Source organism: Rutidosis leptorrhynchoides, chromosome 1 (genome assembly GCF_046630445.1).
Source record: "Rutidosis leptorrhynchoides isolate AG116_Rl617_1_P2 chromosome 1, CSIRO_AGI_Rlap_v1, whole genome shotgun sequence".
In the NCBI taxonomy this organism is placed as follows: Eukaryota; Viridiplantae; Streptophyta; class Magnoliopsida; order Asterales; family Asteraceae; genus Rutidosis; species Rutidosis leptorrhynchoides.
The window spans coordinates 684,950,968-685,023,056 of record NC_092333.1 but is presented as its reverse complement, the minus strand read 5'-3'; the positions used below and the strand labels follow the sequence as shown (position 1 = coordinate 685,023,056).

At 36.8% G+C, this 72,089-nt stretch overlaps 2 protein-coding genes across 2 annotated transcripts; both read left to right on the top strand.

The window, feature by feature from the left end:
• Nucleotides 1-37,411: 37,411 nt before the first annotated feature.
• Nucleotides 37,412-39,068, top strand: LOC139886043 (NAC domain-containing protein JA2L-like). Its single transcript, XM_071869781.1, has 3 exons — nt 37,412-37,700; nt 37,784-38,052; nt 38,165-39,068. The coding sequence occupies exons 1-3, from the start codon at nt 37,520-37,522 to the stop codon at nt 38,723-38,725; spliced, it is 1,011 nt and encodes a 336-aa protein (XP_071725882.1). The 5' UTR covers nt 37,412-37,519; the 3' UTR covers nt 38,726-39,068.
• Nucleotides 39,069-60,586: 21,518 nt separating this feature from the next.
• On the top strand, nt 60,587-62,822 carry LOC139852240 (uncharacterized). The gene is made up of 5 exons (XM_071841480.1): nt 60,587-60,640; nt 61,503-61,661; nt 61,734-61,931; nt 62,157-62,385; nt 62,485-62,822. Exons 1-5 carry the CDS (start codon nt 60,587-60,589, stop codon nt 62,820-62,822), a joined length of 978 nt encoding a protein of 325 aa, XP_071697581.1.
• Nucleotides 62,823-72,089: the final 9,267 nt, after the last annotated feature.

Genomic DNA, 72,089 nt, shown 5'->3' with positions numbered 1-72,089 from the left:
TCCTGAAACAAGAAAGAAGTGTACTTATAAACAGTTTATTGATTGCAAACCTCCAGAATATCATGGTCACACAAACCCTACCGTGACACTTAATTGGCTAAGAGAAGTAGAAAGAGCATTAGAAGCGTGTTTCTGTGAACCTGAATCTATGGTACTGTTTGCAAGTAGACTTCTCAAGGGTGAAGCGATGGAGTGGTGGGATTCTATTACAGCATACTTGCCTAGGGAACAGATCAGTCAGATTACCTGGGAACAATTTGCTGCTAAAGTTCGTGAGCAGTATTGTTCTGAGTATGAAATGGAAAGGTTGAAAACTGAGTTTTTGAATATGAGGATGACAGAAAGTATGACGATTGATGAAGTTTTCAGAGACTTCACATCTAAGTTAAGGTTTGTTCAGCAATGGGTACCAACTGAGAAGGATAAGATTCAGCATTTCATGCGGGTAATTAAACCAAAATATAGAACAGTTGCGAGATTTGCAACAACCTTGGCACAGGCTCATGAAATGGCTAAGGTTACGGAAGGTGATGTAATGGCAGCAAGAAGAGAAAGTTCACAAAGTGGATCTATTGGGGGAAAATCAGAAAGTCAATCAGGTGGTCAGTCTGTTCAACAATCAAGTAAACAATCTGGTTTTCGTGGTAAAAAGTCAGGTGGGTTTAAACAGAAAAGTAAATCTGGTATGAGTGGATCGGGTTCTACTCAGTCTGGTTGGTGCAATGTTTGTAAGTCAACCCATACAGGCCCGTGTTCTCCAATGACTAGAAGGTGTTTAAAATGCGGAGTGTTAGGTCATGAATCAACAGCTTGTTCCTTTAAGTCAAATGTTTGTTGGAGTTGCCATCAAGAGGGGCATAGATCAGCAAATTGTCCAACTGCGTCAAGATCCGGTTCTGGGGCAGGGTCAGGGGCGAGGTCGGCTACTTCTGGGGGATCTTCTGCTTCTACTGCCGGGCAGAAGAGAAAGAATCCTCCAACAGCAGAGGCGAGGGTGTTTCAGATGACGGTAGACGCTGCAACCGCTACCGATGACGTCATTACCGGTATGTTCTTGGTTAACTCCTTGACAGCTCGTGTGTTGTTTGATTCAGGAGCGAATCGTTCTTTTATGTCCTTAGGCTTCTGTGATAAGTTGAAGTTGCCTGTTAGGAAGTTAGATGAACCTTTGGGAATAGAAGTAGCTGATGGTAAGAGGGTTCCATGCACATCATCTGTGTCTGGACTTACCATCGAGATTGACGGCCATTCTTTTCCTTTAACCTGTTTGTTGATACCTATACCTAGCTTTGATGTAGTCATAGGCATGAATTGGTTAAGAGCTAATAGGGCTAATATTAAGTGTGATAAGAAGATGCTTTCTTTCCGTTTGGCCGACGGATCCCGAGTGATAGCTAGGGGAGAGCGCAGTGGATTTAACTTCCCTATGGTTTCCCTAATGAAAGCTCAGAAGGCGATATCGAAAGGGTGTGATACGTTTTTAGCTTATGTGATTGATGTTAAGAAAGAAAAGAAACAGGTGACCGATATTCCCGTTGTGTCAGAATTTCCCGAAGTGTTTCCAGATGATCTACCCGGGTTACCTCCAGTACGTGAAGTAGAGTATAAAATCGATTTGGTTCCAGGTGCTACGCCAGTTGCAAAACCTCCTTACAGATTAGCTCCGTCAGAAATCTGAGAAATGATGTCTCAGATTCAGGAACTGTTAGATAAGGGGTTTATCCGACCAAGTTCTTCACCATGGGGTGCTCTTGTTCTGTTTGTGAAAAAGAAAGATGGGTCGCTTCGTATGTGTATAGATTACCGCGAATTGAATAAGACAACGATAAAGAATAAGTATCCGATACCGAGAATAGATGATTTATTTGATCAGTTACAGGGTGCTTCCTACTTTTCAAAGATTGATCTACGTTCAGGGTATCATCAGGTACGTGTTGCAGAGAACGATATACCGAAAACAGCGTTCAGAACTAGATATGGTCATTATGAGTTTTTAGTTATGCCATTCGGGTTAACAAACACGCCAGCAGTGTTTATGGATTTAATGAACAGGGTGTGTCGTCAGTATCTTGACAAATTTGTGATTGTCTTCATAGATGATATCTTGATATATTCGAAAACCGAGAAAGATCATGCTACGCATCTGAGGTTAGTATTAGAGCTTTTGAAACAGGAACAATTGTACGCTAAGTTCTTCAAGTGTGAATTTTGGTTACGAGAAGTACAGTTTCTGGGTCATGTGATTTGTGAGCAGGGTATCAAAGTAGATCAGTCAAAAATAGAAGCTGTAATGAATTGGAACTCGCCGAAAACGCCAACAGAAATTAAGAGTTTTCTGGGTTTAGCAGGTTATTACCGCAGATTTATCAAAGACTTTTCTAAAATAGCAGGTCCGTTGACTAAGTTAACCAGAAAAGATGTAGCCTTTCGATGGACTGATGAACAAGAAAAGGCTTTTCAGACTCTCAAACAGTTGTTATGTCAAGCGCCAGTTTTAGCTTTACCAGAAGGAACAGAAGATTTTGTAGTCTATTGCGATGCGTCACGTGCAGGTCTGGGATGTGTTTTGATGCAAAGAAATAAAGTTATAGCGTATGCTTCACGACAGTTAAAGAATCATGAACGAAACTACCCTACTCATGATTTAGAGTTAACTGCAGTTGTGTTTGCTTTGAAGCTTTGGAGACACTATTTGTATGGTACACATTGTGAAATTTATACAGATCATCACAGCCTTCAATATCTCTTTTCGTAGAAGGAAGTCAATATGCGTCAACTACGAGGTTTAGAATTGATTAAAGACTATGATTGTGAGATTAAATACCATCCGGGTAAAGCAAATGTGGTTGCAGATGCTCTGAGTCGCAAGAAAACAGTCGAAAATGTCAGATTTATGAGAATTGAGCTAGTTTCAGACTTGATCGATCGTTTGAAAACCGTTCAGTTAGTAGCATTAAATGATGAAAACCTAAAGACTAAGCTAATGAAGAAAAGAAAATTTGACCTATGCAATGATTCTAGAGGATTAAAGACCTATAAAGACCGAATTTGGGTGCCTATGCTTGGAGATTTGAAGGATTTAATCCTTACTGAAGCGCATAAATCTCGATTGACTGTTCATCCAGGTAGTACAAAGATGTATAGAGACTTGAAAACGTTGTATTGGTGGCCGACAATGAAGACAGATGTTGCAAGTTTCGTCGAAAAATGTCATATTTGTGCACAAGTTAAAGCAGAACATCAGAAACCGTATGGGTCTTTACGACAGTTAGAAATTCCTCAGTGGAAATGGGATCACATAACGATGGATTTTGTAACCAAGTTACCCTGAACCCAGAAAGGACATGACATGATCTGGGTGATAGTGGATCGTCTGACAAAGAGTGCTCACTTTTTAGCTACTCGTGAAACAGCTTCGTTGAGTGATTTAGCAGAATTGTACTTGAAAGAGATTGTTAGCCGACATGGTGTGCCGTTGTCTATAGTTTCCGACAGAGATACTAGGTTTGTATCGAACTTCTGGAACAGTTTGCAGCAGAATCTGGGTACGCGTGTGAATCTTAGTACAGCTTATCATCCTCAGACAGATGGTCAGAGTGAGCGAACAATTCAGACATTAGAAGACATGTTGAGAGCGTGTGTCTTAGAATATGGTGGTTCTTGGGATTCGCATCTTCCTTTGATAGAGTTTGCTTACAACAATTCATATCACTCGAGTATCGGTATGCCGCCGTATGAAATGTTGTATGGTCGAAAGTGCAGAACTCCTACATGTTGGTTAGAAGCAGGTGAGAAACAATTTGCAGGTCCCGAAATTGTTCAGATAACCGCAGAAAAAGTTGAAATTGCACGTGAGAAGTTAAAAGCAGCTAGAGATAGACAAAAGATGTATGCTGATCCGCGCAGGCGTCCGGTAACATTTGATGTAGGTGATCGCGTTTACTTGAAGGTTTCGCCATGGAAAGGGGTTATCAGATTTGGTAAACGTGGTAAGTTAGCGCCGAGATTTATTGGACCATTTCCAATCAAAGAGATTTTAAATGATCAGACCGTTGTTTTGGATCCTCCTTCAGAGTTAGCAGGGATTCATAACACCTTCAATGTGTGCTATTTGAGAAAATGCAAGGTAGAGGATGAAAGTTTGATTCTTCCGCTGAAGGATTTGAAAGTGGATTTAAGTAAAAAGTTAGTAGAAGAATCGATTAAGATAGTGGACAAGAAAGTCACCAAGTTAAGAAGGAAGCTGATTCCAATGGTGTTAGTAGAGTGGCGACACAGTTTAGGTTCCAACCTAACGTGGAAAACCGAGGAGTTAATGAGGACGCGCTATCCCCAGTTGTTTGACCTTGATCAGATTCCGAGGACGGAATCTTCTTAAGGGGGTAGATTTGTAACATCCTCAAGTGGGCCTAGATGTAAGATTACTAGATTGCCCTTAAGTTGGTGTTGCGTTATTATATGCTTTTATTTTTATTTAATGTTTATTATTAATTAATGATGAGGTTAGGACCAGTTTGTGACAAGGGTCACAGAACAGGTTTGTTTATTTAATTTGGACTTCGTTTGGTTTGCCAAATGATGTACGAAAGATATCAGATAACTGATAAATACCCGTGTGTCACTCAGTGTGGGAATTAAACCCAATTAAGTGACTAAGTGCTGGCTTCCCTTCTCATTTTCTAGAAAACTCCCAAACCCTCCCGTACCTTCATCTCTTTCACATACCATACCCTAATTTCTAATATTTGTTCTTGAGCTCAAATCATTTACATTTTCGTGTTCCTTATGATCTACTGATTCTATCAAGGTAAGAATCACAAGTTTTCATGATTTAATCTTCAAGAAAATTGGGTTTTTGTGATAGTTTTTACAAAGTGGGTAAATTGGGTCAAAAGAGTTGAATTTGATGTTGTTTGAGTCCAAATCTTGTGGGTTTATGTTTCTTGATGTATAGTGTCTTAGATTTGGTCAGTTTTGAGGTAAAAATCGAGCTCTAGAGCAAGAATTGGATGAATTTGGGTGAAACCCGTCACTTTGGCTTCAGCTTCTGCAGATGAACATGGTCGGCCGAGTGTCTCGAGACACTCGACCGACTGACTCGACCATCGACCGAGTGAGTGAGACCCACGGCCGAGTGTGTCTGTGAAAGACCATCGACCGAGTGACTTGTCAATCGGCCGAGTGTGTGTAGACAATCGGCCGACTGTCTCTGACAGTCGACCGAGTGTCTTGGGCAGTGGAAATTTTACCAGGTGTTGATTTCTAGCCGTTATGCTGCCCGTTTGTATTTTGAGATTTTGATGAAAATTTCAAAAGTGCATAAGTGTTAAACAGAAAAAAAATTTTAGCGGACAGATTTTCTGACAAAATTTCTATATTTGTGTTATTTGGTGTTTATGGACATAAACTAACTCGTGTATATGTATTTCTCAGGAGAAAAGGAGAAAGAGAAGGTTCAGTGATTAGATAGCTGAACACCTTCTCGTTTGCTGGTAATCGGTGAGTGGGACTAACTGTGGAATTTAGTATAGAGTAGCATGTTATATTATGACTGCCATGCTAGTTAGTTGTACTTATTGATACAGTTAGTTAGTTTATTGTGATGACTGCATGTTAGTTGATGCTTGTCTGCTGGAGCCCAGTGCGTCCCTATTGTGTGGTAGCCTCGGTAGGAGAGATCAACCTGCGGGTTGGGTTCCTCTGTGGTAGCCTAGACAGCCGTGGTGTATATATATGTGAATGACGCGTCCGTCGCGTGTGGATTATGTATATACATACGGTGGTGGAGGAACTTCTGGTAAGCCCCAGCCCGATCAACTGGTGGTTAATGGTTTGGCCGAGCCGCCAGAGTCTCTGTGGACGGCACTTGGGTGATGTTTGTGTGTTAGCTCTTTGTGACATGATTAGTATAACTGTTCTGTATACTATTGCCTGTGGTTAGTCGTACTCACTTAGCTTCGTGCTAATTCCCCTCCATCTCCTCCCTGCAGGTTATTAGCTTTTGTAGAGATGATGCTTTTGGGGAGAAGACGGGGCATGCTGATGTTATGTTTGACAGGAGCCAACTCTGATGTGTCTTTTCCTATAAAACTAAACTTTTGTTGAAACGTCACGTGACACCATATGTATTAGTTAAATGCTAGCTGTCAACTGTTTTGGTTATGTAATTATGATATGTTTATATTATTATAATGGTTTAATTAACGTTAATGCTTCCGCCACGTATTTATAAAAAAAAAAAATCAGCGGTGTCACAAGTTGGTATCAGAGCTGAGTTTGGCAGCATGTGCATTGTGATCTGAATGTCATGTTCCCAAACTTAGTAAAGTCATGTCAAACATAACATGCCGGGGATGGGTTAAGTGAGTACTAGGACAGGTTGTGTGTTAGTTGGTAGTACTAACCGAGTTTACACTAAGCTTTGGTGTGAGTGTTGTGGTAGTGCAGTAATGGCATATAATGAAGCTAACGCTACTGGCCCTACCGCCCCCGGAACTGGTACATTCAGAGCCCCTGACGAAGATGGGCACGTTTCATCAGAGGAAGAAACCTCCCAAGAAGTTATAAACCTACAGAGTCGACTATTAGAAGCTCAGGAGAAAATAAAGGAACTAGAACAAGAACGGGCGCAATGGAACCCTAATACCACTGCATTAAACATAACTTTTCCTCCAAACTATTATAACCAAGCTGGTGGTAGTTCCCAATCCCAGTTTCCACAAAACACTTACCAAAATCTCCAAATGCCATTCCCGTTTAACCAGGCATTTCCAAACCAAATGATGTACCCATTCCAAGTTCCTGAAACAAGAAAGAAGTGTACTTATAAACAGTTTATTGATTGCAAACCTCCAGAATATCATGGTCACACAAACCCTACCGTGACACTTAATTGGCTAAGAGAAGTAGAAAGAGCATTAGAAGCGTGTTTCTGTGAACCTGAATCTATGGTACTGTTTGCAAGTAGACTTCTCAAGGGTGAAGCGATGGAGTGGTGGGATTCTATTACAACATACTTGCCTAGGGAACAGATCAGTCAGATTACCTGGGAACAATTTGCTGCTAAAGTTCGTGAGCAGTATTGTTCTGAGTATGAAATGGAAAGGTTGAAAACTGAGTTTTTGAATATGAGGATGACAGAAAGTATGACGATTGATGAAGTTTTCAGAGACTTCACATCTAAGTTAAGGTTTGTTCAGCAATGGGTACCAACTGAGAAGGATAAGATTCAGCATTTCATGCGGGTAATTAAACCAAAATATAGAACAGTTGCGAGATTTGCAACAACCTTGGCACGGGCTCATGAAATGGCTAAGGTTACGGAAGGTGATGTAATGGCAGCAAGAAGAGAAAGTTCACAAAGTGGATCTATTGGGGGAAAATCAGAAAGTCAATCAGGTGGTCAGTCTGTTCAACAATCAAGTAAACAATCTGGTTTTCGTGGTAAAAAGTCAGGTGGGTTTAAACAGAAAAGTAAATCTGGTATGAGTGGATCGGGTTCTACTCAGTCTGGTTGGTGAAATGTTTGTAAGTCAACCCATACAGGCCCGTGTTCTCCAATGACTAGAAGGTGTTTAAAATGCGGAGTGTTAGGTCATGAATCAACAGCTTGTTCCTTTAAGTCAAATGTTTGTTGGAGTTGCCATCAAGAGGGGCATAGATCAGCAAATTGTCCAACTGCGTCAAGATCCGGTTCTGGGGCAGGGTCAGGGGCGAGGTCGGCTACTTCTGGGGGATCTTCTGCTTCTACTGCCGGGCAGAAGAGAAAGAATCCTCCAACAGCAGAGGCGAGGGTGTTTCAGATGACGGTAGACGCTGCAACCGCTACCGATGACGTCATTACCGGTATGTTCTTGGTTAACTCCTTGACAGCTCGTGTGTTGTTTGATTCAGGAGCGAATCGTTCTTTTATGTCCTTAGGCTTCTGTGATAAGTTGAAGTTGCCTGTTAGGAAGTTAGATGAACCTTTGGGAATAGAAGTAGCTGATGGTAAGAGGGTTCCATGCACATCATCTGTGTCTGGACTTACCATCGAGATTGACGGCCATTCTTTTCCTTTAACCTGTTTGTTGATACCTATACCTAGCTTTGATGTAGTCATAGGCATGAATTGGTTAAGAGCTAATAGGGCTAATATTAAGTGTCATAGGCACTTGGGTGATGTTTGTGTGTTAGCTCTTTGTGACATGATTAGTATAACTGTTCTGTATACTATTGCATGTGGTTAGTCGTACTCACTTAGCTTCGTGCTAATTCCCCTCCATCTCCTCCCTGCAGGTTATTAGCTTTTGTAGAGATGATGCTTTTGGGGAGAAGACGGGGCATGCTGATGTTATGTTTGACAGGAGCCAACTCTGATGTGTCTTTTCCTATAAAACTAAACTTTTGTTGAAACGTCACGTGACACCATATGTATTAGTTAAATGCTAGCTGTCAACTATTTTGGTTATGTAATTATGATATGTTTATATTATTATAATGGTTTAATTAACGTTAATGCTTCCGCCACGTATTTATAAAAAAAAAAAATCAGCGGTGTCACATATATACACTCCAATGATCAGCTCTTAGCAGCCCATGTGAGTCACCTAACACATGTGGGAACCATCATTTGGAAACTAGCATGAAATATCTCATAAAATTACAAAAATATGAGTAATCATTCATGACTTATTTACATGAAAACAAAATTACATATCCTTTATATCTAATCCATACACCAACGACCAAAAACACCTACAAACACTTTCATTCTTCAATTTTCTACATCTAATTGATCTCTCTCAAGTTCTATCTTCAAGTTCTAAGTGTTCTTCATATATTCTACAAGTTCTAGTTACATAAAATCAAGAATACTTTCAAGTTTGCTAGCTCACTTCCAATCTTGTAAGGTGATCATCCAACCTCAAGAAATCTTTGTTTCTTACAGTAGGTTATCATTCTAATACAAGGTAATAATCATATTCAAACTTTGGTTCAATTTCTATAACTATAACAAGCTTATTTCAAGTGATGATCTTACTTGAATTTGTTTTCGTGTCATGATTCTGCTTCAAGAACTTCGAGCCATCCAAGGATCCGTTGAAGCTAGATCCATTTTTCTCTTTTCCAGTAGGTTTATCCAAGGAACTTAAGGTAGTAATGATGTTCATAACATCATTCGATTCATACATATAAAGCTATCTTATTCGAAGGTTTAAACTTGTAATCACTAGAACATAGTTTAGTTAATTCTAAACTTGTTCACAAACAAAAGTTAATCCTTCTAACTTGACTTTTAAAATCAACTAAACACATGTTCTATATCTATATGATATGCTAACTTAATGATTTAAAACCTGGAAACACGAAAAACACCGTAAAACCGGATTTACACCGTCGTAGTAACACCGCGGGCTGTTTTGGGTTAGTTAATTAAAAACTATGATGAACTTTGATTTAAAAGTTGTTATTCTGAGAAAATGATTTTTATTATGAACATGAAACTATATCCAAAAATTATGGTTAAACTCAAAGTGGAAGTATGTTTTCTAAAATGGTCATCTTGACGTCGTTCTTTCGACTGAAATGACTACCTTTACAAAAACGACTTGTAACTTATTTTTCCGACTATAAACCTATACTTTTTCTGTTTAGATTCATAAAATAGAGTTCAATATGAAACCATAATAATTTGATCCACTCAAAACGGATTTAAAATGAAGAAGTTATGGGTAAAACAAGATTGGATAATTTTTCTCATTTTAGCTACGTGAAAATTGGTAACAAATCTATTCCAACCATAACTTAATCAACTTGTATTGTATATTATGTAATCTTGAGATACCATAGACACGTATACAATGTTTCGACCTATCATGTCGACACATCTATATATATTTCGGAACAACCATAGACACTCTATATGTGAATATTGGAGTTAGCTATACAGGGTTGAGGTTGATTCCAAAATATATATAGTTTGAGTTGTGATCAATACTGAGATACGTATACACTGGGTCGTGGATTGATTCACGATAATATTTATCGATTTATTTCTGTACATCTAACTGTGGACAACTAGTTGTAGGTTACTAACGAGGACAGCTGACTTAATAAACTTAAAACATCAAAATATATTAAAAGTGTTGTAAATATATTTTGAACATACTTTGATATATATATGTATATATTGTTATAGGTTCGTGAATCAACCAGTGTCCAAGTCTTACTTCCCGATGAAGTAAAAATCTGTGAAAGTGAGTTATAGTCCCACTTTTAAAATCTAATATTTTTGGGATGAGAATACATGCAGGTTTTATAAATGATTTACAAAATAGACACAAGTACGTGAAACTACATTCTATGGTTGAATTATTGAAATCGAATATGCCCCTTTTTATTAAGTCTGGTAATCTAAGAATTAGGGAACAGACACCTTAATTGACGCGAATCCTAAAGATAGATCTATTGGGCCTAACAAACCCCATCCAAAGTACCGGATGCTTTAGTACTTCGAAATTTATATCATATCCGAAGGGTGTCCCGGAATGATGGGGGATATTCTTATATATGCATCTTGTTAATGTCGGTTACCAGGTGTTCACCATATGAATGATTTTTATCTCTATGTATGGGATGTGTATTGAAATATGAAATCTTGTGGTCTATTATTATGATTTGATATATATAGGTTAAACCTAAAACTCACCAACATTTTTGTTGACGTTTTAAGCATGTTTATTCTCAGGTGATTATTAAGAGCTTCCGCTGTCGCATACTTAAATAAGGATGAGATTTGGAGTCCATGCTTGTATGATATTGTGTAAAAACTGCATTCAAGAAACTTATTTTGTTGTAACATATTTGTATTGTAAACCATTATGTAATGGTCGTGTGTAAACAGGATATTTTAGATTATCATTATTTGATAATCTACGTAAAGCTTTTTAAACCTTTATTGATGAAATAAAGGCTATGGTTTGTTTTAAAATGAATGCAGTCTTTGAAAAACGTCTCATATAGAGGTCAAAACCTCGCAACGAAATCAATTAATATGGAACGTTTTTAATCAATAAGAACGGGACATTTCAATTATGGTCCTTTGGCGGAATTTATTCCACTTCGTGAGATTACACGAGTTGGGTTTTCTATCGACACCAAAGTTTGCGACTTAGTGGGGCAAGGGGGTTGGTTATGGCCTCCCTCCTGGTTGACTCGATTCCCTGCTTTATCTAATATTCCTGTTCCAGTTTTGGTGGATAGGGATGATGATATTATGTGGAGGGATAAGGATGGTATTCTACGTAAGTGCTCGGTAAGTATAATTTGGGACACTATCCGTACAAAGGCTGATTGGGTGCAGTGGTTTAACATAGTATGGTTTTCGAATTGCATACCTCGTCAACCCTTTGTCGTTTGGCTCCTAATGGGGGAACATGAAGCGACCCGTCCTAATCCATAAGGACGAATACAATAACATATGATTACATTGCGAGGTATTTGACCTCTATATGATACATTTTATAAACATTGCATTCATTTAAAAAGACAAACTTTCATTACATCAAAAGTTGACAGGCATGCATACCATTTCATAATATCCAACTATAAATGATCTAATCTTTATTGAACTCAACGACTTGAATGCAATGTCTTTTGAAATATGCCATGAGCAAATGCACAGTGGAAGATTTCTTTCAATCCTGAGAATAAACATGCTTTAAAGTGTCAACCAAAAGGTTGGTGAGTTCATTAGTTTATCATCAATATTCATTTTCATAATTTTAATAGACCACAAGATTTCATATTTCCATTTCTTATAAACATCAATCTCATATCAGGCATTTCGCACGGCATAGAGATAAAAATCATTCATATGGTGAACACCTGGTAACCGACCTTAACAAGATGCATATAGAATATCCTCATCATTCCGAGACTCCCTTCGGACATGATAAATTCGAAGTACTAAAGCATCCGGTACTTTAGATGGGGTTTGTTGGGCCCAATAGATCTATCTTTAGGATTCGCGTCAATTAGGGTGTCTGTTCCCTAATTCTTAGATTACGTGACTAAAAATGGGCATATTCGATTTCGATAATTCAACCATAGAATGTAGTTTTAAGTACTTGTGTCTATTTCGTCAAACATTTATAAAAGCAGTGCATGTATTCTCAGTCCCAAAAATATATATTGCAAAAGCATTTAAAAAGGGAGCAAATGAAACTCACAATACTGTATTTCGTAGCAATAATGCATATGACGGCACTGAACAATGTAACAACTCAAACCAACCCGCGAACAAACCACGTGAAAATACAAAATAAAAAAAAAATTTGCTGAACAGTGAACTGGCGCGGCGCGCCAGGATGGCCGCGCGGCGCGCCATTCGGGTCTGTCCGGAAAGTCTCAAAATGCGAAAAAGATTGACTAGTTCCCGACACTTTTAGACGAAACGCTTTTTTACCATACATCCAAATATGTAAAACTAACCTGTTTCAAATATAAAATCAATGTTTAACAAGCGGGGCCCACATCGGCCATTTTACGAGTTTAATACAATTTACGAGTTTCGATCACCAAAAAGTTTAAGTTCCAAACTACACAATGAGCATGGCGTTTGGGATTAAACTACCCAACTATCGGTCAAACTCCAAGAGCTACTAAAGCCAAAAGCGTCCCCTAGCATCAAGCGGGATCTCTAGTCCAAAACGATGCCCTTACCCTTGTCCAAAACCGAACCTATAAAAATAGTAAACAACGAGAGGGTAAGCAAAGCTTAGTGAATGCAATAATTATACGAATACATATATAATTATACCTACTTGCATACACTTACACACCAAATCGCAAACACGCTAGCATAAACATTTAGCTTATCGTCACAATAACAAGATATAAATCTCCAATACCACAAGCTAGCATAACAACCGCATATGAATATAACTCGAATAATATAATATGCTTACAACACAAATAACCATGGTTAACCAATAGTACAAGGGAACGGCGCTCGCGAAAACGCCATCGGTGTTCGTAACATCCGTTAGGGCACTTAACACCTCGCACCACTAACCCCTAGGGTGGCACCTTAACACCTCGGCACATCACCCCGAGTGGCATCTTAACACCTCGATGCATCACTCATTATTTTTAAGGAGTGGTGTCTTAACACCTCGACACTACACTCCTAGGTGGCATCTTAACACCTCGATGCTACACCCGAGTGGCATCTTAACACCTCGATGCTACACTCTTCACGTGAAACGTGGTGTCTTAACACCTCGACACTACACATTTCACGCTACAACAAATAGATACATTATATACCTACACATATAATTATTCCACTCACCTTGTCGCCTTGAAGAATGCTACCGAATAATCTGCAACTCGTCAATGGAAAGTACCTATTCCATTATCACAAATTCAACAACACACTTAGATTGGATTTACAAACCAACCCAATTTGACACTTAGTGCAAATTTGACCCAAATGCACTTCCAAGTACAAACCGCGCCCAAAATTAACCAATAATCACTAACACAAGTGAGAATGGTCTTAATACGCCAATTAAACCCCATCATAGGTGTTAAATACCTATCTTGCCCAAAATGACACATAAACCCTAATTTGACCCATAAGAAGTCAATATCACGCCATTAGCAAGTTTTGACACTAAAACATATTTAACTCGGTTCTATATTTCAACCTAATCCATTTTAAGTTTATAAACCTTATTAATTCGACAATTGGGTCATAATCATCACCAAACCCTAATTTTGACCCAAAGTCAAAATTAGTCAACCAACACACCTAAAAGTGTTCCAACACTTCCATAATCACTAAACCTAGTGATTAAACCCAATTACAAGTCCTAATCAAGGCCAATTTGTTCACCAACCCAAAATCCACCAACACTAACAATAAACCCGATTACTAGCATCACTAAACCCACTTCATGAGTCTAAATGGGTTTATCAACAAATCAAGTTCAAACCCTAACTTTGAATAGCAAAATCAACAATGAAATTCGGAGTTAGAACTTACCAATACCGCCAAAATGATGCCGTTGACGAGTAGAACAACTTTAATGCTTGAGGTTTGACCCGAAACAACCTCCTTCTTCTCCAAATGGAGTTCTCTCTCACTAGAACTCAATCTCTCTCTAGGGTTTGAGGATGGGAGTGTTTGTGTGGGTGAGAAATGAGCTCCAATGGAGTTCTAGGTCAGTCTTGATGACCCCAAACCGACCCTAATTGAAAAGACCAAAGTACCCCTCATTTAAACCTTTTAAAAAGGCTGAAAATTGCCTCTGCAGCAATCGGCGCGCCGTGCCAGAAGGTGGAGCGCCGCTCCAAATAACTGGAAATTGTGGTCGAGCCCAAAACAGGTTTCAGCAACTTGTTTTGGCCATAACTTTTCGACCGTAACTCCGTTTTCGATGAATCAAATATCGTTGGAAACGTAATAAGATATTCTATCCAATGGTAAGGCTTTGAAATATCAACTCAAACTTTATTTGGGGTTGAAAAGATACGTACACACCTTGTCACTTTGGACAACGTCCAGTTTCCTTCGACGTTCGAGCAAGCAACACGTACACTTCATACACGCATCATACACCATAAATACATTATGTACAATAAATATTTGGGTCTTACAAACAAGTGCAGGGTTGGCCTCAGATTCACGAACCTATATTAAATATATATATTTATATGTTGGTCAATAACTGTCTAACAATTTAGGTTAGGTCATAGTGTACCACAATCCTAATGCTCGAGGCTAGTATGCAAAAGTCAACGAAAGTCTTCTTGACCAAAATGACTACCAAAATTTATACTTGATTATTATATAGTTTAAATATAGTCATTTTATATATTTAAATATTTTTAACAGCTTTTATTTGAGTAATAATATAATTCATTTATTAATAAATAAAATTTTATATTTAAAATTTATATAATAAAAATATACTTTTATATATCTTAAGTAATAATATTTATAAAGTTCATTTAATATCATAAAAATAATATGATAGGTATTATTAATGTAATTATATTATACGTAGTAAAATATCTTTGTATCACATATTTATTTGATGAAATAATATCGATATTAACAATAGTAAATAAAAGTTGTATTATTTTGTAATAATAATTATTATTATTCTACTAATAATAATAACAATATTTATATTTACTAAAAATGATATTATGATAAAATGATAATTTTTATTAATAATAATACTAAAATGATAATAATAATAATAATGATATTTTATATTAACAACGATATTCCTATAATTTTTGTAAAAATGATAGTTTTAATATTAATAATACTTTTAATAATAATAATGATAAAAGAAATGAAAACTATTTTTTATTCAAATCAATAACTTACAATATTTTTATTTCATCATGATAATTATACTCATTATTTCCTAATCAATTTGTTAATAGCATTTAGTCGTCCTTTATATCGCGTTCATAATAATGATAATAGTAGTAATCAAAATAATTAGATGTTACTAATATTAGTTTTAATTACAATAATACTAATATAAATATTATGATAATATTAACGATAATACTAATAACTATTTTAATTATAATAATAATAATAATAATAATAATAATAATAATAATAATAATAATAATAATAATAATAATAATAATAATAATAATAATAATAATAATAATAATAATAATAATAATAATAATAATAATAACAACAACAACAATAACAATTTTTAAATAAAGATACATATATTAATAATGATAATATTAATAATTATTATTATTATTATTATTATTATTATTATTATTATTATTATTATTATTATTATTATTATTATTATTAGGTAATAATAGTAATAACGACGATAGTAATAATAATCATTTTAACAATAATACCAAAATTCAGTTGATTATAACTTCTAATCCGTTCATCAAAATCACACGAGTTCTAAATGAAAAGTTATTAATTTTTCACCAGCTTTCCAACGACATGCATATCCTATACCTTATCCTAGTGGCGTATGTACCTAATTCGGGATTCAACATAACTTATCCAATGACAATATCAAACGTACAAGCATGCATAATCCTATATACTCGAGCACTAGTCAGGGATACACTATTAGTATATAAAAGTTAAGTTACGAGTGCTCACGTATCAATATTGAGATTCAATATTACAGGAAAGTACGTAGACGCAACGGAGATGATAAACACTAGATTGACCTCACGAGCATACTCATGAACCATACACATCACCTCCATAGCTATAACTCATAATTTCCATAGCCCGATCCTACTCGAAAACCAGTTTTGAAAACTCGTTCTAGATCACTCGAACAGCACTCCGTCGTAGTATTTTAGGTATAATACTAATAATATTACTCCTAATACTATTAATACTAATAATAATATTAATCTTAATAATAATAATAATAATAATTATTATTATTATAATAATAATAATAATAATAATAATAATAATAATAATAATAATAATAATAATAATAATATAAATAATATAAATAATAAAAATATTGATAGCAGAGAGAGTAATATATATCGAATGTATATGTGTGTGTGTAGTGAACCAGATCGTCGAGCTTTATAACATGTTTCCTGAATTTGCACCCCATGCGATCGCATGGGGTTGAAGAGAGAATGTCATGCGATCGCATGACATTGGGTACCAGCTCACATCCCACTAATTACTTCTGCCGACACTCTTTTTAATTATTTATATAATTAACTATTTAATTTACATAATTATATATATATTATATTATATTTACGATCATGGTAAAAATGTAATTTTTGTTCTAATGACATGGACGTTGTCACTCGACTCATGTCCCGTTTTTGGTTTCTCGAACTCATTTTCGTACGCTTAGAAATCTGACACTTTATGTTTAGTGACTCGTACCCTTATCACAATATAGCCTTAAATCATTAGTAAACTATATTACATGAAGTGTAACTTATGCATTTGAGTGTTTTGATCATTTACTTCTATAAATCATCGTCTTGTTGTATATACATATTATCGAAACGTTTTATGACTAAGTTAAAATATATACATATTTATATTTTCATTTCGAAATATAAATTTGGAATATTTATTTAACAATATATAGTTTTTCAAAACTAATGATATTCAAAACTTATATATTTTGAAATCGTTTAAATAATATAAAATATTATTTCGTAACATTTGTATTTTAAAGTTTAAAATTGATATAATTCCTTTATATACAAACGTTCACAAAGACTTTTTGATAACCAAATTATTTTATATTCAAAGTCATTTTATTACAAAGGTTTTAATAGTAGAAGTTGTTACGTCATAATACGTTCTTAATAATAAAAGTTTATTATATTGAAAACGTTTTCGTTTAAGGAACACTATACATATACCATTATAATATACAGCTTAAATTCTACTAATTCTATATAATCAATTTTTCCTTTATAAATTACAATAACTCAGTTTTTGAAATCGTTTTTTTACGTTTGAAAATATGTCAGTCGAATATTATGAAATCCAGTTCCCCACTAACTTTTGTCTAACCTTCGTCAATTGACACATTTGTTCTTACGTATAAATTACTTTACCAAATATTGTGAATACCGTTAAAAAGAAAAGGTTTCCTAATTCAAAGTGGACCACTCAACAGAGACTCGCAATCATACAATGTACCTGATTAATCAATCATTTGATATCATCTTCTAATTCCATCGATAAACATATTGAAACAAATACGTTCATGTAAAGTATTATATGTTTAATACTTTGTTAATATTCTCCGGTTATAATATATATATATATATATATATATATATATATATATATATATATATATATATATATATATATATATATATAATCATATTCATTTATATAATGGTTCGTGAATCGTCGAAATTTGGTCGAGGTTAAATGAATGTATGAACATAGTTTAAAATTCTTGAGATTTAACTTAACAAACATTGCTTATCTTGTCGGAAACATATAAAGATCAAGATTCAAATTTGGTCAGAAATTTCTGAGTTGTCACAGAACATCTCAAAACGCAAGACAAGTTGCAAGCATGAGATTTACGAGATGGCTCTACTTTGTTATGCCCATTATGCCGTATGGAATCTGATTCTCAGACACTTGTTCTTCAATTGCTTTTATGCTGCAAAGGTGTGGAAGTTGGTTAAGCGCAATATGATGATCCAGATTCATGGAGATTCGTGGAAGGATTTTGTAGATCTTGCTTCGTTATGGCCATCTACTCGCACTACTACAAATATATCTGCAAAACTTCTTTTTGCAGCAACGGTATACTTCATTTGGCAAGAAAGGAATTTTCGTTTGTTCAAGAAGGAGTTTCGTACTCATGATAAGCTGGTCACGGTTATATATGCCACGGTTCGTCTAAAGCTATTATCTATTAATTGGAAAAACACAAGCCGTATCAGATTGTTTAAAGATGTTTGGAAGATCCCATAAGTTGCTTTCTTTTTTGTTTTGAGCTTGCATGCTCTGTCTGGTTGTGCCTGATTGCCGGGTTTTTTATTTTTGTGGTATTTCCACTTAACTGTTCTTGTACTCAACTCTTATCTTGAGATTTTTTTTATATTCACCGGGTATAACCCTTTACCCAAAAAAAAAAAAAACAAAAAAAAAAAAAAAAAAAAAAAAAAAATCAATATGGGTTTTCACAATTGTACGTGATTTAAGTAATTGGATCCAACCCTTTTCCCCTTAATTTTACACTCAAGCTTATTATACTCGATATTAGGTTTGATCAGTTTTAATGTTATTATAAGTACACATGTATTTCTTTATGTTTCTAAAACACAATTAGGGTTAAGGAATTTAGTCGCTGAAGACTCGTTGAACGATAGTTCGGACTATAAACAATAGTAATGTAGGAAAAAATTGTCGAATAAGTTCAAAAACCTTATAGAAACTATAAATACGTCAAGAAGAATGTGAGCTTACGTCATATACAATGGCGAGTTTGATGAAACAACTTAGTCTAATGCCCGAAATCTTGCGGGTTCAAACCGAAAATACTATTTGAAATCGTTATTATGAAAACATGTATATAGATAAGTAATTTTTAACTCTTAACATGATCTAAATTAAATGTGTCAATTGTGCACAATCAAATATGATGAACCATTGGCAAATTGATATGCATGGCCTGTACCACGGGATAAGGTATAATTATAAAATTTGAAATTTCTTAAATACTAACCTTTTGCATTTTATTTGCATTAAATAACTAGATATAATACGGAGTACTTATCATTTTTATGCATTTATGACATACTTCATTTTCCGTTTATACTCAAAAATATAAAAAATCATGAAATGATGTAAAAGAAAAAACTAATCATTAGCTGGCCAATCAAGATGATTTAAATTCTTAACATTAATAAAGTTACAAGTGTTATAATTCAGTAGGCTTATAACTACCTTTAGTGGTTTGATTCTTGATGTTATAATTCAGTAGGCTTATAACTACCTTTAGTGGTTTGATTCTTGATGTTATAATTCAGTAGGCTTATAACTACCTTTAGTGATTTGATTCTTGATTTAGAATACTAATAATGAAGTGTAAGAACAAAGATGATAATGGAGAGAAAGAAAGAAACACTTTGTAAGTGTGAGAAATGGTGCAAGTTTAATGCTTGCATTCATGAGTATTTATAGCCTAAAATCTCAATATAAAAATACATACTTTGTGTACCAAAATTGACTATATGTATACACCAAAATTGACTATCCATATCTATATTATTATTATTATTATAACACTCCCCCTTGGATAGCAATTTTATTTTGTTGAAGATCAACTATAAATTACTGCCTCGTTAAAAACCTTGCTAAAGAAAACCCAGTGGGAAAAAACTTTAGCTAAGGGAAAAAGAGTGCAGCATGGAGTTGACTCCCCCTCAAATAGACATCGCTTCAGCTGTTACATCTTTTGAACATGTCTCATGCCAATGTTATGAACGTGTGTTCTGAAAATAGCAGTTGGAAGTGCTTTCGTGAAAAGATCAGCAGAGTTTTTGCTAGATTGCACATATCTCATTTCAATCTGGTTGTCCTTAATGAGATTTTGAGTGTATGAGAAGAATCTAGGTGGTATGTGTTTTGTTCGGTCACTTTTGATATACCCTTCTTTCATCTGTGCTATGCAAGCTGCATTATCTTCATAGATAGTTGTTGGACTTTTATCGCGTTCTAGTCCACAAGAATCAGTAATGAGTTGTGTCATTGATCTCAACCAAAAACATTCTCGAGTAGCTTCATGTAATGCAATCACTTCGGCATGATTTGACGATGTAGCAACAAGTGTTTGTTTTTGAGAACGCCATGATATTGCAGTACCTCCATTTAGGAATACATATCCAGTTTGAGATTTAGCTTTATGTGGATCAGATAAATAACCTGCATCTGCATAACCAACCAAATCTTGTTTTGATTCGTTAGAATAAAATAATCCTAAATCAGTAGTTCCTCGAAGGTATCGAAATATGTGTTTGATCCCATTCCAGTGTCTTTTGGTAGGAGCAGAGCTGAACCTTGCCAACAAATTAACTGCAAAAGAAATGTCAGGTCTTGTACAATTTGTAAGATACATAAGAGCTCCAATTGCACTAAGATATGGTACTTCTGGTCCAAGAATGTCTTCTTGATCTTCACATGGACGAAATGGATCAGCTTCAACATTGAGTGATCTAACAACCATAGGAGTACTTAATGGTTTTGCCTTGTCCATATTGAAACGTTTCAAAATCTTTTCAGTATATGTTGTTTGATGTACAAGTAAACCATTAGGCATATGCTCAATTTGTAAACCAAGGCAATACTTGGTTTTTCCGAGATCTTTCATTTCAAATTCTTTCTTTAGAAGTTGAATGGCTTCATAGATCTCTTTATTTGTACCTATGATGTTAAGATCATCAACATAAACAGCTATGATCACATATCCGGATGTTGTTTTCTTAATGAAAACACAAGGGCAAGTAAGGTTATTTGTATACCCTTTGCTTATCAAGTAATCACTTAATCGGTTATACCACATACGTCCCGATTGTTTTAACCCATATAAAGATCTTTGTAATTTAATCGAATACATTTCTTTGGGTTTTGCATTTGATGCTTCTGGTACCTTAAATCCTTCAGGTAACTTCATATATATATCACTATCAAGTGATCCATATAGATAAGCAGTCACAACATCCATGAGATGCATTTCTAAATTTTTAGAAACTGCCAGACTGATTAAGTACCTAAAAGTAATTGCATCCATAACAGGAGAATAAGTTTCTTCATAATCAATTCCCGGTCTTTGAGAAAAACCTTGAGCTACAAGTCTAGCTTTATACCTTGTAACTTCATTTTTCTCATTTCTTTTTCGGACAAAAATCCATCTGTATCCTACAGGTTTCACATCTTTAGGAGTGAGAATGATGGATCCGAAAACTTTTCTTTTATTGAGTGATTCTAATTCAGCTCGTATTGCTTCTTTCCATTGAGCCCAATCATGTCTATTTTGACATTCAACCATAGATGTTGGTTCTGGATCATCATCATTATTCATGATGTCATATGCAACATTAAATGAAAATTTCTCATCAAGATTTTTCATTTCATTTCGGTTCCATAATATTTTTGAATATGCATAATTGATTGCAATTTCTGTATTGACATCATCAATCTCCTCTGCAGTAGGAGTACTGATTTGTGGTTCTTCTTGAACACTTTCTTTTACTTCATTATCAGCTGATTTTCTTTTTCGAGGATTTTTATCCTTTGAACCGATTGGTCTTCCACGTTTCTGACGTGGCAAAGATTCATGAGTGACGTTATTGCCAGCTTTTGGAATTTCAATTCGAGCTGGAGTATTTACTGCTGGTATATATGATTTTGTCACCGTTTTTGTATCTGTAAATGCATCAGGCAATTGATTTGCAAGTTCTTGTATATGCATTATCTTTTGAACTTCTGTCTCGCATTCTTTTGTGCGAGGATCAAGATACTTTAATTGAGGTTCACACCATGAAACATCATTTTCTTTATTTTTCATTTCTCCCCCTAATCTAGGGAACAATGTTTCATTAAAATGACAATCAGCAAAACGTGCTGTAAAAACGTCACCTGTCATAGGTTCAATATACCTTAATATTGAAGATGTTTCATATCCAACATATATTCCCAACCTCCTTTGAGGACCCATTTTTGTACGTTGTGGTGTCGCAATTGGAACATACACTGCACAACCAAATGTTCTAAGATGGGAAATATTTGGCTCTTGACCAAAAGCAAGTTGTAGGGGGGAATATTTATGACTTGCACTTGGTCTGATGCGAATCAATGCAGCAGCATGTAAAATTGCATGACCCCATATAGATACAGGGAGTTTTGTTCTCATTATCAATGGTCTAGCGATTAACTGTAAACGTTTAATCAATGACTCGGCTAAACCATTTTGTGTATGCACATGAGCAACAGAATGTTCAACAACAATTCCTATAGACATGCAATAGTCATTAAATGCTTGAGATGTAAATTCACCAGCATTATCAAGTCTCACCCTTTTAATGGTGTAATCAGGAAAATGAGCTCTCAATTTAATAATTTGGGCAAGAAATTTTGCAAATGCCACATTACAGCTTGATAACAGACAAACATGAGACCATCTGCTAGATGCGTCTATTAGAACCATGAAATATCTAAATGGTCCACATGGTGGATGAATTGGTCCACATATATCACCTTGAATTCTTTCAAGAAACATTGGTGATTCTTTCTCAACCTTAAGTGGTGAGGGTCTAGTTATCAATTTTCCAAGAGAGCAAGATGTACATGGAACCATTGTATCATGATGGATTTTTCTATCCTTTAGTGGATGTCCATGAGTACATTCAATAATCCTTTTCATCATTGTTGATCCTGGATGGCCTAATCTGTTATGCCATAAACTGAATACACCAGGATCAATATATTTTTCGTTAACTACCATATGTATTTCTGGTACATTTATATGTGTATAATGTAATCCAGAACTAAGTCTTGGCAGTTTTTCAACCACATGACTCTTGTCAGTGATACTTAAATATTTCTCATTTTCTGTTGTCACTGACTGATAATCATACCTGTTAAGGTATATGTCGGAGAAACTCAATAAATTTCTGCTTGACTTGGGAGAAAATAAGGCATCATTTATTAAAAATTTTGTACCATTTGGTAGTATGAAATTTGCCTTTCCTATCCCTTTTATCAAGTTAGCAGGTCCTGATATTGTATGTATAGTTCCTTCCGTTGGTTTTAGATCAATAAAATATTTCTCGGATTTAAGTATAGTGTGTGTAGTTCCACTGTCTGCTATACAGAGATCTCCACCACTTGATTGATGTTGTATTCCAGCAAAATTCATATTGAACTTCATATATAAGAAATAAATAGTGAGTACATTAATATTACACAATATTTTAAACGCAAATAGATAGTACTGAAACATTTAGCAAACATAATGACAAAGACAGACGATATTAAATCGTTTATTTTTCAAAAGACACACAACTTAAACATTCAAGAAATCTTCATATAAATCAGATGGTTTCTCAGTGACTGTTGGATCAATATTATCCACAAAATTTACTTCCTTTTCTTTACCTTTCAGCGAATCCTGATACATCTTAACAAGATGTTTAGATGTTCGGCAAGTATTAGCCCAGTGGCCCATTCTACCACATCTGTAGCAAGATTCTTCAGAATTTTTAGAAGAATTTTCTTCAACATCTTGTTTAATGGGCTTGTTTTGTGGTTGATATTTATATTTTCGTGGATTACTATTTCTTTGACCACCACGGCCACGACCACGACCACGTCCACGCCCATTACCATTACCATAAGGATGGTTTCTACCATAGTTATGGCTTTTGGCATGATGATGGTGATGGTTATTATAACCACGACCTTGCCCGCGTCCTTGTCCCTGTTTATAATTATTTGCAGTATTTGCTTCAGGGATTGCAAGTGTACCAGTAGGACGGGATTGCTGATTTTTCATTAATAGCTCATCATTTTGCTCTGCAACTAAGAGATATGAATTAAGTTCAGGATATGTTTTGAACTTTAGCATTCTCAAATTTCTTTGCACTGTGATGTTTGCAGCATTCATTGTGGAGAAAGTTTTCTCCATCATGTCTGCATCACTAATTTCATGTCCACAGAATTTAAGTTGTGAACATGTATTATACAGAGCTGAGCTGTATTCATTTACTTTCTTAAAGTCTTGGAACCTTAATGTTCTCCATTGTTCCATTGCAGCTGGAAGTAAAATTTCTCTTTGATTATTGAATCTGCTTTTGAGACCTTCCCATAAAACATGGGGATCTTCTACAGTCACATAATTATTTTGTAAGCATTCATCAATATGTTGATGAATAAAGCAACATGCCGTAGCTTGTTCTTTTTCAGAACAAGTGTTGTTTTCATTTATGGTTTCAAGAATGCCCATTGATTTAAGATGCATTTTTACTTTTATAACCCATGGCATGTAGTTGTTTCCAGTTGATTCTAAAGGAGTAAATTTAAGCTTTTCCAGATTCGACATTTTCTATTATCAAAAATTAAAACAAACATCATGATAAATTAGAGTCAATTTATATTCATAAGTATATAAACATTAAACATAAATTTAATATAACATAAATGATAAGTAGGTGACAGTGTCGACCATGTGTAAGCAATCATAAATAAATGTTATATAACAAAAATATAAATATTAGTAAACATAAATGAAAATTTGGCGACAGTGTCGACCATATATTTTTTCAGGTGGTATAACCGACCTATATCATTCTGGTGGTATAACCGACCATATATCATTCTGGTGGTATAACCGACCATATATCATTTTGGTGGTATAACCGACCATATATCATTTTGGTGGCAGAGCCAACCATATTTAGTATTAAGATTATCGTGCTGATAACGTGTTATAATTCAGTAGGCTTATAACTACCTTTAGTGGTTTGATTCTTGATGTTATAATTCAGTAGGCTTATAACTACCTTTAGTGGTTTGATTCTTGATGTTATAATTCAGTAGGCTTATAACTACCTTTAGTGATTTGATTCTTGATTTAGAATACTAATAATGAAGTGTAAGAACAAAGATGATAATGGAGAGAAAGAAAGAAACACTTTGTAAGTGTGAGAAATGGTGCAAGTTTAATGCTTGCATTCATGAGTATTTATAGCCTAAAATCTCAATATAAAAATACATACTTTGTGTACCAAAATTGACTATATGTATACACCAAAATTGACTATCCATATCTATATTATTATTATTATTATAACAACAAGATGATTAAATTCAGAGTATATATGATCGTGTGTTCCTTGTCACATGTTAACTTTAATATAAGAAAATTTTTGGAGTTTTAGAAGTGAATGCTCTACACAATATTTAAACAGAGCGCTAAAACCACATGATATACTCGTTAATACAATACACCATGATTTTTAATAGACCAATCACAAATATGCATTAATAGTTGTACTGTACAATTCATTGATATACGAGTGATATATGATTGTGGTGTAGCATTTAAAATTATGGTAGAAATATCAGCCCACCTAGACCATTCTTAATCATGATGTTTTCATCTTCAGAATAGATCACCACATCAGTGTTCTCTATCAATTTCCTCCATATTTTCTCTCCATCACATGCAACTTTCAACCATAATATATTTCTTCCTTTCACTTACCCTACTAAATTAATAAAATACATTAGTTTACAAGTATGTCGGCTATAAGCACAAATATATATTGTATAAATAAATGAAGAATGAGAAAAAAAAATCCATCCTTGAAAATGCTTTTTGAGAAAATTTTTGATGGCGAAGTAATATTGCATTAATAATAAAAATTTTGATGACATGCTTGAGGGCAAAATATAGAAGACACTGTTGCCATCAATGCCCTCAAAGACAAGCTAATAGCACGTCTAAGACGCTACTAATGAAAATGGTCTTATGTTTATTATCGATTTTATAAAAAAAAAAACTAGTACAGTATCTTATATTTAAAACTAGTTGTGGAGCCCTCGCTTCGCGCTGGGGGCTCCGTTTTGAATGCGAGTTAAAAAAAAAAGTTTTGATCTATTTTGTAAAAAGCATTTTTTTCGACATCTAACATTGAAGGGTTGGTCCCTTTTGTGAAAGTTGCTTCTTTTAGCGTTCGTTTTTTTTGTTTTGTTTTGTTTTTTTTAAATTAGTTGATCTATTTTGTAAAAAAAATGTTTTTCGACATCTTTTGGTAGTGATCATGCATATTTTAACCGTGGGGTTTAATATGCCTGCTCAATACATAAAGAGGGGTTTAAGGATCTTAGAACGTGGCTCTCCGGTCCGGCTACCGTGAATAACCCTGGCCGACATGATGATGTCGGCGGGGTGGTCAAGTGATTAAGTCCACCTCCGATAACGGTCGTCGATCAAGAGGCCCCAAATAAGGTCGTAGGTACTAGCTTACGAAAGACTAACCTGTTAACTTTGAAAAGATGACGAATGATGCTTTTGTATCGTAGGTGATGGTTACGTAATATGCTGTGTCTGGTAAATGATGATTAGGGTTTGTATTTATAGGCAAACCCTAATTCTAGAACCGTCCCAGATCACGTTAATCTCATCCATAACTGACTCCCCCGAATCACGGATATAATTATGGAAAAGATATTTACTTGACAGCTAAGCAACCGCCGTACCGGGAACAAAGGCATTCGCACGCCGCATACCGCACACAAGAACACGCATACGCACAATAGTGATTGTCCGCATACATTTGCGGTGCGCCTGCGGGTTGCGGCATCATTATGTCCCCCCAGTTTGATGTTATATGGCGCGAGGCGTATGATATCAAACTATTAAGCGAAAAAGAAAAAACAAGAAAACGGCTAGCATTTAATATTCCGCGTGTGCCTCGATGCCATTAAATGCCTGTCACAATCGCAGAAGCCCATTCGGCGGACATGACATAAAGTGGCAGTGTGTCAGGCGCGTGCCAACCACGCGCGTACATGTAATCATACCCAACTGGCATCCACGCGCATAAATAAAGTGCTGGCCGTCGATTGCGTAACACGTGTACAGCCACGATCACACCACTCCATCCCATGACTCCCAATCTTCCCTATAAATACCCCATTTTGCAGCTCATTTCCACTTTCCTGCTTCAAGCTTCCTCGTTACGCTGCCAATTTGAATTCCGATCAAAAATCAAACATTCCGGCCACCATTTAAAGGTTAGTATTCATCCGATTACTCCTAGAAAATGACTAAAGCTAACGAGACGTATGTAGATAGCGTAGAGTCTGTTATAGAGCAGAAGCACATAGATTACTTTGTGAAACAGTATCCTCCCTTAGCCAAGTACAATCCGGTGCCACCCCTACCCCATCAGCGTGCTCACGAGCCACCGGAGAAGAAAGTGGCCATCTATGAACATGCGTTCAAGCATGGTAACTTTAGGGTTCCTCCCTCTGACTTCTTCTTAGGCGTATTAGATCACTTCAGAGTGGGATTAGGGCAACTACACCCGTATTCCATAGGCAAAATAGTTCTGTTTGAAATGTGGTGCGCCGCAATCGACAGGGTACCGTTGGTTAAAGTTTTCTGTCATCTATACCGCCTAACCAATCACCACAAATCCTGGTTCACCTTCTTCGCCCATCAAAATTTCACCAAAACCCCAAAGTCGAATGCGGGTAACTGGAAAGAAACTTTCTTTTTCATTGACCAAACTATAGTTGGTACCGCTTTTCCGCAAACGCTTATATGGTGCGAGAAGGTGGAAAAGGATGTGAACAAAACCCCGGTCCTTGATGACAAGGAAACAAAGCTGTTAGCGGAGTGCGCTAACGCTCAGCTAGTGCACCGGTCATACGGGAACGTGATGTTGCGGCTAGGGAAGATATCCGCACACTGACCATGGGAGGATGTGCGTCCAGCCATAGTCGGACCGGATGGAAAGGGTAGGAATAGTATAATCACGTACTAACAACAGTTTGCTATTTATGTGTTCTAACGCATGCGTGCATGTTTGCAGAGATGAAGATGAAGAGAGTACTGACTGCGGAGGAGATTGCGGGTATCGCCTTCCGGAAACAGAATGTGAACCAGCCGTTAGAGCAGGAGAAGACTGGCGAGAATGCACCTGCCACCTCCGGCAATAAGCGCAAGGCCGCCGAAGCCTCCCAATCCCAATAGAAGAAGAAGAAACTCACTTCCAAACAGAGGGAGGACAAGCGGAACGACAACTTCGTTCCCATCGAACCCCGTTCTGCGGATCTACCTCCCCCATCATATGGTAAGAGTTCTGCTTGCACGCATACCGCACATTTAAGTTTGCATTTATTTAACCATTTATGAATACGCAGAGCATGCTGAAGAGACCTATCACACCCCACCGCGGGTCAATCCGGACCTCAAAGCTACCGCCGAGTCAAAGGACAAGACGATACACCTGGACTCCGAGTCTACACCAACCCCGCCACACGGTAGCTTTCGATTGGCGAACCTGGCGCAGCTCACCCAGTCATCTGCGGAAAACACCGCAGAGCAATCCGCCTTCCTTCAACAAATCTTCCCTGCTGAGTTCCGCAACCAACTAGCCGCACTGCCTTTTAATCAGGCGCTCAACGCCTTCGTCCAAAACGGCCTCGTCTTTTTTGGCATGGTTACGGATCAAGCCCGCCGTTCCACTAACTTGTATCAAGTGGCCTTGCGGAAAGAAACAGAGCTAGGGCTGCTGCAAGCGGGGGTTGATCAGGTGAAGAAAGACAGGGACACCGCAGAAGAAGCGCGCAAGGCGGTGGAGTTAACCGCGGCGGAAACCAAAACTGCACTGATTGAAGAGAGAAAGAAAAACCGCGAGCTGGTTGGGGCGGTTGACCAGTCCAAGGGGGAGGCGGAGCGTCTGCGGGTGGAGCTGGAAAGGGTGACGAGGGAAAAGGATGACGCGGTTACAGGTCGCGAGCTAGCGGAGGCGGACTTGACAAAACTCCGCACCGCTCTTCCCACCATTGCGCAGAAAGTAATGGATTCCGAGCCTGTGTTCAACAAGTTCAACGCCTATGTTGACGCGGTTAAAGATCACGAAATCAACAAGGCAGTGCTAGAGGTGATCCAAGCCTGCGGGCTCACACCGCCGTACCCCGACGTCGTGAAGAAAAAATTGAAGGAGGGTACGGCTGCGGTGCTCATGGAAGCGGAAGAAGCCATCACTGCCATCCCGATCCCCCTAATTAATGCGTTTGCCATGGACCCTAATATGTCGATTGATGGGTTCCTCAAGGAGGAGTTTTAGTTTGTTGTATTAGTTTGCGCCGTAAGTCCTATGCTTAGGCAGGCAATTGTAAATACAATTTTTGAGCCATGGGTCCCGTGATGGGCAGGCGTTTAAAACAATTACCATTTGTGTAACAACTTAATTTGATGTATATATATTTCTGTTATGCATGCGTAGTGTGTTTATTTGTTTATATATCGCGAATCAAAACAAAAGGTGAACCGCATGCCCATGCGCATAGTTAACCAAAACTCATGCGTATGCGGATGGTACTGCGTAAAATAAACCAATACTTTAACAATTTACCTTTAACAATTTAGACTCAGAAGCTACTACGTTTTTGCTTTGTCATGTACTAGAGGTGCACGGTAGCTGTATGGTAAGCAACGCAACTAAAAACAAGCCAATGTCTTTATGCTTAAGAGTTCCTCAAGCAAACCAATGCGAGAGTAATTACGCACAAGCAAACCAATGCTTGTAATTTTTAAAGTCGACTTTGCAGCCATCTAGTCTGCGTGGCGCTTGGCTAGGGGAAAACCAATTCCCTTTGTCTGCCGTTAGCGTCTAGCCTTGTAACCAAACAGGCTTCTGCCGCACGGGGGCTAGAGGACACCCCTTAAGTAGACAGGAACCGCATACAAAAAATATTTAAACAACAAAAGTATGCGCAAGTAAATATTTAATTGGCATTAATCACAATTACAACCGCGACACATCCAAACGGACGGAAATTACATAGAAAAAATAATGTGCTACAATAAATTGGAGTGATCAGGTCCACCTAGCTACATATAACATTTTTTCAATAACGTCGCATACCAAGTGCGTTTCACAGGTTTTCCATCTAATGTCTCGAGATGGTACGTCCCGGTATTGTTTGCCTTCGCTACCCTGTATGGACCTTCCCAACGGGGGCCCAGTTTCCCAGTATCCTCCGCATGACTTGCGTCGTTCTGACGCCAAACCAAGTCACCGCACTTGAAAGAGCGCGAACGCACACGCTGATTATAGTACTTTGCAATTTTTTGCTTGTTATTTGCTTCGTTGACAGCCGCAGAGAGTCTGCGCTCTTCCAGCAAATTAAGATTTTCCCGCAAAGCTTCAGAGTTATTTTGCTCATCAAAATTTTGTATGCGGAACGTTGGTACCCCAATTTATGCGGGTACAACAGCTTCTGATCCATAGACCAAACTGAACGGGGTCTCACCAGTGCTTGCTTTGGGTGTTGTTCTATGCACCCATAAAACCTTCGGTAGTTCATCCACCCAACCAACGCGACCATGACCCAACCTAGCTTTGATTCCAGCTACTATATCCCGGTTGGTGACTTCGCACTGGCCATTCGCCTGCGGATGCGCAACAGATGTAAAAGTTTGCTTAATATTAAGCTCCGCGCACCAGCTGCAAAAAGGGTCACCCGCGAACTGCGTACCGTTATCGCTAACAATTTCGTTTGGTATACCAAATCGACAGACGATGTCTTCCCATACAAAATTTTGCACCCTTTTTCCTGAGATTGTTGCCAGCGGTCTCGCTTCGACCCACTTTGTGAAATAGTCGATTGCAACAATCAAGAATTTGATGTTTCCTGCGTGTGCAGAATGTGCGTAAGGTACTGATGTGAGTAACATGTTTAGAAAATAAATGATAAAATTACCTCGGCCTTTTGGGAATGGTCCGACTATGTCGATTGCCCATTTGCAGAATGGCCACGGTGAGGAGACTGGTATCATTGGATGCGCAGGTGCTCTGCTAATAGGTGCATGTATTTGGCATGATTCACATTGCTTAACTATGCGCGCAGTATCCGCGTACATGGTGGGCCAATAATATCCTAGCCGCATTATTTTTGACACAATGGACTTGTGCCCCGAATGGAGTGCGCATGCACCTTCATGCACCTCGCGTACAACTTCCTCTGCCTCTTTCGGGCCAATGCACCTTAAGTGCGGTCCCAAATAATTCTTTCGATATAGGACGTCACCCTCCAGGGTATACAGCGGTGCCTTAACGCGGACTTTCTTTGCATCAGCGGAATCCGCAGGAGATGTGCCATCCCGCAGAAAAGCCACAATGGGCGTCATCCATGTTGAGCTTGATTCCTCAACTGGTGCCACTAAAGGCATCATAACAATGGATTTCGCATTGAGTTCTTCTATTAGAACTTTCTTCCCCATATGATCAAAAGCCAAGGCAGCCAGTTTGCTTAGCGCATCCGCCTTCTTATTTTGCCCACGCATTACGTGGGAGATTTGAAAAGCTTCAAATTGGTCAGCGAGGTTGTGAACAAGCGATAGATATTGCTGCATGGCTATGTCATGCGCTTCGAAATCTCCGCTGACCTGACCGCATACTAGCTTTGAATCCACATATGCGTGCAAAATTTTAACATTTAACCTATGCGCAATGCGCATACCTGCTAACAGAGCCTCATACTCTTCTTCGTTGTTCATAACAGCAAAATTAAATCGCAGTGCTTATGTATGCTCTTCGCCATCTGGGCCTGTTAAAATTATACCCGCACCTGCACCAGATGCGCTGCACGCACCATCGGTGTACAATTCCCATGGTGACAATGTTGGTGCAGGTGGATCCTGATGTTCTGCTGACGCCTCGACATCCGCAGGTAATTCTGCTAGGTAATCAGCAAGTATTTGACCCTTAACCGCACTGCGCGAAGAGAAATTTATTTCATGTTCACCTAATTCAACTGCCCACTTAGCCATTCGGCCAGAAATCTCAGGCTTGTATAACACCTGTTTGATTGGTTGATCAGTTAGAACCACGATTGGATGTGCTTGAAAATATCGGCGCAAACGCCGCGCCGTATGGACCAGCGCATATACAAGCTTTTCTATTGGTGAGTAGTTTACTTCGCTTGATGTCAGCGTCTTGCTTACGAAGTAGACCGGCATTTGCGTCTGAGAAAAACCTCAGTCGTTAAATTTTTGCGATATAACTAAAGCATGTAAATTAATGGATTACCTTTCCGCGATCCGCGATGAGGACTGAGCTGACAGCTTCCTTCGATGCCGCGAGGTACAGCGTTAGCGTTTCTCCTGATACTGGCGCAGTAAGTGTTGGTAATTCTGCAAGCACCTTTTTCATCTCCTGAAAGGCTGATTCTGCTTCCTGAGTCCATACGAAGTCTTTTTTCTTCAAACAATTTTTCAAAGTATTGAAGAATGGTAACTGTCGTTCTGCGGCTTTCGACAGAAACCGTGTGATAGCCGCAAGCTTCCCCGTTAGACTCTGCACATCTTTCTTTGTCTTCGGAGATGGCAAATTATCAATGGCTTCAATCTTTTTGGGATTGGCCTTAATACCCCGCGCTGTAACCACATGACCTAAAAACTTGCCTTCCTCTTCCCCAAAACTACATTTTAGCGGGTTAAGCTTCATGTTGATCCTGCGCAGAGATGCAAACGTTTTCAGGATGTCCGCAAGCATGTCTTCTTCGGTGTTACTTTTAATTACCAAGTCGTCGATGTACGATTCAAGATTTCTACCGATTTGGTGCTTGAATGCTGCGTCAATTACACGCTGATAGGTCGCGCCCGCATTCTTTAAACCGAAAGGCATCTTCGTGTAACAATAAATACCCTGCGGCGTATGAAAAGCAGTCTTGTCCTCATCTTCCGCAGCCATTAAGATCTGGTGATAACCCTTGTATACGTCCAAAAAACACTTGTACCTAAATCCCGACAGTGATTCTACTTTCCAGTCTATCTCCGGGAGAGGGTAGTTGTCCTTAGGACATGCCTTATTAATGTCTTTGAAATCAACACACATTCGCCAGTTACCGTCAGCCTTTTTTACCAACACAGGATTTGCAACCCATGTCTGATAACGCACTTCCCGCAGAATCTTTGCTTTGACAAGGTTGTCCACCTCTGCGCACAACCAATCACTGCGGTCTAGGGCCATATGCCGCTTCTTTTGCCTAACGGGTGTCAATGATGGATTAACGTTTAACTTATGTTCCGCAATATCCCGCGGAACCCCTGTCATGTCTGACTCGCGCCATGCGAAAATATCTGCGTTAGCTGACAGTATTCCATGCAACTTGCCCTTCGTTTCGGCTGACAAGCCTGCGCCGATTTTAATTCGCTTATCCGGATGCAAGCGGTTTGCTATTACTGCACAGTTTGCAAGTTGCTCTCCTACGCTAGGAGCGCTTACAGACGCGACAGAGCCACACATCTCGGTTGCTTGATGTGATGCAATTGTGGCAACGCCTCCTACTGTGGGAAACTTAATCAAACCATGCACTACCGATGGGATGATGTTGAAACACCGTATGAAGTTTCTCCCTAGCAGTGCGTTATATAGTGAAGTTGAACGAACCACATAAAAATCGACCAATTCATGCTTGATCATCTGCGGGTTCCTGTCATCCGCAAGCTCTATCATTAATTCTATTCGGCCTAGCGGCCACGAGTTTTCTCCGGAAAACCCTGATAGCGTAATATCAGGCTGGCGTAACTGCGCTTTGACTTCTGCCGGAAGGAAACGATAACAATGCTCATACATAATATCGACACCGCTGCCAGTGTCAACATGCATGCGCTTAACCTGGATTCCGCAATCGGGGATGCGACACTTGATGATAATGGGCTCATTAATAGAATCAATTGACATTACAGGAGGGAAAGTGATTGGGAGAAGCTCCCAATCCTGGTGATCGTTGTACTTTCTCCGCTGGCTGATTTTCTCTGCGTCAACCATGTTAATGGTTAAGTCGGCATTTTTCGCTTTGTCAACTTTCTGCCACGCGAAAGTATTAGACTTCGAAGCCTCTTCTGCGGCCTTTCCCTTGTCCTTTTTAGGTGGTTTTAGATGATCCAATTTGCCCGCGCGAAGCGCTTCCAGAACCCGTTCCATCAAGTTTTTACACCGATTGGTGTCGTGACCATAATCGTCATGAAATTCACAATACTTTGTTTTGTCCCGCTTGCCAAATTCTGTAAGCGGAGTTGGAACCGCGAAGGTCGCGCATACTGGCTCCGTTGCCAAAATTTCCTTGGGCGTTTTGGACAAACTTTTGAGCAGCGCATAGTTCTGATTATTGATGCCGCGCTGATTATTGTTTCGATAATTGCCACTTGATTTCCCTTTATCATTCCTGATAGGACCACCGCTAGGATACCTTCCGCGAGAGTTGTTACCACGATTTTGATCGCGCGAACGATCATCATCGTCCTTCCTCTCGTTGCGTGAGCTAGCTGTTGGGATGTCATTATCTTCGCCACTCCGCATATAGTCGTGGCATTCATTAAGCGCCTCAGCATAAGTTGTTGGGACTGTATGGCGCAGACGCCTTACCAGTGTTGGATGACGTTATGAGTTTATACCATGTATGAGTCCAGAAATCTGTTGCTCTGGTTTGAGATCTGGTATACGCAGGCACTCATTAGTATACCTTGTGAGAAATTCGCCCAAAGATTCCTTGGACTTCTGCACGATGTCATGGCATTCAATGTGAGTGCGCTTGCGTGGTCTCTGATTCTGATATTGCAGCAAAAACTTTGTCCGCAGATCCATAAACCCGGCAATACTACCCGCCGGCAACTTATTAAACCACTCACGAGGAATACCCTGTAGTGTCATAGGAAATATCTGACACGCAACCGGATCCACCCAGCCTTGAGTGCGCATTGCGCCTTCAAAACGCTGTAAAAAATCATCTGGATCGGTCAGGCCATTGTAAGTACCTAACGTGCTAGGTATCTTTGGTGCTGATGGAAACGGGTATGCGGATATATGCGGAGGAAACTTGTCAAAGGTAGTCGGTAGCTCGAAGGGTGGTTTAACAGGATCCCCTTTCAAGTTTGCAAAGAAACGCTTCATCATGTCCTGAACAAAGTCAGGTTGTGAAAATAAGTGAACCATATCAGGAGGTGCAGCCAGCATGAATTGACTTGCAAGATTTGCCTGCCCTTGAACATTTTGCCAAGGTTGACCCTGCGTCTGCGGATATAACCAAGGCTGTTGCGTTGGAAAAGAGGGATAACTTGAAGACGCAGAGTACACAGGTGGCTGTAAAGGAAGCGAAACATGTGGCGCAGATATCTGCGAAACTTGAGGATACACACTTAAAAGCCCAACTGTATGCGCTGTGCTTTGCTGCTGTGCTGTTATCGGCGCCCAATGAGAGTTTGCATCTGGGATGACACCAAATCCCCAACTATTAAGTAACGCCTGCGCATCCGCAGGAGTTAAAAATTGTGAAACTGGGCGCGGTGGTTGCCAAGGTTGCAACGGTGTAAATGACGAATTCTGCTGAATGCTCTGCGTATGCAGAGGTATTGAAACAGTGGTACTGTAAATAGGTACCTGGCCGCAGGAAACCACATGCGGCCCCGTTGTTCCACCGCTAGTGCCTTCAAAGATGACCCTTGGATCCACTGACGAAAAGTCCAGCCACGTGGTTGTGACTGGTGAGTTTGCTCTTGGCGGTGTAACCCCGTCTGAATATATCGGCTTGTACCTCTGAAAGGGTTCGACGGATATAGGTGGAGGGTACATCGTGTACCCTGCCTGAATAGCGGCCCCCGTAGTCATAACCGGTGTCTGTTGACTACCAGACGGTGCGTTCTGAACATCTGTTTGGGTATGTTCCGATGATTCCTCGGAAGTCATGATACTATTAAAGAAAAAATTCAAATATTTTGTAAATAACGAGTCATACAATTCAAAACCTTAAAAGAAAAAGCAATTAAACAGTCTTGAATTAATTCGACTCTCAATGAAAGCACCACTTGATCATGCATATTTTAACCGTGGGGTTTAATATGCCTGCTCAATACATAAAGAGGGGTTTAAGGATCTTAGAACGTGGCTCTCCGGTCCGGCTACCGCGAATAACCCTGGCCGACATGATGATGTCGGCGGGGTGGCCAAGTGATTAAGTCCACCTCCGATAACGGTCGTCGATTAAGAGGCCCCAAATAAGGTCGTAGGTACTAGCTTACGAAAGACTAACCTGTTAACCTTGAAAAGATGACGAATGATGCTTTTGTATCGTAGGTGATGGTTACATAATATGATGTGTCTGGTAAATGATGATTAGGGTTTGTATTTATAGGCAAACCCTAATTCTAGAACCGTCCCAGATCACGTTAATCTCATCCATAACTGACTCCCCCGAATCACGGATATAATTATGGAAAAGATATTTACTTGACAGCTAAGCAACCGCCGTACCGGGAACAAAGGCATTCGCACGCCGCATACCGCACACAAGAACACGCATACGCACAATAGTGATTGTCCGCATACATTTGCGGTGCGCCTGCGGGTTGCGGTATCATTAGGTAGCATTGAAGGGTTGTTCCTTTTATGAAAGTTGCCTCCTTTATCGTTGAGGAAGAAAAAAAAAGTAGTTATTTTTTTGGTAAAAAAGAATTTTTTTCGACATCTTTTGGTAACATTGAAGGGTTGGTTCGTTTATGAGAATTGCTTCTTTTATCGTTGGAGATAAAAAAAAAAATGAAATGGTGAAAATATTCTTAATTCTTAATTATTATTAATGAATAATGCTATATATTTTTGTCTGACATCTTTTGGTAACATTGAAGGGTAGAGTTGCTTCTTTTATCGTTGGAGATAAAAAAAAAATGAAATGGTGAAAATATTCTTAATTATTATTAATGAATAATGCTATATTTTTTTTTTCTATTAGATATATAAATAATAATAATATCACAACTTCACGTTTGTTCTTTCTCTAAATTATTTGGACATATATTATATGTTTCTCTCTCGTCACGCGACTACGAAAGTTAAACACGGTTTTTGTCTTATTAAGGTATCACTCGCAGTCTACTTAGTATTCTAGAATTCACACACGTGTACGGTCTTGATCTTATCTCACTAAATGACTCACTACCTATTTTATCTTCAGATAAGGTCGGCTTATTGATACCCATAAACACGTGTCGACTTCTAAACCATATTTTACTCCACCCATAACCACAGTAAGAAAAGGACGACCGTACTTTAATCACATTATCTCACCCTATAAATACCCATCGTATTTTTCATTTCTTGAAAAGAAAAAAAAAAAAAGGAAATTCATAAGTTTTTACAAATCTCTTACCTCAAATATCAAAATTATTTTTTTTTCTATAAACAAACGTGACAAAATATGGGTTTACCGGTGACCGACCCGATGACTCAACTTAGTTTACCGCCGGGTTTCCGGTTTTACCCGACTGACGAAGAACTTTTAGTGCAATACCTTTGCCGGAAAGTTGCCGGACATGATTTCTCTCTTCAAATTATCGCTGATATTGATTTGTACAAGTTTGATCCATGGGAGCTACCAAGTAAGTGTTTTAATTTTTTTTTTTTTAAATTCCCTTTTGGGTTTTTTTTAATCTAATTATTAATGGTATAATCTTTTTTATAGGTAAGGCTATGTTTGGGGAAAAAGAATGGTACTTTTTTAGCCCTAGAGATCGCAAGTATCCAAATGGGTCCCGACCCAATAGAGTTTCCGGGTCGGGTTATTGGAAGGCTACCGGAACTGATAAGGTGATCACCACTAATGGAAGAAGGGTGGGGATCAAGAAAGCTTTGGTCTTTTATGTTGGTAAAGCTCCAAAGGGTAACAAGACTGATTGGATCATGCATGAATATAGGTTATCGGAGCCCCAAAGAAAAAATGGTAGCTCAAGGGTATGTCACACTTCAATTATCAATAAATTATACTCATTATTTTATATTCAATTAGTATTATTTTTTTTATTGATTTAAATTTGAATTTAAATGGGCTTTTGATTTGGTGCAGTTGGATGAATGGGTGTTATGTAGGATCTACAAAAAGAATTCAAGTGCACAAAAAACACTTTCTGGAGCTCAAACAACAGAACAGAGCCACGGTTCATCGTCATCATGTTCATCACAATTCGACGATGTTCTTGAATCACTACCCGAAATCGAAGACAGATTCTTTAATTTGCCAAGGGTTAATTCAATTAAGACCTTCGTGCAAGAAGATCAGAAGCTAAATCTGCAAAAATACGATTCGGGCAATTATGATTGGGCCAGCATAGCTGCATTCGGGCTACCCGAATCCGTTAACGGAAGTCAAGCTCCATCACAACCAAACACAACCACTAACATGCATGTTGTGCCATCAATGGGCCCAATGTACAATATGGACACAAAGTTTGGAAGATCAATTGAAGATGAAGTTCAAAGTGGAATCAGAAGCCAACGGGCCGATCACTCGGGCTACTTACAGTCGAATTTAAACCCGTTTGAATCGAGCCAGAGGATCTCAAACACGATCGACCCATTTGGTATTAGGTACCCAACTCAACAAGGGAGTTTGGGTTTCAGACAATGAAATAGTAGAGGGGGCGGCGTGTAAATATATGATTCATAGGGGGTGGTTGAAGTGGAACCCAATTTTTGACGAAAATTAATTAAATTAAAATTGAAGTTAATAATAAAATAGAAAGTTGGGGAAATTAGGGAATGGTGTATTCGAAGTAAGTAGGTATAATGTAGCTCTGGTTTACAATGTAATTTCCATTCGAGAATAGAATAGCTTTCCAATTTGTGTTTGATCTTTGACCAAGTTTTGCCAAACTTTGACCGTATTGATGCTAATCTGGTTATGTCATTTTATATTGAAACATGACATTTTGTACGATTTTTACATAGCATATATATAATGGGGTTTTTTACGTGTCTTTTGCAAGTTAATTTTTTTTACATATCCGTTTTTTGTCTCGATTTAATTGTCTCGAGATGAAAAAATGCATAATATATCGTTGTCTCCAGAATAAAAATGCATAATATATAATTATTAAACTGTAATTTTTGTAAACTGTGCGAGGATAATTAATTTTTAATCTTTTTTGGCTTATTTACATACATACATTAAGTTTATTCTTATTTATTTTTTATTTAATAGATAATTCATTTGAGACAATTTAAAAATTTACTGAACAATTATTTGAAAGGAAGTAAATTCTAATAATTGATAAAACTTGTGAGTTGATTGAATACAGATGAACGTGCTATAAAAGGTTAGCAAAATTCACATATAAATTTGTGGAGATTTTTTTGGTTTGCAAAATTAGATTAAATGTATGGAGAAAGCAAGGTGGTCAAACTAATTGTGGTAGATTAGTGTACAAAAAGTTAAAGTCTTATTAGAAATTTTCAGATTAAAAGAAAACTAGGCGTAAATATGTTAAAAGTTTGCAAACTGATATTTTTAGAAATACAACTCATGAGATATTATATAAAAGCATAAAGTTAGAATAATTGGAGTTTGGTTCAGGGATTTGCATTGACCAGTGTAAATGATGATAAGAATAAGAATAGGAATATTAAAAGAACACGTGATTATTGATAGACGTTTCATACGACAGCCGTCACACGTTTCCTTACCTTTGCGGCGCCAGCTACACAAGTCCGCTTTGACGATTTACACCCTCCTACGTTGTTAAATACTCCAATTGCAATTTTTGTATCATGAAGTTGTTATTAATAGGGCAAATTGGAAAAAACTCAATTCATCACCATAAACTCTCAAAATTCAACCATGATCAAAGCTAACAAATCTGTAACAAAATGATACTCTCAAAATTCAACTATGTCATTTATGGGCTTGACAAACAATTTAAATTCACCATCTCAAAAAATACATAAGAAATGGGTTTTACAACCACCATCTGGCCACCACAAACACCACTGTTTGAACAAAAAAATAAAGATCTGAACATAAACTAAATTATAATTAATAAGAATGACAAGAATGAACTAATAAGAATCCTCAAAAACAATTAACCGAAGATGTGAACATTTTCATATATTGAGATCTAAATACATACGAATGAACATAAATTAATTATGATACATTGAGATCTGAACATAAATCAGAGGTGTGAACACCCAGATGAAACCTTATAAGAGACACATGGTGAACGCCCAAATAAACTTACTTTACAATCAAAGATTTGACTTGGGTTGTGAAGCCACCACCGTATAAATACGACGGTAAACCACCACCGGAAATCGCCTCGGTAGTAGATCTTGCCGGTTGTTCATTGGCAAGTAGATGCAATCAATGAACAACAACCACTTTGATTACAAACGACTGTTCATGGTTACCGAAAAGGGTTCATTATGCCTGACCCACCACCATTAACCGCCGGTGGTTGTGACGCCCCGTACAAAATCAACGTGTACGAATCATCAACAACAGGATCTTTACACGGTTACAACACTATATGCTGTTTTAAAACAAGTTTTGCATTCACGAAAAGGTAATGTTTTTACCAACGTCAAATGTTTTACAAAAGATGACGTCTTTACCAACGTCAAATGTTTTACAAAAGATAACGTCTTTACCAACGTCAAATGTTTTACAAGGATAACGTGCTTCTACGAATAGAAAGCATTAACATAAGTACGTGACACAAAGGTCATTACAAAGCCATTGTTCAAATGTAACATAAGTTGTGAATGCAAAGTAAAAATTCCATGATTGAAACATCTCTAAACAATGCAGCAGAAGTCTAACACAGCGAGTCTGTAACAGCAAGTCTATAGTACCAAGACTATAACAGCAAGTCTAATAGCGGAAGCAACAACGTATAAGCACCTGAGAAATACATGCTTTAAAAAGTCAACACGAATGTTGGTGAGCTATAGTTTGATTGTAAACAGCAATGTAATGTAGACCACGAGATTTCGTATTCAAAACAGTATCTCAAATCCGTATGATAAAGTATATGTTTATCCGTGAGCACCCGGTAACTAACTTAACATAAAATAAATATCACCCCTAAAAGTACACTTGGCGAGTGCGTATGTTCTCGAAGTATTAGATACCCGTTAAATGCTAGCACGACTAGCCCGCGTGGGGATGTCAAACCCTATGGATCCATATCTAAGATTCGCATCTACCGGTTCATAAACCAATAGTTAAACGTTACCGAGCTAAGGGGAATCTTTGTGCCGTTATGTCACCCACACATATATAAAGTTTAAGTACTCGTGTCTAGTATGTAAAACATAAAAAGCGCATGTATTCTCAGTCCCAAAAATAGTAAAGTAGAAATGGAACTATAACTCACAGTGAATGTGCGGTAAAATCGATACGAAAATGTAAGCAAGTAGTAAGTCGGTCCAAACAAGTAAGTTGGTCGATCCAAAAGGTCCTCAACCTAAGTCAATGGTTACTAAGTCAGTAAATTGTTCCTCAAAAGTTTAAAAGTAAATAAGTTAAGTCTTAAGTATCATCATCATCATCGTCATCATCATTCGTAAAAGATAAAGTAAGTTTTCAACAAGAATAGAGATCGAAACAAAGGAATGACTTCGGACAGCTGTTACGACCTTTATACAAACTGAAATGATGCGTGGCCAGTGGCAGAGGCTCCGTTTGTGAGTCCTCTTACCGATGTCCAATTTTCAGATCCTAACTCGATGTCGTTTGACCGTGGCGACGGTTCAAGCGCGAGTAGGTCAGAAATTTCAGCACGTTGTTACGAAGGCGTAGTGATTTTCGTAAGGCTATAAATCCTAAACCGTATATCGGATTTAGGAGAGTCTTGAACAAAAAGTCATCTACTCAAACTGAACTATCTGAAAATCAACTTTTCAGAAGTCCTAGGAGTCTGATCATACCCCAAAAAATAGAAACAAGTGCTCCAGTGGGTTTCTTGGTGCTTGATGCTTATCACGGTTCTCATCCTTGATGCGTATAAGCCTCAAGTGTACAACTCCTTAATGTTTTAGCATCATTATGACCAATTTTTAACCATCAAAACACAACTAAAAGTAAAATCTATCTTTCTACAAGTTTTGAACATCAAGGTTGTCTCTTTATTGTATAAACACAATAAAGCTTCAACCTTTGTCCTTTTGACACAAGTTTATGCATCTTCATCATATGAGATGATGAAGACTTGATTTTTATCACCATAAAAATCATAAAAAGGTTCCAAGTAAGTGAGATCTACAATAATAACTTAGATCTTAAATGTTAAGAAACCCTAAGCTAGAAAGCTTGAATCTTTACAAGATTAATGAGACCATAAGCTAGAAAGCTAAGATCTAGTAAAAGTAATGAGGTCATAAGCTAAAAAGCTTAGATCTAAACAAAATAATGAAACCCTAAGCTAGAAAGCTTGGATCTTTAATGTTCTTGAAGATCCTTAAAGCAAAAAAGCTAGATCTACAAGTTACATGAAGATCATAAACACAAGTTTTGATCTTTTAACAAAATAAAGTGATCTTAAGCTTTAAAACTTAAATTCAACAAAGTAATGAATATTCAAAGTTAAAAAGCTTGAATCTTTCATGTTCTTGAAGATTTCAATTCAAAGTTTGAATCTACAAGATGTAACAAGATCAAAAAGCTAAAAGCTTGATCCTTTGATGATGATGATGATGTCGTGGTTAAGAAGAAAAAGAGAAGAAGAAGAAAATTCAAGAACTTACAATTTTAGTGTGAGAAAGACTAGAGAGAAAATTAGAGAGCAAGTGTGTGTAAAATGAGAATGAAATGAAGTGTGAAATGAAAGAATAAGGCTTGTATTTATAGTGGTGGAGGTGGTGCTTTGTGTCTCCAAAACCGTAGGCCAAGGGGGACAAAAAAATGCTAGTATGTTGTTGGGATCCCATGCAACATGTGTAGTAATGGTTAACAAAAATGCTAGTATGTTGACTCATCTTAATGGGTTTTTGTCCTACATCTTAATGGGTCATAAATTCATTTAAATTGGGCTAACTTAAGAGTCCAATAGCTAGAGTAGGGTGGGCTTAAGTCCATTAACGTAGAAAATCCATTAAGACTAACTAGTGTGCACTAGTAAAATACTAAGCGTAATTAAGAAACCATCAAGCCAAGTAATTGTTATTAATAAATAAAAATTAGCATTACGTAGTCATAATATTCCAATTATGACAAAAGTTTAACGTGTACAAAGTACATAGCTCGTTTCAATCGACAAGTGACACTAACGGTCGTAAAATCATTCGAGGATCAAGTTAAGTGATTACGCACTTAAAAACAAGTTGTAAGATACTAACGAAAGTAATTAATCATGAATAAAGATCCCTGAGCATAAACTAGATCAGTACGCACATATACGCATATTCGTGAAAGTATAGAGCACAAAAATATTAGTCTAAAAAGTCGGGTCGTTACAGTGGTGGTGGCGGATTTTGTAAACTCAAACCATAATAATGTTGTATGAATCCAGATCTTAGGAAGTTATTGAAAAAGCCGATGAGAGTTTCAAAAAATAATAATAATAATAACAATAAATCAATCAGATCAATCAGGTTACCATAATCATCAACAATATTTAACTAATTTATGATTAAATTTGATAACCTTTTCCTTATTCTGACCTAAAAAGCCAAGAATGGAACATTTTAAAGTAAGTAAGAAAGATGTTAAGCGTATCTGGTTCACGGCCTAGTGATCGGTTGATTTCAAGTAAACTACACGGTGATATTATGATATTAGATTGCGTACATTTATTGTGAAAACAAAGTACTTTCATTTGTTTGTATGTATTACAGGAGGTTGGAGCATTGTGCGGAAAAAGATGGAAAAATGGAGCATTGTGCGGAAAAAGATGGAAAAATGAGCATATTGAAACAGATTTGAACTAGGCGTAAAATTTTGCTAATGTTAGCATAAAATTACGCCAGGCGGAAGAAATGTGTGATTAAGGCGTAAAACTACACCACCACATGAATTTTGGAACATGCGAGAATTGATGTTAGAGCCGAAACTTACATTGAAAAATAATGCTAGATCATACCTTGGCATAAAATTACACCACTCCCAGCGTAAAATTACGTTGGGTCCGTTTTCTGCACTCTTTCAAGAATTTTCAAAGGGTTCAAGTGTAACTTCCGAATTACGGTATATAAAGAAGCATGCACGAATTTTAGATAGAATAATCAGTTTTTGGAATTGAGAGTTGTAGCCTAGCATTCATCTACTCAAGTCATTCAGTTCCATCATCAACGCAAGATTTCTCCAACAAGATTGATATGTTTCATCATCATGATCATGCTCGGCCAAGTCTTTTATTATTCCTTACGATGAACAATTGATTGTGCATGATTTCTATTGAATGTTTATGTGATTCATGATTTATATCGATGAAGTCTTTTGATGTGTAAATTATTGAATTGATTAAGATTTTATTCAATGAGTTTATTGATTTCGATTGCTGTAAGACAAGTTATCGCGAATTAATGACTTTTAATAGTCCAATTCAGTTAGGGATCAAGATTTGTCGTGTGATTTACATAATTCGTGCCCAGGATAATCTTTCAAATAACTTAAGAGACATGCCTATGTGATTTTGAATAAACACTTGATAGTTTAAAGTTCACTGGATTGATTGTACGCAATTATGATTCAGAAAGGATAATCTTTCTCATTATTGATCACAACTCTTTGTTATATACTTGTTTGCTAAAATTTATAATTTAAGTCTTTTAATTTTATTATAATTAGTTTTATTACAAACCAAACTTTAAGAACTGCTTGCTTGTAACAACAACTCTCTTTGAAACGAATCCTAATTACCCTAGATAGTCTTCAGTATTTAGCTTATTTTTTACCGGTACTTCGACGCCGATCACCTAGAAAACAAAACATGTCGTTAATAGTGGTTAGTACTACATATTTTCTACACCAGGTATGCAAGATATTATATGCAGGCGATTTTATATCATTTTCGCGCTTTATTAGAAGCATAGTTGTGCGACGTTCTTGCTTGAAATCTATCACCTTCTACCTGCTAATTTTTCCACACTGCTAATTATCGAGAAAAATCCTTTGCAGCTTTTAAATCACCTGCGCGACACAATTCGATCAATTTTTGCTACTTCAAAAGGTAATGCACTTGCGGGTTCTTAGCCAAGAAACTATGTACCCCAAAAAAAAGCCGATAAGTAACAAAATTAAAATCTAAAACTTACATCAATAATTGAATTCAACTCTTAAATAAAATGATAATGATGTGTTACCAAGCCCGGTTTTTCAACAAGAAGACTAATGGTGTCTTCAAATTGTTGATCGTAGATAAGTTGAATAACTTTCTCTGTTGTTTCAAGAACGAATACATTATTAATTCTACATCAGGTATTCAAAGATTACTTGATTTGTTTGTAATAATTTAGAATAACAAAATATGAAAATTAAATTGATAAGAAAAAATATTGGGCAACCAGATTCTGTTTAAAATGCTTTAACAGCATCTGTGAATTTATTACCAAAGGGCGATTGGCCTGATTGTGGTAGCCCTTTCAACCAACAGGTTGGGGGTTCAAGTCATGCTTTGGATCTATTTCGTGGATTATTGTAAATATTCGTGTAATGGGTGTGTAAGTTTGCTTTCCAAAAAAAAAAAAAAAAAAAAAAAAATATCTGTGAATTTATTATATACAAGAAAATCCATAACCATCATATCCATTTCTTGTTTCTTGAACTTTCCATATTTAAACAATTTATTCCAATCTTCCTCCGATATCTTTTCCATTTCTTGTGCAAATTCTACTTGCTAAAGATAATTAGCATCAATCATTAACGACAAAAGTAACAAATTTGTAATGTATGTTCTTATAATCAAGATTACCCACAAGTAGTGTTGAACAGATCGGTGCATCATTCAATGGGTGTAGAACAGATCGGTTTGGATGTATAGGCACTATGGTGTGTTTACGGGTTGTTTGATTTTCACATATTATATTTGTAATTGTGTGTACGTGTGTAGTGGTACAATTGTTTATTGTAATGGTTTGGTGATTAAGGTCTTGGTCAATGGATGTAGAATAGATCGGTGCATCGTTCAATCAGACATAGGTGTGAATCTTGTATCTATATATCTTTTAGATCTTCTGATCTAAATTTATTTTTATTCTTATTTTTTGCCAAAAAATACTTATATCTGATGAAATAGCAGTTTAACATTCATAAGATGTCAATAGTGAATCCGAAAACAACTTTTAGTAATTTCTTGCATAATGCAGTTGATTGTAAAAGAAAAAAATACAGTTTCTTGTGAGTTAATTATTAATATTATTTCAAAAAATTATTCAGAACAAATTAAATTATACTTCTTACATTTTTTTTTTTTGTTGTTGTTGAATTTAAGATATAATAATGAATTGTCTAATTTACTTCTCATTTAATGTAGTTATAAAAAGTACCTAATAATTTAATTGATATATTTAAAGTTAAGTTTTCAAAACTAAAAGAGACATAATTAAAACTTTGATGATATTTAATGATGATTATTTGAAGAAATTGACAATAATTTTAAAACAAACAAATATAGAAAGGTAAACTGTTTTTTAGGACGGAGAGAGTATGAATTAAGGTGAGAATGTACGTGTGGGACTTGTTAATTCATAGAGTTGAATAAAAAAGATTATTTATGTGAATATTTCTTAACATTCATCAATTTATCAATCTTAATAAAATTGAAGTTTCTTGGCTCCACATAATTCTGTTTCAAAGAAGTGTTTGTATGGCCTTGTTTCTGTAATGCACTAATGTTGTAAAAGATATATAAAAGCCTTTGCGTGATAAGAAAAACATTAACTCATGTTTTTTACTGACAGTTATTACCATTAATATATTGTACAATAAAATAATAAAATAATGCACATTAACGACAACTCTAAAAAATGTCGTCAGCAAAATTCAAAAACTAAATATATAAATTAGGTTCATAAGTTGCTTTACATATTCGTCATAAATACGTTTCATAAAATAGCACATAGTGAAATTGTTCAAAAGGGACCCGCTATCAGGTCTCGCGTTTAGGGTCTTGATTACAGTGGCGAGTGTCACGACCCTACTTTTTCCGATATCTTTTTCCGTTAATTATTTAACGACCGTTAACTGTTAGTGTGCCACATCATTTCCATGACCTATATTATTATTTTTGTAATAATATATATATATAATAATTATTATGTGTTATGTGGATATATGTATTCATATTTTAAATTATACGTTTCTACGTTCCGCGGATTTCCATCCGGCGAATCTTTTCGGTTTTTAAACCAACGGTCGAGCTTTCGGGATTTTTAAATCCTAAATATTTTAAATATGATATTTTAAGGTCATATTATTGGTAGGTGTATTTATATTTATTTTTCGTCGCGCGTTCGTTATCTTTCCGGATTTTTAATCGCGTAAGTGCGTTTTCGCGTTTCGGGCTTCGTTCGGGTTTTCGGGCCACAAGTAATTTAGCATTTGAGTGAGATGGACCCATGGGGCCCACCCCCATGCAATTTTCGGCCGAACCCCATGGGGAGGGGGGAGCCTTTCCTTGTTTTTCCATAATTAGATTTATTCTAATTTTATTATTTTGTAAATACATTACCTAAACCTAAAACCTAAATTTTATCTTTTTCTCTCTTCTCCCTCTCCCATAGTCGACACCACCACCACCACCAATCTTCATCATCTTCATCAATTTTATTGCTTGGATCTTTAATTGGCTTGCATAATCGTGTTCCTCTCTTCGTTCTCTACGCGATCATATACTTTGATTCTCGATTAGGGTATAAACCCTAACCCTAGCTTTTTGATTTTTCAATTATATTACTGATTTTATATGTTATATGATTAGTATGATATGTATAAGTTGTTGTAATGTTGTTTGAATGCGTAGAATTACTCGTTTGTACATGATTTCGGTTTGTAAATTTTGGACAGCAGTTTGATTCGTATATTCTGACTTTGTAACTGACATGAATGTTAAAATAAAGTACATAAATGAGTTCCTCTCATCAAGACATTAATTTTAGACTCCGGATTCATGTCGTTTCGATTCCCGGAGCCCTAGATACGCTTAATTTGGTTTTTGTTAAAGATTGAAAGGTGTTCTTGGCATGAACAAGGTTGGGTCCGACTTTGTGACCATCCTTGGTGTCTTTAGGGTGCCTCATTTGGTTAGGACTGATGGTGAGACGAATATTCATGTTCGGGTCACCTAAATCCGAGCCACGGTTCACCCGCTTTGCCCGAATTACTGTTTTGAGTAAAATGATTTTCCCAATTGATGTCATGGCTGATATCCACGACCTAGGGACTGTTCTTGGAGTGTTCTTGAGTTCATAAATGTGTCGGGTGGTTTGAGTAGGTGAAGTTACATATGTGGCTTGCCCGAAACCGACACCCGGGGCTCAAGATACGACCCGGCGAACTTTTAAACTTAAAACTTATGGTTAATGATTAAACATATGATAAAATTTATGGAATTCATTATTAATTAATTACTTAAGATAAAAGAAGTAATTATTATTATTTAAAACATATGATATAAATATTTATTATATCATTTAATTATTAATTATAATTTAATTAACATTTTAATTAAACTTATGATTAGTAATACTTTTATTATTGAAGGAAAATACTTATGATAAGTATTAAATTTGTTTTTGAGAAATTATTAAAAGACTTATAATAAATATTAAATAATTATTTAATTATTATAAGACTTAATTATTATTTAATTATGACTTAATTATTAAATACTTATGATTTAATAATTTTAATTAGAAACTTATGATATGATTAATAATTCATTATTAATTAATAATACTTATGATATGATTTAAAATTTATTATAAATTAATAATATTTATATTATGATTGATATTTAATTAATTAATTAAATACTTATGTTATACTAATTATAACATTTCAACTTATATTAACTTTAATAATTCATTTTATTTAATTAAACTTATGTTAAGACATTATTATACACTTTTGACTTTAAATAACATTATAACCTATGTTATTATTATAACTTACACTTTTAAAATTAATGTTGACTATGTTTGACCAAGGTTGACTTTTGAGTTGACTTTCGGTTGACTTTGACTTTCAGTTGACTTCTGTTGACTTTCTAAATAAGGAAACTTTCCTAACTTCAAAACTTTCCAAAAATAGAAACTTTCCAAAAATAGAAACTTTCCAAAAATAGAAACTTTCCAAAAATGGAAACCTGCTAAAAATAGAAACTTTCTAAAAATAGAAAGTGTGTGTCCTTATGCTGTTCCAATCAAACCGATGCTTGCTGAGTAATGTTCTATGCCTACTTGCAACATGTACAATAGCTATCATACTAAGACTTGGCCTAAGTTAGTTATTTATTTCGACCTGCTTTATTTATAGGTCGGCGTTGTGATCTTTCTTGATCACATTACTTTACTTGCTGTTCGCGTGTTTGTGAGATTTCTTCAGTTGCTATTTAAGGTGAGTTATAGTCCCGTTTTTACATACTTTTCAAAGTATATTTTTGGGATGTGATTACATGCAGATTTTTATTTACGTTTAGACACAAGTAACAGTTAAATTTAATTATTCATTGTGAGTTGGACAAAAATATTCCCTAGTCTGGTAACTGTAATCATTGGTTTCTACCGGTGAACGCGAATCCTACGGATAGATCTATCGGGTTTGACAACCCCATTTCGAGCTAGTCGCGCTAGCAATTTATAATCGGAATGTTTAGTACTTCGTAATTTGTTGTAGATACACTGTCCAAGTGTATATTTTTATTGTGTTTGGCAAGGGTAAATAAAGGGTTAAGTGGTTACCAGGTGGCTCATTGATAATGGAATAATGTTTAATGTTTTCTAACATTTTTAAATCTTGTGGTCTAAAGTTTACTTATTTATTTAAACCTATAATTCACTCAACCTTTGTGTTGACAGTTTACTTGCATGTTTTCACAGGTACTTGAGTTATTTGATGCTTCCGCTGTCGTTAGAAGAGTCTGCATGCATTTGGGCAGATTTTATGAAACAATTTATGAAACTTAAGTTTGCATTCTATTTTGGATAATTTAAATTGTGGGTTTGTTGGCAATGTTTTGTGTCAACTTTTGGTTTAATATTATGGTTGGTTGGTTTTCAAACTACTTAATTTGGTTGTTTCCTTTTTGGGGAAACATTTTGAAATAAAAGAATGCAACTTTGTTTATTTAATTCATTTAAGTCCGATCAAGCTGTGGGACCAACTGACGGATCCGTTAAGTGTTTTGACGGGGTCGTCACATGTGGTATCAGAGCTCTGGTTGTAGGGAACTAGGCGGTCTTAATGTGGTCAACCCGTGGTTACTAGGGTGCATTAGAGTCTAGTCTACAGCCCGACCATTTTGCTATAGCATTATTATGCAGTTCATTTCGTATAAGTTATATTATTAGCTTTCATATCTTTTGGTATATGGTTTGCGGTTTTGCTGTTTGCAGATGTCGACTTCGAGCGATAACTCTGTTGCTGCTCCTGCTCCACCGTCTCCTGCTAGACGTCGTGCTAATCAACCGGAGATCGATGATCCTGTTCATTACTATTTTTCTACCATTACTCATATGAACCGGGCTTATAATGAGGTGACACGTATTAACGCCCTTAGTGATTGTTTGCGCACCTTGCCACATAATGAAGTTATGGACGAGATCCGTGCCGACATGGGTAACTTTATCACTTTCAAGCATAGGGTTGAGGATGCGAACCGCAAGCGTGATCGAGAAGTTAATGCTAAGTTCGAGGCTCTCGAGAGCACTGTTCGTGTGTTGAAGGAAGAGTTGGATGTTGTGAAAGGGAAGTTGCGTAAGTATGAGGATCCTGCTGAGACTCATGCTGGACCAGCTTATCACACCCGCTCTAAGCGAATGTGATGTGATTATTCATATTGATTATCTATTTCATCAGACTTAATGTCCTTTTTATACATACATTTTGGGTTATGTACGGCGTTTTGCCGAGGATTTTATTAAGATTTTGTTATGGGATATTTTTCATTATGTATGGATGGTTATTTTTATGACATCTATTATCATTATCATGTTTTATTTCTGATGTTGTGGCTCTTGGCATGTTATATTATGCGTAATATATGTTCATGTATGTTAGGTGCTATGTATGTTGTATGATGTTATCATAAAATATGTATGCATGTGATGGTTATTTCTATAACAATCATAACTGTCATGTTATTACTCATAGTGTTAGTTGACTAATATCTTAATGGTTAGTCTTTTCGTGTTTTGATCTATTCTTTTATGACACTAGTATTATTCTTGGTACTAACGGATGTGTTATTCTATTTTGAAGATCATGCCTCCAAGGGAGTCCACTGAAGCGCGTATGCAACGCCTGATCAATGAAGGAATTGCTGCTGCTATGGCAGCAAATGCTGATGTTAACGCCAATGTGAACAACAACGTGGGATGCTCCCACAAAACTTTTATGGCTGGTCGACCTCAAGAATTCAGTGGTACGGAAGGACCAATAGGGCTTACTCGTTGGTTCGAGAAAATCGAATCTATTTTCAGGGTCAGTCGGGTCCGTGAAGAGGACAAAGTTAGTTTCGCTAGTTGCACTCTCAAGGATAGTGCCTTGACATGGTGGAACAATCTGGTTAGTAGTTTGGGAAGCGATGTAGCCTATGGTTTGGCCTGGAATGATTTTAAGGAAAGATTGATCACCCGCTATAGACCTCGGGGTGAGCTTAAGAAGCTAGAGGTTGAGCTCAAGAATTTGAAAATGCATGGCACCGAGTTAGATGCCTATGAACGAAGGTTTTTCGAGTTAACTTTGCTGTGTCCTAGGGTTTATGCGGATGAGGACCGCAAAATTGAGGCTTACATTGATGGTTTGTCCGAGAAGATTGAACACGGGGTTGAGTCCAGTGAACCCCAGACTATTGAGGCAGCTATGTCTATGGCCCACAAACTTAATGACAAGGTGTTGAGAAGAAGCAAGACTACAGTTGTCGAAAGTAGTGAGGAGGTTGTCAAGAAGGCTGATAATGGGAAACGAAAGTGGGATAACAACCGCAATCAAAACCAAAATCAGCAGAAGAAACAGGATACCTCAGGTGCTAACAACAGGAATCAGCGTGTGTGTCCTCGTTGCTATAAAGTTCATGATGGTTACTGCACAGTTACTTGTAAGAGGTGCTCTAAGCAAGGGCACATTGCTAAAGATTGTACAGTGCTTTTGCCGGGGTCTGCTACTCCCGCGACTGGTGGTAATAATAATAATGTTGGTAATAGAGGTGGTAACGGTAACGGTAATGGGAAATCGAATAATGGAGGTAATCCAAGGGTTTGTTATGAGTGTGGGAAGCCGGGGCATTTCCGAGATGCTTGTCCCAACAAGAAGACTGCAGAGACTGCACGCGGCCGAGCGTTCAACATTAATGCTAAGGATGCGGAGGAAGATCCTAAGCTTGTTACTGGTACGTTCTCAGTCAACGATTTATCAGTTTATGTGTTATTTGATTCGGGGGCTGATTTAAGTTTCGTGTCGAGTAAATTAAGTCCGAGAATCAAAACGCCGTTAGCTCTCTTAGACAATACTTATGTTGTTGAAGTAGCTAATGGTAAGGAACTTACTGCTAAGACTGTACATCGTAAGTGTAACATTAATCTGGGTGGTAGGGATTTCGAGATAGATTTGATACCGATTGAACTTGGTAGTTTTGATATTGTTATTGGTATGGATTGGTTGTCCGCGAACCGTGCCGAGATCGTCTGTTATGATAAGGCTATTCGTATTACTGATGTGATTGGAGAGCCACTGATGGTCTTTGGAGATAAGAAATGCACACAGTTAAACCTTATTAGCTGTATGAAAGTTCGTAAACATCTCCGCAAGGGCTGTCATGCTATCCTTGCACATGTTGTTGATCCTAGTAAGGAAGAAAAGAACGTTGATGACGTTCATATTGTTAGGGATTTTCCCGAGGTGTTTCCCGATGACTTACCTGGCCTTCCGCCGCAACGCGCGGTAGAATTTCAAATTGATCTTGTTCCCGGCGCTGCTCCTGTAGCACGTGCTCCTTATCGTCTTGCGCCTTCTGAACTTCAAGAATTGTCAAGTCAACTCCGTGAGTTGTTAGACAAGGGTTTTATTCGTCCTAGTTCGTCCCCTTGGGGAGCTCCTGTTCTGTTTGTTAAGAAGAAGGATGGTTCTTTTCGTTTATGCATTGATTATCGTGAACTGAATAAGCTCACTGTTAAAAATCGTTATCCTCTTCCGAGAATTGATGATCTGTTCGATCAGCTTCAGGGTTCTTCTGTTTATTCAAAAATTGATCTTCGTTCTGGCTATCATCAGTTGCGTGTTAAAGAATCTGATGTTTCAAAAACTGCTTTTCGCACCCGTTACGGTCACTTTGAATTTCTTGTTATGCTGTTCGGATTGACAAATGCACCTGCTGTGTTCATGGACCTCATGAACCGTGTGTGTAGACCCTATCTGGACAAGTTCGTTATTGTTTTCATCGACGACATCCTTATCTATTCTAAGAGTGATGAAGAGCACGAAGAACACTTGAGGTTAGTGCTTGATTTGTTAAAGAAAGAGGAGTTGTACGCTAAGTTCTCTAAGTGTGCTTTTTGGTTAAGAGAAGTTCAGTTCCTTGGTCACATTGTTAGCAAACAAGGAATACAAGTTGATCCTGCTAAAATTGAGGCGATTGAAAAGTGGGAAACCCCGAAAACTCCTACTCAAATTCGTCAGTTCTTAGGATTGGCAGGTTACTATCGAAGGTTCATCCAGGATTTCTCTCGTATAGCGAAACCTTTGACTGCTTTAACGCATAAAGGGAAAAAGTATGAGTGGAAGGATGAACAGGAGAATGCTTTTCAGATTTTGAAGAAGAAACTGACTACCGCTCCGATATTGTCTCTACCGGAGGGTAATGATGATTTTGTTGTTTATTGTGACGCTTCGCGTCAAGGTTTTGGTTGTGTTTTGATGCAACGAAAGAAAGTTATTGCGTACGCATCACGTCAGTTGAAGATTCACGAGCAGAACTATACAACTCATGATTTAGAGTTGGGGGCCGTTGTTTTTGCACTTAAGATTTGGAGACATTATTTGTATGGGGTCAAGAGTACTGTGTACACAGATCACAAAAGTCTTCAACATATCCTCGATCAGAAACAGTTGAACATGAGACAACGAAGATGGATTGAGACGTTGAATGATTACGATTGTGACCTTTTGTATCACCCGGGTAAGGCCAATGTTGTGGCTGATGCATTGAGTCGTAAAGAAAGGACTGAACCTCGCAGGGTTAGGGCCTTGAATATGACAGTTAGATCAAACCTCGCAAGGCAGATTCTTGAGGCACAACAAGAAGCCTTAAAGGAAGAGAATTTTGTGAAAGAGAACGTAAGAGGTATGGCTAAGAAATTTGAGATTCGAGCAGATGGTACTAGGTACTTTGTAGGACGTCTTTGGGTTCCGAAGTTTGGTGAACTACGACAACTTGTTTTGGATGAGGCTCATAAGTCTAGGTACTCTATTCATCCTGGTTCAGGGAAGATGTACCATGATCTTAAGGAGCTGTATTGGTGGCCAAATTTGAAAGGTGATGTGGCTACGTATGTGGCTAAGTGTTTGACCTGTTCTAAGGTCAAAGCTGAACATCAAAAACCGTCCGGATTGTTGGTACAACCAGAAATTCCCGAGTGGAAGTGGGAAGGTATCACTATGGATTTTATCACTAAGTTACCAAGAGTTTCGGGTGGCTACGATGCGATTTGGGTGATTGTAGATCGACTCACTAAGTCGGCTCACTTTTTGCCGATTAGGGAAACCGATTCCATGGAGAAACTCACCCGTTTGTATTTGAAAGAGATTGTTTCGAGGCATGGTGTTCCCGTTTCTATAATTTCCGACAGAGATAGTCGATTTGTATCGAGATTTTGGCAATCGTTGCAAGAAGCCTTGGGCACTAGATTGGATATGAGCACCGCTTATCATCCTCAAACGGATGGTCAAAGTGAGAGGACCATTCAGACATTAGAAGATATGTTGCGAGCTTGTGTGATTGATTTTGGAAATGGGTGGGATAAGTATTTGCCGTTAGCTGAGTTTTCTTATAACAACAGCTACCACGCAAGTATTAAAGCCGCACCGTTTGAAGCTTTGTACGGTAGGAAGTGTAGATCTCCTATTTGTTGGAATGAGGTTGGGGATGCTCAACTTACAGGTCCAGAGATTATTCACGAGACTACTGAGAAGATTGTTCAAATTAAAGAAAGGTTGAGAACTGCTAGAAGTCGGCAAAAGAGTTATGCCGACAGAGGAAGGAAAGATGTTGAATTTCAAGTTGGTGATCGTGTTATGTTAAAAGTTTCGCCTTGGAAGGGTGTTATTCGTTTTGGTAAAAGAGGGAAGTTAAGTCCTCGTTTTGTGGGACCGTTTGAGATCATTGAAAGAGTTGGACCGGTGGCTTATCGTTTGAAGTTGCCACAAGAACTCAGTGCTGTTCACGATGTTTTTCATATTTCGAACTTAAAGAAGTGTTTGGCTGAATTTGATCAGACTATTCCTTTGGAGGAACTTCAGGTTGACAAGCAATTGCATTTTATTGAGGAGCCAGTTGAGATCATGGACCGAGAGGTTAAGACTCTTAAACAGAGCAGAATTCCTATTGTTCGGGTCCGATGGAACGCTAGACGCGGTCCCGAGTTCACTTGGGAGCGTGAAGACCAAATGAAGCAGAAGTATCCGCATTTGTTCTCAGATGCCGAGTCAACCCCTGCGCCTGCTTAAATTTCGGGACGAAATTTCCGTAACGGGGAGGTACTGTCACGACCCTACTTTTTCCGATATCTTTTTCCGTTAATTATTTAACGACCGTTAACTGTTAGTGTGCCACGTCATTTCCATGACCTATATTATTATTTTTGTAATAATATATATATATAATAATTATTATGTGTTATGTGGATATATGTATTCATATTTTAAATTATACGTTTCTACGTTCCGCGGATTTCCATCCGGCGAATCTTTTCGGTTTTTAAACCAACGGTCGAGCTTTCGGGATTTTTAAATCCTAAATATTTTAAATATGATATTTTAAGGTCATATTATTGGTAGGTGTATTTATATTTATTTTTCGTCGCGCGTTCGTTATCTTTCCGGATTTTTAATCGCGTAAGTGCGTTTTCGCGTTTCGGGCTTCGTTCGGGTTTTCGGGCCACAAGTAATTTAGCATTTGAGTAAGATGGACCCATGGGGCCCACCCCCATGCAATTTTCGGCCGAACCCCATGGGGAGGGGGGAGCCTTTCCTTGTTTTTCCATAATTAGATTTATTCTAATTTTATTATTTTGTAAATACATTACCTAAACCTAAAACCTAAATTTTATCTTTTTCTCTCTTCTCCCTCTCCCATAGTCGACACCACCACCACCACCAATCTTCATCATCTTCATCAATTTTATTGCTTGGATCTTTAATTGGCTTGCATAATCGTGTTCCTCTCTTCGTTCTCTACGCGATCATATACTTTGATTCTCGATTAGGGTATAAACCCTAACCCTAGCTTTTTGATTTTTCAATTATATTACTGATTTTATATGTTATATGATTAGTATGATATGTATAAGTTGTTGTAATGTTGTTTGAATGCGTAGAATTACTCGTTTGTACATGATTTCGGTTTGTAAATTTTGGACAGCAGTTTGATTCGTATATTCTGACTTTGTAACTGACATGAATGTTAAAATAAAGTACATAAATGAGTTCCTCTCATCAAGACATTAATTTTAGACTCCGGATTCATGTCGTTTCGATTCCCGGAGCCCTAGATACGCTTAATTTGGTTTTTGTTAAAGATTGAAAGGTGTTCTTGGCATGAACAAGGTTGGGTCCGACTTTGTGACCATCCTTGGTGTCTTTAGGGTGCCTCATTTGGTTAGGACTGATGGTGAGACGAATATTCATGTTCGGGTCACCTAAATCCGAGCCACGGTTCACCCGCTTTGCCCGAATTACTGTTTTGAGTAAAATGATTTTCCCAATTGATGTCATGGCTGATATCCACGACCTAGGGACTGTTCTTGGAGTGTTCTTGAGTTCATAAATGTGTCGGGTGGTTTGAGTAGGTGAAGTTACATATGTGGCTTGCCCGAAACCGACACCCGGGGCTCAAGATACGACCCGGCGAACTTTTAAACTTAAAACTTATGGTTAATGATTAAACATATGATAAAATTTATGGAATTCATTATTAATTAATTACTTAAGATAAAAGAAGTAATTATTATTATTTAAAACATATGATATAAATATTTATTATATCATTTAATTATTAATTATAATTTAATTAACATTTTAATTAAACTTATGATTAGTAATACTTTTATTATTGAAGGAAAATACTTATGATAAGTATTAAATTTGTTTTTGAGAAATTATTAAAAGACTTATAATAAATATTAAATAATTATTTAATTATTATAAGACTTAATTATTATTTAATTATGACTTAATTATTAAATACTTATGATTTAATAATTTTAATTAGAAACTTATGATATGATTAATAATTCATTATTAATTAATAATACTTATGATATGATTTAAAATTTATTATAAATTAATAATATTTATATTATGATTGATATTTAATTAATTAATTAAATACTTATGTTATACTAATTATAACATTTCAACTTATATTAACTTTAATAATTCATTTTATTTAATTAAACTTATGTTAAGACATTATTATACACTTTTGACTTTAAATAACATTATAACCTATGTTATTATTATAACTTACACTTTTAAAATTAATGTTGACTATGTTTGACCAAGGTTGACTTTTGAGTTGACTTTCGGTTGACTTTGACTTTCAGTTGACTTCTGTTGACTTTCTAAATAAGGAAACTTTCCTAACTTCAAAACTTTCCAAAAATAGAAACTTTCCAAAAATAGAAACTTTCCAAAAATAGAAACTTTCCAAAAATGGAAACCTGCTAAAAATAGAAACTTTTTAAAAATAGAAAGTGTGTGTCCTTATGCTGTTCCAATCAAACCGATGCTTGCTGAGTAATGTTCTATGCCTACTTGCAACATGTACAATAGCTATCATACTAAGACTTGGCCTAAGTTAGTTATTTATTTCGACCTGCTTTATTTATAGGTCGGCGTTGTGATCTTTCTTGATCACATTACTTTACTTGCTGTTCGCGTGTTTGTGAGATTTCTTCAGTTGCTATTTAAGGTGAGTTATAGTCCCGTTTTTACATACTTTTCAAAGTATATTTTTGGGATGTGATTACATGCAGATTTTTATTTACGTTTAGACACAAGTAACAGTTAAATTTAATTATTCATTGTGAGTTGGACAAAAATATTCCCTAGTCTGGTAACTGTAATCATTGGTTTCTACCGGTGAACGCGAATCCTACGGATAGATCTATCGGGTTTGACAACCCCATTTCGAGCTAGTCGCGCTAGCAATTTATAATCGGAATGTTTAGTACTTCGTAATTTGTTGTAGATACACTGTCCAAGTGTATATTTTTATTGTGTTTGGCAAGGGTAAATAAAGGGTTAAGTGGTTACCAGGTGGCTCATTGATAATGGAATAATGTTTAATGTTTTCTAACATTTTTAAATCTTGTGGTCTAAAGTTTACTTATTTATTTAAACCTATAATTCACTCAACCTTTGTGTTGACAGTTTACTTGCATGTTTTCACAGGTACTTGAGTTATTTGATGCTTCCGCTGTCGTTAGAAGAGTCTGCATGCATTTGGGCAGATTTTATGAAACAATTTATGAAACTTAAGTTTGCATTCTATTTTGGATAATTTAAATTGTGGGTTTGTTGGCAATGTTTTGTGTCAACTTTTGGTTTAATATTATGGTTGGTTGGTTTTCAAACTACTTAATTTGGTTGTTTCCTTTTTGGGGAAACATTTTGAAATAAAAGAATGCAACTTTGTTTATTTAATTCATTTAAGTCCGATCAAGCTGTGGGACCAACTGACGGATCCGTTAAGTGTTTTGACGGGGTCGTCACAGCGAGCCCAAGTGTATTGCTATGGGGTCCTATGACCCCACATGTGTAAATGTTTTTTTAATAATCTACTCTTCAATTTGTATAGGACACCACTAAATTTAAGTATAGGATTCCATATATATTCAGAATTTATAGATTTTTAAAGGTAAATGACCACTAAAATACCCTTGAAATATAATTTGTATTGGAAAAAAATTTCGGGACCCCATTGAATTTTGATCCTAGATTCGCCACTGCTTGATTACCCGAGGTTTTACCTTCTATGGGAGAGTCAGTGTGCTCGTTCATCGAAAAGGTTTACTCGCTTACAAAAATAAAAATAAAAATTAATAATAAAAAGAAAACTTATAGTTTAAAGAAGTTTAAACAGGCTAAACGAACATTTCGATCTATATTATGGGGGGTTATCACCAAAATGCCCAAATATTTTTTACCCCTTGCACCAGAGCCCAAAAAAAAAAAAAAATTTGACAAAATGCCCTCGCAAGGCGCAAGGTACCTTGCGACCTTGCCTTCTTGCGTCCTTGCGTATTCTTTTAATTTTTATCACGGTTAAATGACATGTTTAAACGCCCGCGCAAGGTACCTTGCATACACACTGGCGCAAGTACGCAATCCTCCTTGCGTCCTTGCGTCCTTGCGCCTTTATCTTATCAGGAAAGGATTTTCAGGATAAGATTTCATTAGATTTTCTAGATTTTCATGGATAGAATTTCGATCCTATATAAAGAATGTCCCGGGAACTTGAAATTTATCATTTTCTAACAACTCATTCCAAAAGAATTTCAGTGATTATTGGCTACACAAGGTACATTTTCAAGCATTTTTTTCACTACCTAAATATTTATGAATTGTGTTAATGAAGATAAATTTGTTGTTCATATATGTTGTGGGGGTTATTTTGAGTATATTAACAACATTCCCAAGTATTTACCTGAAGATTGTTTTAGAATTCGGCTAAAACTACCTGTTGCACCTGTAAAACTAATGAATCAGAGAATATTATTAAAAAATGTTCTTAAAAAAATACAAATGCCACCCAATTCACCTGTTTCAATGAGATACATTTATAATAACCATGTTTTTGATATTACGGATGATTATGAAGACTTTCAAGAGTTCTTACAATATGCAATTGTAAATGCTCCGATTGATATTTATGTTGTTGAGAAAGTACGAATGAATCTACCACAACGAAACCCAGAAACACACGTACCACAACGAAACTACGAAAAACACCAACCACAACGAAACCCAGAAACACTCCAACCACAACCAAACCCAGAAACACACTCAACACAAGTCACTGAACCAAACCTTCATAATTTAGAAGCGGGAGAGCCTGAAATGCCACCTCCAAACACTGAAGAGTTTGATATGTTTAACTATGGTGTTGAAAACGTATGTAAAATTAAAGAAAGAGACCACCCGTTTGAGATATCTGTTGTCGCATCTAGTGATTCAGATGGAGAAAAAGACGGAGACGAAGACGAAGACGAAGAAGATCAATATGAAGAAGAAAAGCAAGATTTATTCTGGAATATGCCACCTCTATTGAGTCAGCAAGAGCAAGAGCCTGAATTTACAACACAAACACCAACCATGTATAGGGTATCAGATTTAATTAAAGTTCGTCAAACTTTTTTGAACAAGGCCGAGTTCATAAACACTCTATTTACAAAATGTCTTGAAGAAAACTTCCAAATTAAGCCTGTAAAGACGGACAAATCTCGATACACCGCTAATTGTGTGTTGCCAAATTGTGAATGGAAAATTAGTGCTTACAAAATACGGAACACTGAAAACTTTATGGTAAAGAAATTGCATGACGTACACACATGCTCACGCACACTAATTATGGGAAACAATAAACATGCTACCAAAAAGGTGTTGGGTAGTATGCTTGTGGATTCTTTCAAGTCTGCAAACCGGGAATACAAAGCAAATGATATACGTGCGGATATAGGACAACGGTTCGGTGTCAGCATATCTTACAACCAAGCATGGAGGGCCAAATGTCATACATTACAGATGCTTCGTGGCAGTGCTGAGGACTCGTTCCGAATGCTTCCCCTTTACCTATATAACATTAGGATCCACAACCCGGGAAGCGTAAGTAATTTGGTCACCGACAAAGAAGATAGATTTTTGATGTGTTACTATTCCCTTGGCGTAGTTGTAAGTATCGATAATCTCTCTCATTTTTAACTTATAATTGACCTTATTATAATTGAACACTTTTGACCTGCTAAAATCTATGTAGGTTCGATCATTTGTTCAACATTGTCGCCCGGTAATCATCGTCGATGGTGCGCATTTGAAGGCAGGGTACTCGGGGAAAAATTTAGTTGCCGTTGCGATGGATGGCAATAATGGAATTCTGCCATTGGCCTACGGAATTGGTGGCGGCGAGACAAACGAGGTTTGGTCATGGTTCTTAGGCAACCTAAGAGATCATTTAATGAGTTGTGGTATGAGTGATCATATTTCAGAGCTTACTTTTATTTCTGATCGTGCTGCTTCAATAGCACATGGTGTTTCAACTGTGTTTCCTGAAGCCTTTCACTGTTTTTGCGCACGTCATTTGTTTGGAAGCATCAAGACTAAATCTAACAAATTCAAATATTTTGAATGGCATTATTGGAAAATGGTGAAAGCTTACCGTGGGTCGGATTTTGAGGATCATCTTAGTGTATTTCGAAGAAGATTGAGAGCGTCTTACAATTATTTAGAACAAGTTGGTTTCCACAAATGGTCCAGAAGTAGAGCTGAACATGTTAGGTATTCATACCTTACTAGCAACAGTGTAGAGTCTGTTAACGCACTATCCAAACATGCTCGAAAACTACCTGTTTGCATGTTGTTTGAGTTTTTTCGCGCTTCAGTACAAGATTGGTATTTCAAACATCGCAACCAGTCGGTTAGTCTTACTTCAACGGTTACCCCATATGCTGAACGTAAACTAGGCAAGAGGACGAGAAAATCTAGAAGATGGCAAGCAATTCCATCGACAAACAATCTAATAGAAGTGCGAGATGGCAGAAAAAATGGAATGGTTAATCTCGACGATAAAGTATGTTCATGTGGGCAGTGGCAGTTATCGGGGATAACTTGCGGTCATGTTATTGCAGCAGCACGACTTTTCGGTGTGGAGGATGTTACTCAATTTGTATCACACTGGTTCACAACTCAAACTTATATAAATACGTATTTTGAACACATCCTTCCTTTGCCCCATCGGTCAGAATGGTCGTATCCATCGCCCGGCGTTTTACAAATTGTAAACCCTCCCATTAAGGAGAAAAGAGCCCCTGGACGCCCTAAAAGTACAAAACGTATTCCGTCGAAGGGTGAAGATACTGAAAAAATCGTAAGAACTTGCACTCGTTGCAAAGAACCAGGTCATGGTAGGGATACGTGCACAGCTTCTTATGACCGAACAGGTGAATCAACTTCTAAAAGAGTAGTAAAAACATCGGCCCCAAAATCGAAGAAGGGTAAGGAGAAGGCCACAGATGCTGAAGCTTTTAAGGCATATCAGTCTCAGTTTTATGCAACGTGCAATTTAGGGAGCGATAATTAGTAACACTATCGCATTTGGAATGTCAATTTTATTTTTAACTTATTGTTGGATTTCGTTTGTTGTAATGTATTGTTGTATTTCCCTTGTATTCTAGGTACCTACTGTGTTATTTTATGTAATAAATGTAATTTGTTTTACAAAACACGCAAGGCTTTGCTTGCGTACGCAAGGCTTCGCTTGCGTACGCAAGCCTTCGCTTGCGTACGCAAGGCTTCGCTTGCGTACGCATGATGACGAAAGTATACACACGCAAGACGCAAAGCATTCCTTGCGTACGAAAAATATACACACGCAAGGACGCAAATCTAAGCTTGCGTACGCAAGCATAAGCTTGCGTCCTTGCGTGTGGTGTCAAATACAACTGTTTCAAAAGTGAATTTACCAGCAACCTATTTACACCAAATTTGCATACAAGACCTGCTATCTATTAGCTACAATGTATCAATCAACCTGAATCTCTACTGGTGGAGTTGGTGGCGGCGGTTCTTGTGTATCAAAACGTGCACGAAAAAACGTTCTTGCCATTCTGTTTCTATACTGCTCTGCAGCCTTTTTAGCATCTCCAATGTTGTCAACCTCCTCCCTTCCATAAATAATCCTCTCCATATGTATGCACACCCAAACCCCACAATCACCATGACCACCAGTCTGCATTGGCATAACGGGACCAGGACCCAAATCCCTGCATAAGTAACAATAAAATCAGCAGAAAGTAACAGGACGCAAGAACGCAAGATAAAACTTGCGTCCGTTTAATTGACCATCGCAAGGACGCAAAGACAAGCTTCTGGGACACGCAAGGACGCAAAGACAACCTTGCGTCCAGTAGCTTTGCGTACGCAAGCACGCAAACTTGGTCTTGCGTCTGGTCAATTTCCCTAATTCTACGAGCAGTTAATGTATGTTTCACTCGAACATATAACCCAAAATACAGTTGCATGTCATAAAACAACGGTTGTACTTCGTTAAACACAAATACACCTCGAACAGACATTTCATCGAGCAGTTGGTGTGCACATTTATATAATTCGCATCGAAGATAAAATAAACAGATAACACACACATAAACAACAAAGTAATCACTAACCTGGGTGCTTGCCATCGTTGCAAATTTGATTCCTTGATTATTTGCTTGATTACTTCGTGAAAACCCGATTTCTTTTGCGTGAAAACCCTTGTAGGCTAGTATAAGAAGTCACGGTGGTAGCAAGAGGGGTTAGGTGGTGGTGGAGATGATGAAGGAGGATAATCTGGTAGTAGTAATTGAAGAGGGTTTGCGTTTGTGCTTGCGTTGTTGCGAATCGCTTGTGTGACTTTATTTGCGTGTTTGCGAATCGGATGAAAGTGTGGAGTGACAGGTTGAAAAATGTCATTTAACCGTAGTTTTTTTAGAAAAGACGCAAACACGCAAGGTCGCAAGGTGCCTTGCGCCTTGCGAGGGTATTTTGTCAATTTTTTTTTTTTTTTGGGCTCTGGTGCAAGGGGTAAAAAATATTTGGCCATTTTGGTGATAACCCCATGTTATGGATCCCAATATAACTTAACAGGTCTTTGGATCAAATTAGTTATATAGATCAAAAGTTTTGGGCTTGCATGTATATTAAGTATCATGTTTATTGGGCCAAGCTATTATCTCACCTTTTGAAAGAAACGTCCAATTTTCTAATTTAGGCCCAAAGAGGTTTAGGTCTGACAAGGGTTGTTAAAAAATCAATAAGTATTTTGTAACTTTCCTTTCAGATTTTCTAAATTGAGATAAACTGGAAACAAATATTACAAAATACTTATTGATTTTTTTTTAACAACCTTTAAGATTATTGTTGAGGTACATTAATGTCGTAAATGACTTTTAGGTGATTAATAAAAAGTATTCAGTTTTTTCACCTTAGCGATAGGATTTAAAAACCGTCGTTTAAAAAATCCAATACAATACAATTATGTTACTACAACTCTAAGGGTGTTTTTGGATGATAAGCTTCTAGAAGTTTAATCTTACTCTTTTTATAATTTTACACACTATAATTTTAAGCAACTTGAAGTAGCTTATTAAAAAAAATGTAGAGCTTATGAAATATAAAATTACTAAAAAGCCATTTAATATATTATTATGCAAATTTATATTGTACTTTTAAGTCATTTTACAACAATCAGTTGCTAGTTTCAACTACTTTAGACCACGGATAATGGTGATGCTGATGTGAAGTGGATGAGGGATTTTTTGGGTTATGCCTGTGACGAGTTAAGTATGGAGCTGTAATAGAAAAAGTTGATGAGGTCGTTTGTGAGTGATGTGACAAAATATAATTGGTGGTTAGGTTAAAAAGTGTTGAAAGAGGTAGGAAAATAATTAAAAAAATCACAAACGCATTTGAAGTCTAGCGTGTTACTTTGACAAATGCCAAAAGACAAACGCCCACAAATGCCCCATTATAGGCGTTTGTGGGGCATTTATGGGTGCCACATCACATGCCCGTTATATGTGCTCTTAGTGAACACTTACAAAAAGTAAGCTCCACTTTTCAGTTTGAAAGAAAAAAACATCCAACTTCCGACTCTAGTTACAAGCTTCAGCTTCCAGCTCCAACTACCATCAAACTCATCTAAACACAACCTAAACCATTTTAGAATCATTCAAAATGTTGTCTTTTTAATATAATCTGAGCTCATCGATTTCATATCATATTTGGACATGATATCGGTTTTATCTTCAAACGTAACCGGTTTCATGCTCGAAAGTAATAGGTTTCATGAAATGCGTTACTTATAATTTTCACGATACTTAAAATCCGTACCATGTCAATTAACCTCATACACGAAATCACATAACTGTTCGCCCTTTCTTTATAATCTATTCTATTTTTTTGTGAAACACATGAATTATACCAGTTATATATTATTATTTGCGGTACTTAAAATGAATTGTTTATTAGCTGAGTGATTTTTCGACCAAGGTTCGAACCTTGCCAACAATTGTTATTCTTTGCTTTTCTTTCCCAACGCATATTTTATTTTTATCTTTTAATTCTTTTTACTATTTTCTTTTCATTTTTATAATTTTTACTAACCAAATAAAATAACAATTTTTTATAACTTATATTTCTTTTTTCTTTTCATATTTTTCTTACGTCTTTTTCTTTTAGTTAAATTATATTCGTGTTTTTTAATTTATATAACGAATTTAATTAGTGTCAAATGTTAATGTAAAGAAAAGCAAATCGAACACCAGAATACAAAATCCTCTATCACATAGATTCAAAACTTAAGAATAAGAATCACCAATTTACAGAATTCAAAAAACTTCGATTACAGATGATCTATGATCGAAAATAGGGTTTTCACCACAGAACAATCACACACTAACAATACGAATGTATCAGCTAATCACAATCAACCCTAATCATAGATATAAATATAAATTAGAAAATAGCAGAACTAGTCCCACTTGAATAATCTGCAACAAACTTAGGCACCAATAATTCAACAATGTTCCAAATGCACCTCTAGCTTTCTTACTTTGTCACAAGCCATCCAAAGCCATCCAACTTTAATATTTTCTAAAATAAAAATAACAAAACAAGTAAAAAAGAAACAATAATAAAGAATAAGATTGAAAATACAAATAAATTAATCAGTTAATTTTTTACACTAATAATAATCGACATGTTTATTTATTGTTATAATAAACTATTAAATTACTAAAATTATATTTAATACTTTTACTTAAAACGATTTGCTGCCGCAACACGTGAGGTAGTTGAAAACCTAAAACAATGAAATATACAAAAAACAAATAAAAACGTTTTATAATAATATAACACCACAGAGGCAACAATGCGCGACTGCTATCCAACCTCATTAAGAATGAAATATGGAGTGAAAAACAGGCAAGAATTCCGACTTAGTAATCGCGGGTTGGTTCGCTAAACCTTATTTTACTAACTTTAACATGTTCAAAACAAATAATAAAAATGTAACCCAAGTCATATACGGAGTAACAAGTTAGATACACGTACAAACTTCTTACTCGTGCTATATCTATAGTTATTGAATTGAATGATTATAAATAAAAGAAATACATGCCATTTTCATATATCATGTCAAACCTTTTACAATCAACCCACTAATAATAAATTATTGTCATTTCTTTTAATTTTTTCCAAATTTAGATAAACATCATTATAACTATGCTATTGGTTATCTCACACCAAACAGTCGCATTTTAAGTTGAAATAATTTATTTTATTTTATTTTTGATTATTGTACATATTTACAAATTAAGTTCTGCATGAAGAAATAATCAGTTTCGTGGCATTAATTTCGTCCTGTCATTTTTTCAGTTGTTTCAGCTTGACTTAAACTTCAACGAAAGGAGATTTAAATGAGTTGTCTAATCTTCTATCTACCACTGTCAAATTAAATAAACACTCATTAAGGCACACAAAATATGTTTAGGTAGTTAAAATGAAATAAGTAATAAGTAATTACACTTATAACTATTAATATAATTTTTTATATATATATTAAGGCTTAACTGAAACGTGATTAGTGAAAGCAACTCTACCCCACCTGCCTTCACAATACCTTATTAAGATATAGGTTTAAAACAGAATTAGGTAGCTTAATTACCATATACAAATACCCATTTTCTTTAATTGTAATCTATAGGAGAAAATGAGATCTAATTATAGTACTCAGTTATATGAATCCAATACGTAAAAATGCTCTCTCCTACTGAACCCTTCATCTTCCTCACAACTTCGCCGGATCTTATCTCCGGTACCGATTTCTGATTGTTTACTGCACTCGCTTTCTTTTACGATTCTGTATTTCTCTATTTGCATTTTCCTTTTTGGTTCTCTTCATCATGTATCATATTCCTACATCTCCTCTCACCCCACAACAACCCAACCGCCGTTACAACAAACCTGGTTTTTCCTCCAACCACATCCAATACCAACCTATCAACGAAGGAATCTGGGTTAAAGTTGAACAAGGAAACCGAAAAAAACCTTCCTCATCCAACACCAAAACCGACACCATTAACCCTAACCCTAAGAACACCAATCTTAACTCTTCATCTAATCTCATCTACAACCAGTTCAAACAAAGAGAAGCATCTATTAATCTTGTCAGGCAATTCGGAAATCACAAACCCAATACATCCACACCCCTAAAACCTATCGACAAAAACCGTATCACATCCTATCTATTTTATAATTTCCCTGAACAATGGACATCTGCTGATTTATGGGCAACCTTCAAAAAGTATGGGAACATCCATGAGGTCTACATTCCAAAAAAAACCCTAAAAAATGGAAAAAGGTTCGGTTTCGTTAGATTTTTAGACGTGCCTGATTATCACAAAGAATCTCTGGCCAGAAGATTAAGTTTAGTTGTTGCTGGGGATTTGATGCTCAAGGTCCATAAAGCTTGGGACAAGAAACCTAATGATAACTCTAAACCGTCTCAACAGCCTCCTCCCAAACCTAACATGTCTGATTTCCCCAAAAATAATATGTCCAGCAAGGTGGATGGCCGCAGCTTCATGGATGCCTTTACGAACAAGAAACAATCTGATGCAAACACTCCTACGATTAAGGTAACATCTAATGAATCCCTAATTGATTTGCTTGGTCATGCGGTTATTGGTAAGGTAAAGGATCTCGAATTCCTTGAATACTTTCACGAAATATGTCAAAGTGAAAACTTAGATGGTTTCAAGATTAAGTATCTAGGTGGACACGATATCATGCTTGTTTATGATGATAAACGTATTGCCCTTGAAATGCTTAACAATCAAAATCACCCACTATGGAATTGGCTCGAGGATATCAATCCATGGGACCCTGAAGAGTATTCCACTTCTGGCCGTCTTGCTTACATCGATATTCTGGGTGTACCGATTACATGCTGGATGGAATCCACCTTTCATGATATTGCTAGCAATTGGGGCCATGTTATCGAAACTTTTAATTGTTCTATTACTAATGAGGATAATCAGGATCTATCACATGGCTCGGTTATTATTAAAACGAATGATTTTAAGCCTATTGATTCACGAGCTTTAATCTGTCATGATGAGTCGAAGCAAACGGTCATATATGTCAAGGAACTCCTGAATTTTTCCATGTTTAATTGTCATGAAAACTCAGCTTATGATCTTACTTCTTGTAATGAAACGGACAACGATGACCCGGTTTCGGATGAGGAATCCTATATGGACGAAGATGACCTAAATGATGATAATCCAACTAACCGTAATCCACAAAAAGTACAGGACACTTTTATCTCCGGCAACATTCCCGATCATAATTCCGTCAATACTAAACCGGTTAACCCCTCGAATTCTCAGTCCACCAAACGTATGGAAACCAATAGTTTCAATAATAATGAGGGTAATAAATATCACAACGGCTCATCTCACGTGACTTCCAAGCTTGATATCGGGTATAATTCCAATGATGACAACTCAGAAGCATCGAACTCTGAACCCTCCTCACCCCTACCCATTTCCCCTACAGCCCAACAAACTAATTCAGAAGCTTCTATACCCCAAACTGCCGTAAACCAATCAAATGGGCCTAATCATACAGGTTTATCTTCACAGCCCATTAATCCACCACTTATTCCCACAAGCCCAAGCCCAACGGTCAACTCATCTTTGCATACAGACGAACAGGAAGAATTAATCAGAGACACTCCTAATCCTGATGACAATCCAATTGGCACTCAAACACCTTCTCAACCTTATCATATATCCCCTATAAACCTTATGCCCGACCCACCTCAATCCAACATCGATAACGCACCTTCTGACCCTTTCAATCTTGAAGACCTTATTAACATCACCAAGAAAAAACCCAAAACCAAACAAAAACTCTCCTCCGGTTTTAAACCCAAACTAATCCCTAAAGAGAAAGAACGTCCATTTAAGAGAAGTGTTAAAGATGATATATTGAAAAACAACACCTCGACACGCATACCTACCGATGCCCCTCTCCCTAATCCGAAAACCAGGCCTAGATCAAACATGCTCTACATGAAACACCTAGCAAGAAGTGGCCAAAAATTACGATTCTCACAACTATCGAAGCGTAGCAAAACACCATCATTAAACGAGGATAACTCTTTTGGACACAATCGCGCTGCTGACACTTCCACAGGTCGATGTCACAATAAAATTCCATCGGGTTCCTCAACTGACAAAAGCCTGGACACTAAGGATTTTGGAAACAACATCGGTATCCAATGGAACTCCCGGTAATCTCACTCCTCTTATTTCGTTTTTTATTATCATTCATAATGTGTACGATATCTCTTAACATTCGGGGACTTGGGCAAATGGGTAAAATCTCATGGCTAAAACGAATCTGCAACAAAGAAAAACCGGTAATACTTGGTCTTCAAGAAACTAAAAGTGAACAAACGCAAGACAACATCATTGAATCATTCTGGGGAAACCCCGACTTCAAATTTGTTCAAAAAGACTCGATTGGTGCATCGGGTGGGATCATCACTATATGGGATTGTAATTCTTTCACCTTCGACCACGCTATTGAAGGTGAATTCTTTCTTGCAATTTGCGGTTTTTGGGTGGGTTATGATTCTAAGATTGCTTTCATAAATGTCTACGGCCCACACTCCTCAGTCAAAAAGCTTAGACTTTGGTCTGAGCTATCCTCTCTTGTAAGCTCTCTCACTATCCCTTTTATCATTTTCGGTGACTTCAATGAAGTCAGAAAAGCTTCCGAACGTATGAATTGTGAATTTAACCATCAATGGGCCACTAACTTTAATAATTTCATTAACAACTTTGGACTAATAGACATCCCACTTGGCGGAAAAAAATTCACCAGAATCTGCATTAAAAGAATGAAATTTAGTAAATTAGATAGATTCCTCGTTTCGGACGACATCCTGAAAATTTGGCCAAACATCTCATCTAAAACCCTCGATCGTGATCTCTCGGACCACTGTCCCATACTCCTTAGGAACACATTATTTAACTCCGGCCCCAAACCTATTCGTGTCTTTAACACTTGGCTCGACCTTAAAAACGCTGACTCGATCATCTCTCGTGCTTGGTCAATTCCTGTAAGAGGAACCCGCCCTGATTGTATCTTTCGTAACAAGCTTAAAAACGTCAAATCTGAACTTAAGAAACATAGCGAACAACTCGATAACCTTGATTCTCAGATCCTAGATCATTTAACAAATATTAACAAATGGGAAACCCTAGCTGAATCTAGACCGTTAACCGAATCCGAAAAAAACAAATGGCTTGAGGATAAACACTCACATCTCGAAAAAGAAAAGAAGAAAACAAACATGTTAAAACAAAAATCCAGAATTAAATGGGCCCTCGAAGGAGACGAAAACTCGAAATATTTTCACAACTTTATTAAAAAACGCAACAGCAAAAACAATCTTCATGGGCTATCGATTAACGGAACTTGGATTGAAGACCCTGACATCATAAAACACGAAACCTATCTTCATTACAAAAATCTCTTTAAATCCAATAATCTAAACAACCAATGCCCTCTTGATAATGCACCTCACCTAGATTATATCTCCTCGCAAGACAATCTACTTCTAGAATCCGAATTCCTCGAAAACGAAATCTGGGATGCTATCCACGGCTGCGATAGCTCGAAAGCTCCAGGTCCCGACGGTTTTAACATGAAATTTTTTAAAAAATATTGGGACCTCATAAAACACGACCTTATATCAGCACTAAACTGGTTTTGGTCCAATTCCGAAATTTCCAAAGGCTGTAATGCGTCTTTCTTCACCTTAATACCCAAAAAATCTAATCCAATCGGTCTTAATGAATATCGCCCTATTTGTCTAATAGGGAGCTACTATAAAATTCTAACCAAGATTTTATCCAACCGCCTCGCCAAAGTCATCCACAAGGTCATTGGGGTGGAGCAAACCGCTTTCCTTAAAGGCCGTAACATCTTAGATAGTGTATTAATTGCTAATGAAATTATAGATGAACTTAAACGCAAAAAACGCAAAGGTTTGATCTTCAAAGTGGATTTCGAAAAAGCTTTTGACTGCATTGAATGGGATTTCCTATTTAACACCATGCATTACATGGGATTTGGTCCTAAATGGATCAGTTTCATTCGTGCATGTCTTTCCTCTTCATCTATCTCCATCTTAATCAATGGATCCCCTACGGCCGAATTCTCCCCCGAAAGAGGTATACGCCAAGGGGACCCAATCTCGCCTTTCCTATTCATTATCGTCGCTGAAGGC

Excerpts from the sequence above, each read along its gene's own strand:
- LOC139886043 (XM_071869781.1), top strand. The coding sequence starts at position 37,520 with ATGGGTTTACCGGTGACCGACCCGATGACTCAACTTAGTTTACCGCCG. Across the intron at positions 37,701-37,783 it reads TGATCCATGGGAGCTACCAA|GTAAGGCTATGTTTGGGGAA; the intron begins GTAAGTGTTTTA and ends TCTTTTTTATAG. Across the intron at positions 38,053-38,164 it reads GAAAAAATGGTAGCTCAAGG|TTGGATGAATGGGTGTTATG; the intron begins GTATGTCACACT and ends GATTTGGTGCAG.
- LOC139852240 (XM_071841480.1), top strand. The coding sequence starts at position 60,587 with ATGCCACCTCCAAACACTGAAGAGTTTGATATGTTTAACTATGGTGTT. Across the intron at positions 61,662-61,733 it reads GTGGCGGCGAGACAAACGAG|CTTACTTTTATTTCTGATCG; the intron begins GTTTGGTCATGG and ends CATATTTCAGAG. Across the intron at positions 62,386-62,484 it reads TGCAGCAGCACGACTTTTCG|AATGGTCGTATCCATCGCCC; the intron begins GTGTGGAGGATG and ends CCCATCGGTCAG.